This window comes from Thunnus thynnus, chromosome 2 (assembly GCF_963924715.1).
Source record: "Thunnus thynnus chromosome 2, fThuThy2.1, whole genome shotgun sequence".
In the NCBI taxonomy this organism is placed as follows: domain Eukaryota; kingdom Metazoa; phylum Chordata; class Actinopteri; order Scombriformes; family Scombridae; genus Thunnus; species Thunnus thynnus.
Genome location: NC_089518.1, coordinates 4,128,962 through 4,201,050, shown reverse-complemented (window position 1 = coordinate 4,201,050; position 72,089 = coordinate 4,128,962). Strand labels below are relative to the sequence as shown.

The following is a 72,089-nucleotide window of genomic DNA, read 5'->3' as shown; positions in this document are numbered from 1 at the left end:
TTTTTCTGACTTGGCTGAGGGGACTATTACATATGTGATCGTATATTGTACTAATGATCAAGAAAGACTATAGCTGATATGAGGGAAAAACTCAGGAAGAGGGTGGCAGTAATGCACCCAATATGCTGGTTGCCAACCGTTGTTGCCAACCAAAAAGGCGTGGGTAAAATATTTTTCCTCACCGAGTGGTACATCCTGTCAGCCGAGGGATTTCCTATCTGTGCAGCTGAACAAGGTAGTTCTCTACGGACTGTTTTACCGTGATGGTCACGGTGTTTTTTCCGCAGGTTTCACTTCACTCAGCTGGCCGACAGACCCGCTGATTCTGTCCGCTTTAACCTAAATAACTAATCGGGAGTCGGTGCTCCGTTTGGATCTAAACAGAGAGCCAGGGTTAGCTGAGAGGCTAGCAGAGGCGAACTGGTTGTGCTTCTTTCGGTCATGCTGCAGTTAACGCTCCGCTGCTGCCTGTTTGCTGCCTGTTCTCCGCTTTAACCTAAATAACAAATCGGGACTCTGTGCTCCGTTTGGATCTAAACAGATAGCCGGGGTTAGCTGAGAGGCTAGCAGAGGCTAACTGGTTGTGCTTCTTTCGGTCATGCTGCAGTTAACGCTCCGCTGCTGCCTGCTGACATCGTTTTGCACATCTGATGGTCAGATAACGTCGGACAAAAGTGTCCAACTTGCAAGTGTCCAACCCTGTGCAAAGCTGTTTGTGTTTTGTTTGGTAGAATTAGATTTTTGAATAGCTATTTATTGAATGAAGCATTTGTTAACTTTGTTAATTTTGCTAAGTTTAATAAACACTGTTATATCTTCAAAGAGAAGTTCTTTAGTCATTATTGGTAACATATTGTGAAAAGTGGCTGATTGAAGGAGTCAGAGCTCGAATTCAACCCTTCTTTGTTCACCCTTGAATGATTATCTCTCAGATATTAACATTCTAGGTGAACTCCCATTTATGAGACTATTTTGCTCGGTTATTGGTCCCGGTTTCGGGGTGGTGCTTCGTATCTGTTAGTTCATATTAATAATTCTGTTAATTGTTATAATTAATTATTATTGATCATTGATAATTATAGCAAATAATTAACTGTGTTTTTCGCAGATCCTACAGTTGGTACCTGAATTATTGATTAAGGTTAACAATATTTTGATTTCATAATTCATAATTGTCTGTGAACAGAGGGGTGGGCTCACAGAGAGACACTGGTTAGTATTGTGTGTAAAAAGACTCTCACACTGATCATCTCCAAACGTTTTCTTGGTTCCCACAAGCTCAACTGACTGCGCCGCGGCCCGCTGTGCGCAAGGGCGCGAAGGCCCGTCCAACGCTGCTTGCAGCTTTAATTATTATTATTATTCCTCCGAAACAAACGCATTTTTGAGGGCCTAAACATGCACGAAAACTCATGAAAATTTGCACAGATGTCAGGACTGGCGAAAATTTCGATATTTTATGGGTCTCGAAATAAAGCGGGACAAAATGGTTCGACAGCGCCACCTAGAAAGTCAAGAAAATTGAGCCCCTCGATACAGATTGTCGTAGGAGAACGAAATTCGGTATGCATATGTATCATGACCAGACGCACCAAAAAGTCTCAAGGACACATAGCCTAACTCCAACAGGAAGTCGGCCATTTTGTATCAAAGTTGAAATTTTGCACCGATTTTGTCATTTCCAGCCCGCATACTTTAACGAACTCCTCCTAGAGATTTGACCCCAGGACTTTCAAATTCGGTCCGTATCATCTACAGGCATAGGAGATTAAAAGTTATTAAAACAATTCTCATTAGTCTTTCCTAGGGGGCGTGGCTGGGTGGCGAATTTCGATCCTTCGCCATGAAAAATGAAACAGCTATAACTCCGGCATACATGATCCTAAGAGAGCCAAACCTTTTGTGCTTCATAAGAGTCCCGCCCTGAACGGGTCCATGTGACAATACAGGATATGAGTCATAGCGCCACCTCCTGGCAACAGGAAGTTACATGTTTTACGCTCTGACGCCCTGTGGGCAGCACGGTGATGGAATCCAGCTGAAATTGACTGAGAATAGCCTCAAGACCTTGGAGATCTTATATTATGAAGTTGGTGACCCTTCGTCGAAAGGTGTTGCCATGGCGACGCGGCGAATTTCGATGTGACGCCATGAAATTTCAATGCCTTATAACTTGACTCCACGTGGTCTGATCTTTTCCAAATTTCATATGCTTGTTAAGAGTCCCAATCTGAACACATGTTCAGTCTCATATTTAGCGAAAGTCATAGCGCCACCTACTGGCAACAGGAAGTATCATGCGTCGTACTTTGTCTAATTACTCCTAGGAAATTTGGCTGATGCACCTGAAATTAAGTCAGCTAATAAACAAGACCTTGGTGATGCTACATTTGCCAGCTCATGACCCAAAACTGAATGCTGTTACCATGGCGACACATCCTTCGCCATGAAATATGATACTGTTTTTCAGGGAGAAGGGATTGCTCTACAGTCATGAAACTTGACACACATGTCTAGAGTGATGTCAGCTGAAATCCTATGTGGTCGCTTTGAATGGGCGTGGCAAAATGGCTCAACAGCGCCTCCTTTAAAATTTCAAAATTGCAGCCCCGCCTTCCAGATTAACGTAGAAAGATGAAATTCACAGGGCACATGTATAATGTCAACACGCACAAAAAAGCCTCTTGAAGCCTTATTGTAAGTTGAACAGGAAGTCTGCCATCTTGAAAAAAATGGTACATTTTCGCCTTTTCTTGGCCATTTCGCATACCTTGTATTTTAAAGAACTCCTCCTACAGAATCCATCGTAAGGACTTAAAAATCAGTGTGTGTCATCTAGACTAGTGTATGATCATGATGGTTTGGCCGTGGCGTGGCGTTGAGTTTTGATGTTTCGCCATGACAGAGGAAATTGATATAACTTGAGTGTACATGGTTGGATCTGCCTCAAACTTTACACAACAAGTCACTGACAAAAGCCCTTCGACTGAGCGTCACTTCGACATGCGCTGGGGTGCGAGGGCCCGATCATCGCTGCTTGCAGCTTTAATTATTATTATTATTATTCCTCCGAAACAAACGCATTTTTGAGGGCCTAAACATGCACGAAAACTCATGAAAATTTGCACAGATGTCAGGACTGGCGAAAATTTCGATATTTTATGGGTCTCGAAATAAAGCGGGACAAAATGGCTCGACAGCGCCACCTAGAAAGTTAAGAAAATTGAGCCCCTCGATACAGATTGTCGTAGGAGAACGAAATTCGGTATGCATATGTATCATGACCAGACGCACCAAAAAGTCTCAAAGACACATAGCCTAACTCCAACAGGAAGTCGGCCATTTTGTATCAAAGTTGAAATTTTGCACCGATTTTGTCATTTCCAGCCCGCATACTTTAACGAACTCCTCCTAGAGATTTGACCCCAGGACTTTCAAATTCGGTCCGTATCATCTACAGGCATAGGAGATTAAAAGTTGCTAAAACAATTCTCATTAGTCTTTCCTAGGGGGCGTGGCTGGGCGGCGAATTTCGATCCTTCGCCATGAAAAATGAAACGGCTATAACTCCGGCATACATGATCCTAAGAGAGCCAAACCTTTTGTGCTTCATAGGAGTCCCGCCCTGAACGGGTCCATGTGACAATACAGGATATGAGTCATAGCTCCACCTCCTGGCAACAGGAAGTTACATGTTTTACGCTCTGACGCCCTGTGGGCAGCACGGTGACCGAATCCAGCTGAAATTTACTGAGAATAGCCTCAAGACCTTGGAGATCTTATATTATGAAGTTGGTGACCCTTCGTTGAAAGGTGTTGCCATGGCGACGCGGCAAATTTCGATGTGACGCCATGAAATTTCAATGCCTTATAACTTGACTCCACGTGGTCTGATCTTTTCCAAATTTCATATGCTTGTTAAGAGTCCCAATCTGAACACATGTTCAGTCTCATATTTAGCGAAAGTCATAGCGCCACCTACTGGCAACAGGAAGTATCATGCGTCGTACTTTGTCTAATTACTCCTAGGAAATTTGGCTGATGCACCTGAAATTAAGTCAGCTAATAAACAAGACCTTGGTGATGCTACATTTGGCAGCTCATGACCCAAAACTGAATGCTGTTACCATGGCGACACATCCTTCGCCATGAAATATGATACTGTTTTTCAGGGAGAATGGATTGCTCTACAGTCATGAAACTTGACACACATGTCTAGAGTGATGTCAGCTAAAATCCTATGTGGTCGCTTTGAATGGGCGTGGCAAAATGGCTCAACAGCGCCCCCTTTAAAATTTCAAAATTGCAGCCCCGCCTTCCAGATTAACGTAGAAAGAGGAAATTCACAGGGCACATGTATAATGTCAAGACGCACAAAAAAGTCTGTTGACGCCTTATTGTAAGTTGAACAGGAAGTCGGCCATCTTGAAAAACTGGTCAATTTTCGCCTTTTTTTGGCCATTTCGCATACCTTGTATTTTAACGCACTCCTCCTACAGATTTCATCGTAAGGACTTCAAAATCAGTGTGTGTCATCTAGAGTAGTGTATGATCATGATGGTTTGGCCGTGGCGTGGCGTTGAGTTTTGATGTTTCGCCATGACAGAGGAAATTGATATAACTTGAGTGTACATGGTTGGATCTGCCTCAAACTTTACACAACAAGTCACTGACAAAAGCCCTTCGACTGAGCGTCACTTCGACATGCGCTGGGGTGCGAGGGCCCGATCATCGCTGCTTGCAGCTTTAATTATTAGGGCCTGAGCCCAAAGGGCGAAGACCCTATTGTTTTTCGTGTGTTTGTTTCTTTCTTCTTTCTTGTTACGCCACTTTAACTCTAAATTTGACCCCCTAAACATGCTCAAAAACTCACCAAATTTGGCACGCACATCAGGTCTGGTGAAAAATTTGATAAAATGTAAAAATTAACCCCCGAAGTGCCAAAATGTGCTCTCTAGCGCCACCTATGTATCTAAAACGGCCGCCACGGCCCGTAGGAATTTCGTAGAGGGATCAAACCAAAACTCAATTATTCGTCTCATCAAGACCTACAAATCATATGTTGACACCCCTGACCTAAATCCAACAGGAAGTCTGCAATCAGCTTTTCAAAATAAGACTTTGCCCCAATTTTGGCCCCCGAACAAACGCTATCTCCTCCTAGGGCGTTAATGGTATCGGCTTCAAACTTGAATACATGACTTATCACACTGTGTTGAGCAAAAGTTATTAAAAACTTTGTAATAACTCGAACGGTTTAGATTTAGTAAGCCCTGAAAGTTGGAGTGCGACATTACACCTTACAATGTAAACCAATGGAGAGGCAATCTCTGGGCATGGACTTTGTGCCAAACTGGGGCATCTGGCATCTAAACTATAAGTCTGACCACTTTCAAACCTGTATCAATGGATTCGCGACGAAAATTCCTACAAAAAAATGTGATTTTTATGTAGGATTTGGCCAAAGTCATGGGATTTATGAGGATATTTCACAAGAAGCGTTCTCTAAAATCCTCCTCTCCAACTGCTCCTGGTGATGTCACTCCCTCAGTGCTGTGAAACATTCCGCAATACACACTCATTATAAAATCACAGGAGGAGCAAGAAAAGACTTTAAAACTCACACTCTAATATCTCAAAAACAATAAAAGATAGAAAACACATGTAAATTCAAGATTTGTAGGTCAAAGTCTCGTGACTCATTTAAAGTTCAAATGAAGTTTGTATCTAAAACTATGTGGAAGCAGTAAATGTTCAAAAAGGTGTGGGTTCGCTCACACTCTCCATTCAAATATATGAGTATTTTTCTGTGTCCAGCTGCAGTTACTTATTGTCTCTACACACCTGACAGTACACATGTCAATCAAACTTTCAAAATAAAAGCACACCACACTTATAAGAAATATCCCTCATTTTTAAAAAGCGTGATCTGATCCTGACGGGCCAGAGTGCAACAGGAAGTATCATGCGTCGTTCTTTGTTGTATTACTCCTAGGAAATTTGGCCGATGCACCTGAAATTCACTCAGCTAAGATGTAAGACCTTGGTGATGCTACATTGGGCAGGTCATGACCCATGACCAAACGCCGTTGCCATGGCGACACATCCTTCGCCATGAAATACGATGCTGTATTTTAGGGACAAGGGATGGGTCTACAATCACAAAACTTGGCACACATGTCTGGAGTGACACCAGTTAAAATCCTCGATACTTCATTTGCATAGACGTGACAATATGGCTCAACAGCGCCCCCTTGAAAATTTCAAAATTGTAGCCCCGCCTTCCAGATTAACCTAGGAAAAAGAAATTCGGGAGCCTTATGTATCATGTGAAGACGCACAAAAAAGCCTCTTGGAGCCATATTGTAAGTCCTACAGGAAGTCGGCCATCTTGATAAAAGTGGTCATTTTTCGCGTTTATGTATCTCATCATTTGTTCACCCTTGAATGATTATCTCTCAGATATTAACATTCTAGGTGAACTCCCATTTATGAGATTACCCTGTTCGGTTATTAGTCCCGGTTTCGGGGTGGTGCTTCGTATTTGTTAGTTCATATTAATAATTCTGTTAATTGTTATAATTATTTATTATTGATAATTGATAATTATAGCAAATAATCAACTGTGTTCCTCGCAGATCCTACAGTTGGTGCCTGAATTATTGATTAAGGTTAACAATATTTTGATTTCATAATTCATAAATGTCTGTGAACAGAGGGGTGGGCTCACAGAGAGACACTGGTTAGTATTGTGTGTCAAAAGATTCTCACACTGATCATCTCCAAACGTTTTCTTGGTTCCCAGAAGCTCAGCTGACTGCGCCGCGGCCGATGTGCGCAAGGGCGCGAAGGCCCGTTCAACGCTGCTTGCAGCTTTAATTATTATTATTCCTCCGAAACAAACGCATTTTTGAGGGCCTAAACATGCACGAAAACTCATGAAAATTTGCACAGATGTCAGGACTGGCGAAAATTGCGATATTTTATGGGTCTCGAAATAAAGCAGGACAAAATGGCTCGACAGCGCCACCTAGAAAGTCAAGAAAATTGAGCCCCTCGATACAGATTGTCGTAGGAGAACAAAATTCGGTATGCATATGTATCATGACCAGACGCACCAAAAAGTCTCAAGGACACATAGCCTAACTCCAACAGGAAGTCGGCCATTTTGTATCAAAGTTGAAATTTTGCACCGATTTTGTCATTTCCAGCCCGCATACTTTAACGAACTCCTCCTAGAGATTTGACCCCAGGACTTTCAAATTCGGTCCGTATCATCTACAGGCATAGGAGATTAAAAGTTGCTAAAACAATTCTCATTAGTCTTTCCTAGGGGGCGTGGCTGGGCGGCGAATTTCGATCCTTCGCCATGAAAAATGAAACGGCTATAACTCCGGCATACATGATCCTAAGAGAGCCAAACCTTTTGTGCTTCATAAGAGTCCCGCCCTGAACGGGTCCATGTGACAATACAGGATATGAGTCATAGCGCCACCTCCTGGCAACAGGAAGTTACATGTTTTACGCTCTGACACCCTGTGGGCAGCACGGTGATGGAATCCAGCTGAAATTTACTGAGAATAGCCTCAAGACCTTGGAGATCTTATATTATGAAGTTGGTGACCCTTCGTTGAAAGGTGTTGCCATGGCGACGCGGCGAATTTCGATGTGACGCCATGAAATTTCAATGCCTTATAACTTGACTCCACGTGGTCTGATCTTTTCCAAATTTCATATGCTTGTTAAGAGTCCCGATCTGAACACATGTTCAGTCTCATATTTAGCGAAAGTCATAGCGCCACCTACTGGCAACAGGAAGTATCATGCGTCGTACTTTGTCTAATTACTCCTAGGAAATTTGGCTGATGCACCTGAAATTAAGTCAGCTAATAAACGAGACCTTGGTGATGCTACATTTGGCAGCTCATGACCCAAAACTGAATGCTGTTACCATGGCGACACATCCTTCGCCATGAAATATGATACTGTTTTTCAGGGAGAAGGGATTGCTCTACAGTCATGAAACTTGACACACATGTCTAGAGTGATGTCAGCTAAAATCCTATGTGGTCGCTTTGAATGGGCGTGGCAAAATGGCTCAACAGCGCCCCCTTTAAAATTTCAAAATTGCAGCCCCGCCTTCCAGATTAACGTAGAAAGATGAAATTCACAGGGCACATGTATAATGTCAACACGCACAAAAAAGCCTCTTGAAGCCTTATTGTAAGTCGAACAGGAAGTCGGCCATCTTGAAAAAAATGGTACATTTTCGCCTTTTCTTGGCCATTTCGCATACCTTGTATTTTAAAGAACTCCTCCTACAGAATCCATCGTAAGGACTTAAAAATCAGTGTGTGTCATCTAGACTAGTGTATGATCATGATGGTTTGGCCGTGGCGTGGCGTTGAGTTTTGATGTTTCGCCATGACAGAGGAAATTGATATAACTTGAGTGTACATGGTTGGATCTGCCTCAAACTTTACACAACAAGTCACTGACAAAAGCCCTTCGACTGAGCGTCACTTCGACATGCGCTTGGGTGCGAGGGCCCGATCATCGCTGCTTGCAGCTTTAATTATTATTATTATTATTATTATTATTATTATTATTATTATTCCTCCGAAACAAACGCATTTTTGAGGGCCTAAACATGCACGAAAACTCATGAAAATTTGCACAGATGTCAGGACTGGCGAAAATTTCGATATTTTATGGGTCTCGAAATAAAGCGGGACAAAATGGCTCGACAGCGCCACCTAGAAAGTCAAGAAAATTGAGCCCCTCGATACAGATTGTCGTAGGAGAACGAAATTCGGTATGCATATGTATCATGACCAGACGCACCAAAAAGTCTCAAGGACACATAGCCTAACTCCAACAGGAAGTCGGCCATTTTGTATCAAAGTTGAAATTTTGCACCGATTTTGTCATTTCCAGCCCGCATACTTTAACGAACTCCTCCTAGAGATTTGACCCCAGGACTTTCAAATTCGGTCCGTATCATCTACAGGCATAGGAGATTAAAAGTTGCTAAAACAATTCTCATTAGTCTTTCCTAGGGGGCGTGGCTGGGCGGCGAATTTCGATCCTTCGCCATGAAAAATGAAACGGCTATAACTCCGGCATACATGATCCTAAGAGAGCCAAACCTTTTGTGCTTCATAAGAGTCCCGCCCTGAACGGGTCCATGTGACAATACAGGATATGAGTCATAGCGCCACCTCCTGGCAACAGGAAGTTACATGTTTTACGCTCTGACGCCCTGTGGGCAGCACGGTGATGGAATCCAGCTGAAATTGACTGAGAATAGCCTCAAGACCTTGGAGATCTTATATTATGAAGTTGGTGACCCTTCGTTGAAAGGTGTTGCCATGGCGACGCGGCGAATTTCGATGTGACGCCATGAAATTTCAATGCCTTATAACTTGACTCCACGTGGTCTGATCTTTTCCAAATTTCATATGCTTGTTAAGAGTCCCAATCTGAACACATGTTCAGTCTCATATTTAGCGAAAGTCATAGCGCCACCTACTGGCAACAGGAAGTATCATGCGTCGTACTTTGTCTAATTACTCCTAGGAAATTTGGCTGATGCACCTGAAATTAAGTCAGCTAATAAACAAGACCTTGGTGATGCTACATTTGGCAGCTCATGACCCAAAACTGAATGCTGTTACCATGGCGACACATCCTTCGCCATGAAATATGATACTGTTTTTCAGGGAGAAGGGATTGCTCTACAGTCATGAAACTTGACACACATGTCTAGAGTGATGTCAGCTAAAATCCTATGTGGTCGCTTTGAATGGGCGTGGCAAAATGGCTCAACAGCGCCCCCTTTAAAATTTCAAAATTGCAGCCCCGCCTTCCAGATTAACGTAGAAAGATGAAATTCACAGGGCACATGTATAATGTCAACACGCACAAAAAAGCCTCTTGAAGCCTTATTGTAAGTGGAACAGGAAGTCGGCCATCTTGAAAAAAATGGTACATTTTCGCCTTTTCTTGGCCATTTCGCATACCTTGTATTTTAAAGAACTCCTCCTACAGAATCCATCGTAAGGACTTAAAAATCAGTGTGTGTCATCTAGACTAGTGTATGATCATGATGGTTTGGCCGTGGCGTGGCGTTGAGTTTTGATGTTTCGCCATGACAGAGGAAATTGATATAACTTGAGTGTACATGGTTGGATCTGCCTCAAACTTTACACAACAAGTCACTGACAAAAGCCCTTCGACTGAGCGTCACTTGGACATGCGCTGGGGTGCGAGGGCCCGATCATCGCTGCTTGCAGCTTTAATTATTATTATTCCTCCGAAACAAACGCATTTTTGAGGGCCTAAACATGCACGAAAACTCATGAAAATTTGCACAGATGTCAGGACTGGCGAAAATTTCGATATTTTATGGGTCTCGAAATAAAGCGGGACAAAATGGCTCGACAGCGCCACCTAGAATTGAGCCCCTCGATACAGATTGTCGTAGGAGAACGAAATTCGGTATGCATATGTATCATGACCAGACGCACCAAAAAGTCTCAAGGACACATAGCCTAACTCCAACAGGAAGTCGGCCATTTTGTATCAAAGTTGAAATTTTGCACCGATTTTGTCATTTCCAGCCCGCATACTTTAACGAACTCCTCCTAGAGATTTGACCCCAGGACTTTCAAATTCGGTCCGTATCATCTACAGGCATAGGAGATTAAAAGTTGTTAAAACAATTCTCATTAGTCTTTCCTAGGGGGCGTGGCTGGGCGGCGAATTTCGATCCTTCGCCATGAAAAATGAAACGGCTATAACTCCGGCATACATGATCCTAAGAGAGCCAAACCTTTTGTGCTTCATAAGAGTCCCGCCCTGAACGGGTCCATGTGACAATACAGGATATGAGTCATAGCGCCACCTCCTGGCAACAGGAAGTTACATGTTTTACGCTCTGACGCCCTGTGGGCAGCACGGTGATCGAATCCAGCTGAAATTTACTGAGAATAGCCTCATGACCTTGGAGATCTTATATTATGAAGTTGGTGACCCTTCGTTGAAAGGTGTTGCCATGGCGACGCGGCGAATTTCGATGTGACGCCATGAAATTTCAATGCCTTATAACTTGACTCCACGTGGTCTGATCTTTTCCAAATTTCATATGCTTGTTAAGAGTCCCAATCTTGTTCAGTCATGTTCAGACTGACATGTTCAGTCTCATATTTAGCGAAAGTCATAGCGCCACCTACTGGCAACAGGAAGTATCATGCGTCGTACTTTGTCTAATTACTCCTAGGAAATTTGGCTGATGCACCTGAAATTAAGTCAGCTAATAAACAAGACCTTGGTGATGCTACATTTGGCAGCTCATGACCCAAAACTGAATGCTGTTACCATGGCGACACATCCTTCGCCATGAAATATGATACTGTTTTTCAGGGAGAAGGGATTGCTCTACAGTCATGAAACTTGACACACATGTCTAGAGTGATGTCAGCTAAAATCCTATGTGGTCGCTTTGAATGGGCGTGGCAAAATGGCTCAACAGCGCCCCCTTTAAAATTTCAAAATTGCAGCCCCGCCTTCCAGATTAACGTAGAAAGATGAAATTCACAGGGCACATGTATAATGTCAACACGCACAAAAAAGCCTCTTGAAGCCTTATTGTAAGTTGAACAGGAAGTCGGCCATCTTGAAAAAAATGGTACATTTTCGCCTTTTCTTGGCCATTTCGCATACCTTGTATTTTAAAGAACTCCTCCTACAGAATCCATCGTAAGGACTTCAAAATCAGTGTGTGTCATCTAGACTAGTGTATGATCATGATGGTTTGGCCGTGGCGTGGCGTTGACTTTTGATGTTTCGCCATGACAGAGGAAATTGATATAACTTGAGTGTACACGGTTGGATCTGCCTCAAACTTTACACAACAAGTCACTGACAAAAGCCCTTCGACTGAGTGTCACTTCGACATGCGCTGGGGTGCGAGGGCCCGATCATCGCTGCTTGCAGCTTTAATTGTTTCAGTTGGAATTTATCTGTGATCATTTTTAGCTTTTTCCTAAGATTTATCCTCCCAGTTCACATTAAAATCACCCATAAGTAATGATTCTTTCCTTCTACACTTTTTCAAGACTTCTGTGAGTTGATGATAGAAAGTGCCATCTGCAGAAGGGGGCCTAGAGGCACCTATGATATTAAAAGACATTTGTTGGGATAACATTATTTTTATCCCAACATATTGTAAAGTGTTACACACACTGTAAACCACACATTCACATTTGATGTTGTCTCCACATAAAAAAGCACCCCTCCTCCTCTTCCATCAGGTCTGTCTCTTCTGAAACATTGGTATCCGGGCACCATGAACACACTCGCAGGAGTTGTTTATTTCAACCATGTTTTAGTCAGACAGAGAAAATCCAGATTTGAGTCAGACAGAAGATGAGTTAGCTGATTGCTCTTTGAAGCAATGCTTCTGATGTCAAAATGTCCACCAAATAGCCCCTTTGGTTTCAGCTTGGGGTCCCATAAGACTTTTGCATGATTGACAGTTTGGAAGGTTTTGAGTAACCCCTGCGTCCTCACAGCAGGGTTTATTGAAATCATCATGACTGGTGTTAACAAAGTTTAGTTTGTTAAGGGGGAAGCCAGGCTCAGAAAGTTGGTGCTCATTCATCACCTGCACTGGAGGAGTCTCAGACACACTTGGGTGCAAATCAGCACCAAAGTTCTGCAGCGCTCCAGGGTTCAATGGTCCAGGATTTAGCTGAGCATCTCCAAAGAGCAGGAGCAGCATGAAGAGTAGAGCTGCTATTCTCCAAAACGGGGTGGCAGATGACCAGTCCACTGGATCAGTGATTCACTCTAGTACCTGGGCTCGTCCGTGCTGCAGGACAGAGGAATAGATTGCAAAATATCCCAGTTAATTGTGATGAAAACTCACTGTAGGAGCTTCATCTGGCCATGAGCCAGCGTTTGTCCCGCATCCAATTGCTAGGAGTGTGCAGTGGCCCAGCTTAATTGCTCTGGCTAGACAGACACATACAGGCAATGCAGCAGTGAGTATCAACAGTAGTCCAAAAAGCATTCCATGAAACACAGCCAGGCCTTTTTTGCTGATGACAAACTGCTTTGAACTGGACACAGTTTTTGACAGGCATGCTCTGTGGTATGATAAATGGCCTCACGTAACAGTCCTAGGCAGCAATCCCATCCAGGATCCCAGTGGCCTGTAGGTAGAAGCTCATCTTAAGCCCCTCAGCACCAGCCCAGTGCACCCGGAACCTCCTCTTGACCACAGGTCGCCATCCAGGCGGTTAGGATCCCCCAAAGATCCATGTAGCTAGGACCACAGCCGGTGTTAAATCCCTCCATGTTTGCCCTGGTGTTTCCTTCGATGTTGAGGTGCATGTTGAGGTAGTCTTGCTAGTCCATGTGGTTGGGATCTCTGCTGGTGTTTATCCTCCTTTTCCTCGATGTTTACTTTGATGTTTACATTTGAAAACCTCAACCGGCCAGCTAGCAGAGTCGACAGGAGGGTGAGCTGACCATTTCCCTCTCCTGATGAGTGACTCATACTCATATGTTATCACTGTCTAATAAATGTCCAATATTATTCATAAAAAGTTCACAGAAATGCACAAATTTAGCGGAGCTGAAAGAGAGGCAACTGGATAGATCTGTGCCTTCTAGAGTCCAGGGTGCATAGAGAGGCTCCAGCATGCGTTGGTTACATTACCGGCAAGGATCCTATTAGTTTTCTTCTGGTTTTCATAAAATAACTCTTCTGTTAGCTTCTTTAGTGCTGTTTCTCCTTTGGAATATTGGTAACAGCAGGTAGCAGTTAGCAATTGACAGCTAGCTAGTTGTTTTGATTTGAAAAATATATCCAAAGATGATATTATTTCTTCTGTTCTTGCTGATCAATGCTATGACCTCTTCTTTAGAGTCCTTTCTGAAAATTATTGAAGGTTATTATGCAAAATGTTCTACCTTTTTAGGGCCAAGATTGAGATCATTCCCGACTCATTATAAAAAAGCTGTAGTCGAGCGAGCTGGAGAGTGAATGAAGAGAGGGAGAGCTGGTAGCAAGAAAGCCAGTGAATCAGATCAATAAAATGTTATTTTATAATTGTTTCACAGCAGTTACGTTCTAGAGCACAAATAAACATGCCCACCACCCCCCAGCACACCTCCGCTCAAACCTGCGGTGGTGGGACACACAGCCTGATTTGGTCTGAATACGGCCTTAGTCTTGTCACTATACATCAGGAGTCGCGCAGCATAGTAGTGCTCAGAATTTGCTGCCAGAGAGAGTGTAACTCCAGCACATCCTCCGGATCCAGGATTCTGTCGATGCAGTCAGCTGTCACTAACCAGCGGGTAGCACTTGTTGAAAGCATTTTCAGCAGATAGTGAGTAAGGGGACTCACCAATGTCCTCTCTGAGCCCCTGCCTGCAATGCAGAACCAGTACTGATTTGATTACATTTATACACTTAGTTATGTGCATTTTAAATGCTCTGGTTTCATCTTGCAGTATATCCAATAAGTCAGTCACAGCATTAATTGAAGTGTGTCAAGCGACATATGTTGCTCTCCTGAGTTCACAGCGTCTCTGCTCGTCATTGGCATGGCAAAAGTCTTGACACTAGGCAAGCAGCAAGACTTGCGCTGTGATTCGTCAAGTCTTTGTGATGGGCCCTCATGTCAGTATTGCAAAATTTGCAATGTGCCTTGGACTCCTCTGTAGCTGGCATTATCCATGCTTTTAGATCAGTGTCCTTTTCCCATTCTTTATGGTAGGTTTTTGTGTAGTTTCCACATTTTGTCATCTTGCAAAAGTAAGTAAGTAAATCACACAAGATACACAATCACACAAAACACACAGTCAGCTAGCTAGGTAACTTATTACCGCCACGGTACACGTCGCCTCAAATGTGTGTGTCCGATACACACACACAAGCTTTTTGCAACATCAACGTAAGCCGTAGGTGGGTGGGCATTTTAATAATGGTAACATCTCCTCTCACCAGAATGAATAAAAAATTATGTAATATCAGATTTGTGCTGAGTGACTGGATGTGGAAAAAATTATTTAGTTGAATTTTTGAATATATATATTTTTTAATATATTATCATTTGTGTAATATAATTAAAAACTCGCCCAACTCATGGAAAACCAGTCCAAATTCTGTATGCTCGACCAAACTCAGTTTTTTCCCACACAATACAATCCAAAATCACCTAATTGGGCGGAAAAAAGTCAGCATATGAAACAGCAGGAGCCACATTCAGTCTCAGCTGAGTATCACACAGCAGCATGTGATGAAGATACTGTAATAAAATTTAATCTTTTTACAGCTTGTATGTGTTGCCTTTTCCATTTGGATTCAGACACAACAAGCCATGTGAAATGTGTTTGTTAGTCTGTATTGTTTACAGTAGTGTTGGTAGGCTACATGTGATATTTTGTTTGCTCAGTCTTGCTGTACAGAGCCATAAATTCAAGTCAGCACACCACCTGATATTAAACTGTTCTTTAAAGGAATATGTGAAGCTGCAGGTGCTAATGTTATTTTTACCAAAATTCCATAGTGCTAGACAAATCCAGCTGTATGGTCTCTTCCATTTTTGCCTAAACACATAACTATTTTTTCACTGAATCTTAATTGGTAACTGGTGCTTTTATAATACAATTTCAGGTTTTTAGTTTTCCTTAATTAGCTTAAAACAATTTCTCTATAAAAGTTTGTTTGTATACTGCAAACACAACAGTTTCAAATAGTCAGGAGTGATTTCCTCTGTTGGATTCTCAGTCAGAATCAGAGTCTGAATTGATTCTTGTAATAGACACTGGCCTACAAACTGTGTGAGTAATGCAATTACAGCTCAGAGCAATACACAGTACACACAAAACACAAAGCAAAACCAAAATTAAAAATATGTACAAAAAGTACAACTACACCAAAACCCTACACAAATAAAGTAATGAATATAACGTACTGGTTCTTTCCATAATTGTTCATTTAGCAGGAGTGTGTTGAGGACAGGCTGATGGGGTAACAAGACTCCCAGACAGATGTGAGAGCAAAGCTCCCAGAGGACAAGCTCCTCCAGCAGCTGAACACCTAACAAGCCTCCCAGCCACGTCACTGAGAGCAACAGCTGCTGGTTTATTTGACCAATAATTGGGATCTTGCCTCTGTTTGCCATCCACTGCCAGTCAGAACCACGCCACACTTAATAAAGGCTGCCTGTTCCTGCATGTGGTCGTGTGTAAGTTCTGCTTCTTCTATCTTTGTGAGGACATATTTGAGTTGTGCAGAGGCTTTTTTTCTAATTAAAGCCACTAGTGCTGTGCCCATTCAAAACGTGCCTGTTGGAACAGGCTGATTGCTTGGCCTCTGGCAACTACTTCTACACATAGAAAAATAAAACAGTTGATGTGAGGTGTGAATCAGTATATACACTAACAACATGAAAGTATTATACACAGATGTTATAAATAATAAGTACTCTCATAGTAAATAAATGTTTTTTTTCTCATTTCAAGTAAAATAAGGGCTGCATTGAAAAATAAAATAATGTACATCCTAAAATAAAGTGAATTGATCATATTGGACTCTTAGATCATTTCTATTTTCTGTGCCTTCAGTTCGGATTTGAGTGGGTATGTTTGCTCCAAAGATTTGTGCTTTGTCTGTAATGGCGCTTCACAATCACCACGGTCTCGGAGCATATGAGACAAACTGGCTTTGAACAGCCCGTGGAAGTATTTGTTCCACTTTAAGTGTGTACAGTCATTATGTATTGGGCTCTGAGCACTTCCAAAACCTGAACACCTGAACATCCCCTGTATAGTCATATGCTGCTGCTGATCTGCTAAATGTATTGCTAACACTTTCTGTCTAGACACAGGGTAAGAGTGTCCATTCATGATTAAAAGCTCTGTTTTTGCTGTCTATTTTTCTCTTTTTACAGCACTTTTCTCTGACTCTTGTCACGCCTCATCTCTGGTCTCTCCCTGACATGCTGGAGTCAGTTGGCAGAGCCCTGAAGCTCCGCCGTGCCCCTGCACAGAGGAGAGTGGCTTGCTGATCACTGGTTTATTCAAAGTTTATTAATATTAAACATATCTTATGTCCAAATTGCACCAAGTTCAACACTACACTCCCTTGGGTCCCCAGCCATACACCCATCAAGTGTGGAGTTGATCGGATGAACAGGTCAAGAGATACGCAAAGGAAATACATACATACAGAGATTCCTTCCTTTAGTACAGAGATTATGGCTGGACGGTTAAGGTTAGAGCTGGGATCAGGCGGAGGTCAAGAGTTAAGAGATAAGGATTTGTGGAGTAAGCAGTGAAGGTACGTACATGATATGTGTGTATTTGTGTGCGCGTATCCATGTTCATGTTCCATTCCATTTCATGTTGACCTACAGTATGTATTTTTGAGGGTGTGTGTGTTGTTGGAAGGTTAGTCTTCACATGGGGGCAAAATGTCACATTCTTTATAATTTTGGAGAACAAAGTCATGATTTCACAATAACACAGTTTCACAGTTAGCTGAATACTAACATCAGGCAACTGCAGCAGGAGGAAGTGACAAAAGGTTGCAGTCAAGTCAGGCAGTTTCCAGCAGCCTTCAAAAAATGTGCAGGAAGTCACAGAAATACAGTATGACATCCTGTTAGATCTGATCCCTGTTTAATAAAATGTTATCAGATGAATCTGTTCAAGCATAGCCTATTAAATCACTAATAGTTGTTTTAATGATATTTTTTTGAGTACAGCCTATTAAAATGACCTGGTACTTTGTGATAATCATGACAGCATTTATTCTGTGATCTCCTCATATTATTAAATTATTTTACATAGAAATTTAACCACTGTAGCAGTCAGATCTCTACCTGCCAGTCAACATGCCAACCATGAATGGGCTGACGACTTGCCCACCTTACAATCATTCATCATTCAATCATCAAGAAGAACTATTTCTTCATAACATCTGTGGAACTGAGCTCAAATCACACATTGTTACATGATGAACTATGTGCACATTAATGGTTCAGGCGTTTCTCCGTGGGGATCTCAGACAGCCTCACTGGAAGGGCCATTAGCTGCTGTTGACATATCACCCATTGGTAGACACAAAAGTCAAAATGAAATAGGAGACAGTTCACTTGATTGATCCGTCAGATATTCAGACTGTCAGCTTCACATCTGTAAGCTGCAGGTGTTTCTTTAAGAATTCTCACGTACCACTTGTTACCAAAAGTTTTATGTTGCTTCATAATACACAAGAAAATTTCCACATCACACTTTTGTAAGTTTCATAATGGACCACAATTGGCTCCAAACTAGTTGTGATGTCACAAATCATGATCATAGGCCCACCACTTAAAGGGGACTTATTATGCTTTTCCTTATTTAGCTTCAAATTGCGCATGGTGGTGGTCACCAATTCACCCAAGGGGGATCAACACCCCCAGTGGGTTAAGAATTGCTAATCTCAGTTACAATAAATGGAGAGTTCACTGTAAGTGAGGGTTTACAAGTAAGTGTTGAAACCATGTCAGAAAGAAACTTTGGGTTATCTTTGTTAGTGTTAATAAGATCTGAGAAGTAGGCAGCCCTAGCAGCGGAGAGCATACACTTGTATTTCATTAAACTGGATGAACGCCATTTGCGTTCCAGCTTTCTAAGTTTTATTTTGTTGTTTGCAGTTTTGTTGAGTTTCATTAGTGAGGCAGTTTCTTGAGACAGCAGCTCTTGGTGAGTAGCAACAGAGTTAAGTGAGTCACAAAGAATAGTGCTAAAATTATCTGTGAACTCATTGAGGGATACAATTCACTCTAGGAGAGAGGCAAGAGTTTTAGGTAAGAGATCAGCGAGTTTTGTAGTTGTGGAAGTTTCAATACAGTGGATGCTGTAGGTATCAGCTGGAATTGAATGCCGACAGGGCAGAACAATTTGAAATTTAGTAAGATAATGATCTGATAGTGCCAGTCGATATTGCTTCTAAATCTGAAACATGAACACTGCATGTGAGGACCAGATCAAGAGTGTTGCAGAATGGGTTTGTTTGTGAACCAACTGAGTAAAGCCAAAAGTGTCAATTAGGGACATAAAAGCTTTGCTAAGTGGATCAGTTTTACAGCTTATCTGAATATTGAAATCACAGATGATTAGGATATTATCCGTACGAGTTACAAGGTCAGAGAGGAAGTTGGAAAATTCTTCTAAAAAGATGGGCCCAAGAGGGCAATAAAGGATGATTAAGTAGAAAGGTAGGATACCAAAGTGGTTAAGGCCGTGCTAACTGGAGTGAAATGGCGCATAATGAGTATCTCAGTATCTAGTAGTCCACTTACTACTTTCTTATCAGTAACATTGGTAAATATATTTTCAATTAGTGTAGCACTGTGTGTTCTTATTGTAGTTGGCTGTGTAATTGCTTAGACAATGGGAGTCCATTGCAAACTCCATTTCCAAGGATGCTTTGTGATTTTCACACCTCAGCAGGGAGCAGTCAACATACAATCTCATTGGCGGAGACGCTCCTGCACAGCGGAGCGTCCTGATGACACAGCCATGACATCACCGCCCCTTTAAAAACTGAACGTGCCCTGAAGCACACGCCTTTCCCATGTCACTAAGCTAGGGGTAACTCCTGTTCCTCTGTGAGTCAGCTGACTAAAGGGGAATTAACATTCTAGGTGAACTCCCATTTATGAGACTACCTTGTTTGGTTATTGGTCCCGGTTTCCGGGTGGTGCCCCGTATTTGTTAATTCATATTAATAATTCTATTAATTGTAATAATTAGTTAATTATCCTTGATAATTGATAATTATTGCAAATAATCAACTGTGTTCCTCACAGATCCAACAGTTGATGCCCGAATTATTGATTAAGGTTAACAATATCTTATTTTCATAATTCATAAGTATCTATGATAATTATGAATTATTGCTAATAACCAAACGCACTACTGCCCGTCCCAACACCTCCGAGGCCGCAGCTGCTCCGGCGTGGGACTGCTCTGGCCTTCAGGCCGCTGATAATAAGATCGTTCATCTGGTAGTAGTAGTACTTGAGTACTGCTCCAGAAGTGTGTTGAATGTGGAAGCCTTCAAGTGTCAAACATACATCATTCTGCAGAGTGAAGCTCAAACATCCAGCTGACGCAACAAGAAATAAAACACATTTTTGAGTGGAGAGAGACTTCAAGGCATGATTACATGGACACAGCTACACGGCCATCCTACTTTCTCTCTTCTATAACAAACAACAAACTCCCCCCTTAAAATCACCCTCGAATCTTTTCCATATCAAAATCATATTTCTCTCAGGGGTTTTTCAGTTTTCAACACCCATAACAGGTAACAAATCAAAGAAATACTAAACAAAAAACTTTTAACTCAATACAAAAAATCCCAATGATGTTATAGCCATGAAATCATTGGTGATGTCATGGTTAGACCAGAACTGGATACGGCACTGCTGTTCAGCCTTGCTGCCAATTTTTCCTTGTGATAACTCATGGTAACTAGGTAAGAGGTGTCTATAAAACTGTTTAAAGGACAACTCAAACTGCAAATAAGGTAAATGATGACTCTTTCTATTATGAGTCTTTAATCCATGAGGGTTTTATATTAAACTTTCTCAGAGCCCAGAAAAGCGATTTTAAAGTGTGTGACGTCATCCCAATGTAAAGTCTATGGGAACAGCAGCGGGAACACACAAGCAGCGCCAGGGGGAGAAACACTACTGCGCATACTCAGTGGGACGCACATCACAGAAGCTAGAGACTCCAGTTCTCCAATTCTCATTCAACGGATTAGGCACCATCTTTGAGTTTGGTAACCATATCTTATAATACATCCATGTTGCCACCCCATTAACTCTTGGAAGTATGGTGAGTTTGGAACTAAGAAACCTTATATTTAACTGAAGAAAACTAAATAATATCTTAAATAAACAATAACTGATCAAACAACACTTCTCTGTCCTGAGTGAACCAGAAATTTGGACAAAAAAAAGGTACACTTGGGGCTAAAGACTACAAGTTTGATAATAAAATACTGATTGTATTGAAATATTGATAATAAAAATGTGGGGGTGCAGAGTTAGAAAGAAGTGAGGTTACCAGACCTCCTGTAGCTCGTTCCTCGCTGCTGGGGGCTAGCAGCTCCAGCCTACATTAGCCACTGGTAGCATAACACATCCTAGCCCCAGTTTGTGCCTTATATTATCATCATTATTATTATTATTATTATTATTATCATATTAACTGATGTTTACCTCTGTGACCTGAATGCATGCTACTGCTAATATATGAGAGGAACATAACTAAACAGGAACACAACTTAACATCTGAATCTGTACAGGCAAGTGAAACTGGTCATGTTGCATTGTGGATAATGTACGTGCCAGGTTTTGACAAGGAAGAACAATGCATGGAATAAAAAAGACAATATCTCTGGTTCTGCTACATTAACGTTTTCACTAAATTTGTTATGAGTGCAGTGCTAAATTGGTGGAGTGCTCTTTTAGGACATTTCACTCAAATCCACAAATGTCAACATCATGGTGTTGTTAGAAGAAAAGTCAGTACATCAACAAAGTCAGTAAGATACATTGTTTCCCTCACAGATTTGATTCTCTGAGTAAAAGTATCACAACCATAGTCCAGATCATCAGAGGACAGTACATCATCCCAGTTCAAGCTTTTAATTTCACTGACAAAGTCTTCTTGCTTAGCTCTGGGTATGCATTGAAGGATCATTGGCTTAGTTGCTGTGGCCCTAAATCTATTTTTAGTCAGTTTTCTCACACATAGGGTTAGGTTATGATCTGATAAACCAGTGAATAAATTATAAATTTTAGTTATTCTTTCTGGTTTGTTAGTAAATATCAGATTACTTTGTGTACTGGAGCATTTTGCAATCCTAGTTGGGCCTTTTACTAGTTGTTTTAGTTGGAATTTCTCTGTGATCATTTTTATTTTTTTCTATTTAGATGTGTCCTCCCAGTTCACATTAAAATCAGCCATAAGTAATAATTCTTTGTTTAGGTTGCACTCTTTCAAGACTTCTGTGAGTTGATCATAGAAAGTGTCATCTGCAGAAGGCGGCCTATACACACCTATGATGTTAAAAGACATTTGTTGGGACAAGATTATTTGTATCCCAACATATTCTAACGTGTTACCTGCATTATAAACTACACATTCACATTTGATGTTGTTTCTCCACATAAAAAAGCACCCCTCCTTCTCTTCCATCAGGTCTGTCTCTTCTAAAACATTGATACTGGGCACCGTGAACACACTCGCAGGAGCTGTTTGTTTCAACCATGATTCAGTCAGACAGAGAAAGTCCAGATTTTGGTCAGACAGAAGATAAGTTAGCTGATTGCTCTTTGCTGCTGTACTGAGTGAGCTCGCTCGTGGGTGTTGCCCCATCTGGTAATCATTCTGATTGAGAACAGGTGACACTTGTTTACTTCCTGGTTTAACAGTCCCTTTAAAAGGAGTTGTGGGGCTAGGGGGGAGGTTTTGCCTCACATTTTCCTGACCTTGTTATTGCTGTTGAGGGTGATGAACATCAGATTAAGGGATGCGCCTTAGCCATTTTCTTTGTAAATGTTATCTGTACATGTTTCAAGTATCACCCTGGCATTCTTGCAGGCATTGTTTGCAGTCAGACTGGAGCTAGCTGGAGTTAGCGTTAGCTGTACATGAAGAATACTGTGTGTGTGCCAGATGATCACACAAGGGCTGGCTGTTCAATCACTGTAACTTGCAGCTCTAAGGTATGCCATTCTCTGATTCTTTTGTTTCTAATCATAGTTGTTCTCATATGTGGGTAGTAATGTACACCTCTCATAATAGGAATGAGGAGCATGTTGTTGGCTTCCTTTATGACCTAGTTTGCTGTACTTGGTGAAGGTAATGTAGTATAGTCGCCTAGTTGGTGTCTCCTCACAGTTGTAAATATTAAGTTTTTAATATTATTCTTTTGCCCTATTAGGAGGAGCCCTGCTGCCACTGCTGTTTTTGTCCTTAGTTCCTTCATCTAATTTCCTTATCTTTTGGATATCTTTTTTCAGTAGTTTGTATTTGATTTTGGTAATTTCATATTTAAAAGGCTTGCCTTGCTAGCCTCCTTATTTTTGGTTATTGGTGGTGTACTTGTGTTCATTTTTGGTAAAAAAGTGGTAGCCTGCAAATGAGTATAGGTTGGTCATTGTAAAGGAGGGGATTTACTTCATTTTATCTTTGTTTGTTGTTGTTCTTTTGTAAACAACTGCTGTGTGGGTAAAGAGTGGGGAGATCTTTTTTACATATTGCTGGAGTTTCCTGCTTTTTGCAAGTTAACAGGATGGTTGGGTTGCTATATTCTTGCAGGTTGTTAGTCAATGGGTGGAGGTGGGTGGAACCCCATGTGTTTTTCCTGTCTTGCATGTGTCTCACAATACTTGTAGTGGTGAAGTACCCTGGAACCTCCCCCTCACTCCCATTCTCCTGTTGGTTTCCCTGGCACCCTCCCCTGTACTGGTAATCCTCTCAATGTAGTACATTTTAAAATTATATAAAATATTTTGTAATAAAGTGTTGGGACAAGTAGGAGTCTGTTTGGTTATTAGTAATAACTCATAATTATCAGAGATAATTATGAATTATGAAATCAAGAGATTATTAATATCAATCAATAATTCAGGCACCAACTGTTGGATCTGTGAGGAGCACAGTTGATTAACATAATTAATAATTATCAGAGATAATTATTTAATTATGAAAATCAATAGAATTATTAATATGAATTAACAATTACGGAGCACCACCCAGAAACCAGGACCAATAACCAAACAAGGTAGTCTCATAAAAGAGTTCACCTAGAATGTTAATATCTGAGAGATATCAACATTCAAAGGTGAACAAAGAAGGTAGAATTCGAGCTCTGACTCCTTCAATCAGCCACTTTTCACAATATGTTAAACGCAATAATGACAAAAGAACTCTAAGATATAACAGTATTTATTAAGCTTAGTAAAATTAACAAAGTTAACAAATGCTTCATTCAATAGACTACTATTCTAAAATCTAAGTCTACCTAAACAAACACAAACAACTATGTACAAGGTGAGCACATGCAAGTGAATGCGTGTGTGTGTGTGTGTGTGCGCGCGCCAAGATGGAGACTTGGTCTGACGTGATGACGTCCTGGGTCTGGGACACGGACGTGCCTATGAGAGGAAGTCTCACGCGAGAACTGAATGGCGGAAGTATGGCGGTATCTTGGTTAGACAATAGCAAGATGGCGCCGCCTGGTGGTCGGTGTCTTGCACTCACCCAATTCCGTGAAAAACACACATGTCTGATGGCAGATAAGGAAAGATAGAGCAGCGCTGTATCTAACGTCATCTGACCATCAGATGTGTAAAAAGATGTCGGTGTGTGTATGTGTGTGTGTGCGTGCGTGTGTGGGTTAGTCGAAAGACAGGGAAGAAGAAGAGAAAGCAATCGTGAGAGGAAAAGAAGCGGTTCCTTGGTCCACAAAGAACACATGTACAGACGGCAGTCTGTAACGCATGTTGTCTGGTTTCTGATCGACAAAGCAACTTACTTTCTTACTCACGGTGGCACAAACACAGCAGTAGTCCTGAGCGGGACAAACACAGAAACAGCCTAGCGTGGTAAACACAACTAAACAGGCAGCAAACTTAAAATACTCAAAAACACGTGCATGGTGTTGCCTCTGTTAGTCAAGCTGACTCGCAGGGGGACAGAAGTTCCCCCTAATTCAGTTCAACATGGAGTGTGTATTTTTCAGGGTGTCCTCTGATTTTAAAGGGGCGGTGATGTCATGGCTGTGTCATCATGACGCTCCGCTGTGCAGGAGCGTCTCCGCCAATGTGAGACTGTATGTTGACTGTTTCCTGTCAAGGTGTGAAATTTGCAAAGCTGGAAATGGAGTTTGAAATGGACTCACATTGTCTGTGGGCAGCGTTTTTGGTGCTGTTCCTTTTTCTCAGGGGGAACAAAGGAAAGGAGGCACCTCGTGGTCAGGCCTCAGCTCTTGACTCTTTTAAAATCTAAATACAGTTATTCTGTCTCTGCTCCTTTTCTTTATCAAAGAACGTGTATCTGTCGGGTATTCTCCGGGTGAAATTCCCAGAGTTGCGTTGTTGGGCTCTTATGATCTGGGTGCTTTCCTAAGGGTCCTGGTTGCACAGTAATGCTTCGGATGTTAAAATGTCCACCAAATAGTCCCCTTGGTTTCAGCTTGGGGTCCCATACGACTTTTGCATGATTGACAATTTGGAAGGTTTTGAGTAACCCCTGCCTCCTCACAGCAGGATTATGATACAGTGGTGCCAACAGCAGATTTTGTGAGACATTTGTGAGACAACGTGTTTATTGAGACATCATGACTGGTGGTAACAAAGTTTTGTCTGTTAAGGGAAAGCCAGGCTCAGAAAGTTGATGCTGATTCATCACCAGCACTGAAGTCCCAGACACACTTGGGTGCAAATCAGCACCAAAGTTCTGCAGCACTCCAGGGGTCACTGGTCCAGGATTTGGTTGAACATATCCAGAGAGCAGGAGCAGCATGAAGAGACCTGCTATTCTCTGAAACGGGGTGGCAGATGACCAGTCCCTCCAGTACCTGAGCTTGTAGTACTCAGGACAGAGGAAATGACTGCAAAATGTCCCAGTAAATTGTGATAACTCTCTGTAGGAGCTTCAACTGACCATGAGCCAGCATTTGTTCTAAGCCCAATTGGTAAGAGTTCTTGGTGGCCCAGCTGTTTTCCATCAGTGCTGATTGCTCTGGCTAGAGAGACACGTACAAACAATACAGCAGTGAGTATCAACAGTAGTCCAAAAAGCATTCCATGAAACACAGCCCAGGTCTTTTTGCTGGTGAAAAACTGCTTTGAACTGGACACAGTTCTTGACAGGCATGTTCTATGGTATGATAAATGGCCTCACGGACAGTCCTAGGCAGCAATCCCATTCAGGATCCCAGTGGCCCAAGAGTAGAAGCTCCTCTTAAGCCCCTCAGCACCAGCCCAGTGCATCCGGAACCTCCACTCAACCACAGCTGAGAGAAAAGGCCGCCATTCGGGTGGTTGGGATCCCCAGAAGATCCTTGTGGCCAGGACTGCAGCCAGTGTTTAATCCCTCCACATCTACCCTGGTGTTTCCTTCAATGTTGAGATGGATGTAGAGGTGGTCTTGCTTGTCCATGTGGTTTGGAATGCCGCTAGTGTTTATCCTCTCCACCTTTTTCCTTGATGTTTACTCAAATGTTTCCATTTGAAACCCTCGGCCAGCCAGGAAGCAGTCAGCTGGATGCAGCATGTTCAAATATTCTAGACCAAAGTGGTGGACTGATCGACTGGACCGCAAACCTGCGACCAGTGCAGCGTACTGGTTGGTCTGGTGTGCTATATGGGAACTGTGCTTGATGGGCACAAAACAAAATACATGTTTTAAAGGATTTTTTTTTTTAACAACCTAGGCCCTGTTTTTGTAGTGCCACTTGTTTGACATCCAGCAAAAAACACCCAGGGATGGCATTGACCTTAACTTAACCTCAACCTTCACTGAGTTTATGTCTGATAGTCCAGTGTGATTTCCCAAGTTGAATTTCCCCCATTTCGCTTCTGCTTTCACCATATTTTCCCTCTGCCTCTGCTCTCTGTCATCTGACATGGCAAGTTGAGTGTACAATGATTAATTGGGGCTCATGGCCCCTGACCATTTCAAAGATGAAAAACAACCTTTCCCTACAGTCAACAGTGGGTCATTGTGGAGATATTGCAGTGTTGGCCTTGCTTAATTTAAGAAGAGCCATGTTTTAGAGCTGAGAATCATGATTGCTGATTATTTTCTTCAAATAAATTTGACCTGAAACAAAGAAAATTAAGTCTGCTTTCCTTTGTATGAAAACTTCCTCAAAGCTACTATGAGTATTTTTATAATAAATGTATCAAATAACAGTATGTAATGTGTTGGGCATGACATGTAGTGATGAATAGGGATGTGCAGAGAGCACAGTGTTTGTATCTGTATTTTTTGAGGCAGCAAAATTATTTGTATTTGTATTCGAATAAAAGTGGAAAGACCCCTAAAAATACTGTTTTTGTTTTATCCCACTTTTTATTTTAGAAAATTAGTGTTACAATAGGTATTCATGAATAAACTTTACTTTACGAAGGAGATCCCCACACCGGGTCTCAGACTGGAGTCTCCCAGATCATAGATGACTGCACTGAGTACTGAGCTAAAACTTTACTCATCGCCTCATTGCAGACAGACCTCTGTCTATTTATACACCTTTAAGACAGACAGCACAGCATGTAACATATAGGGAAGAACTGCTGATTTCTGCTGCCTATTTTTTACAAGGGGAACAACAGGTTATGGAGAGTTCCTTCAGAGCACTTTGTGTGTGTCAGTAGCTCAGCTTTATCTCTGGGGAACATCCCCAACTCCAGGACTGATGTCCAAATAAGAAAATGTGCGTCATGTAGCAGGTGGATGTGACTCCCCTTGTTGAGACCTGCTGATAGACGTAACAGCGGAGCAGAGGACAGAGACTGAGATAGTGATGTAACCGACCTGCGCGTTGGTAGTCGACATGTTTTTTTTCTTCCTGAAAACAAATAATTTTTAAAATATTTGTATAAAACAAATATTCGTTAAAAAAAAATAAAAACAACAACACTATTTGTGCTTTGCCGAATAACATTTGTATTCGGGCACACCCCTAGTAATGAACCTACAGAGAATTATCAGTGACTGCAGCTCCCCTTGGCTTTACAGAGCTTTATCAGTTTATATTGGTTCACTCTCAGAGCTCTCATAGCGTTGTTTTTGGCCACAGCAGGCACCAGGCAGAGAAAAAGCTCTGAAAAGCCACTGTGCAATACCTCCACAGCACCAAACAGCAAACAGACAGTTAGCAAGTAGCTGGTGAACAGGAGTTGGTAGAGACCAAAAACAGAGAGAGTGAATATTGGACATATATTAGCCAGATGACCAGAAACAAGACTCGTAATAATGGATAATGTAATAGATGTGTAATGTCTATTAATTTCACTAGTTACAGTAACAGAACTTTGGCAACAATAAAAACAGAAATGATGATAGATTGCCTAACTCAATGAGCTGTAGGTGACACATCTTGAAATCAGTGCAGCCCAATCACATACAGTCCAACATGGCTTGGCATCTCTACATAACCAGAATAAACTGCTAGGGGCAATAATGAGTTGGTAGGCCCCTATTAACCCTCCATTCTTCCATCTTTCTGTGAAATATCTGGTCACAGGTTTGCTGTGTGGTAATTCAATCAAATAGAAATACATTCAGGAATATGCAACATGTAAGTGCAAAATTGAAATAATGAAAAAAAAAGATTTTGACACAAGAAGACAGGAAACAAAGCACAACGCACCATATGTCCTTTGGTTGATACTGCACTTTAATGGTGCACACTGCAAAACACTCTCTTAGCACACACTAGTTGACACATAGTAAGGCTGGAGCTCTGAGACGTTGGGGCGCTTTGCCTGGTTGGTAATCTGGCCTTGACCGTTTCCCGATTCATGAATCTGGTTCAAAAATGAACAAAGAAAATACAGTTACCATGCACTTTATTAAGAACACCTGTGCAATCTAATCCAATCCAATACAACAGCTCTGCCATACATTCTACTTTTATGAAGCTTGTACATTTTATCTTATTGTTGACACTGTCAGAAAGGTGATATTTCACTTTATGTTTATTATTGAGGTCGTAGTGGGAGGTGGTGGTGTACTGGAGTGCATTACATTGATAAGTGTTCCTAATATTTTGTCCAGGGGGGGCAAAAATAGTATGTATAATGCTGCTCAATGAAGACTGCTGATGTGTTTGAAAGCTCATTTTGTTAGACAAGAACACATGCATTTGTAACGTGTGCATGTGATTACTGTCATGGCCAGAATAACAGACATACACACGCCGTCCTGTTTTTCTAGTGTGAAAGTTTGAAGCAACAGCAGCCAGCAAATATCAGCCCAGTTAGAAGCTGTGTTCATTCAGTCACGTGTGGTAAGAGTTCATGTTGATATCAAAGTGAAGCAGAGAACTGTCAATCATCTGTTGTACAGCTTATGTTGAAGCAATTTACTTTACTGGTCCATCCATGGCTCTGTCACACCACACTGAGAGAGCTGTCATAGGTAGACTTTCACTAAGTACTGAAATGAATGAAAACAACTGGCTGACTGGAAAGAAAAACATTACAAAAAATATTACCGGATGACATTTTTTATAATACAGCATGTCTGGCTGGTGGCCAAAACACACACTTCACCTGATGCACTTGTGTTGGTTCGTTGTAGTCTGTGTCCTGATTGAGGTTGTACTGCCCTCTTGTGGAATATGACAGGAGCCTTTTTTTTTCTTCCCTTCCCATGAATGAAAATGATGATGTAAATACACTTGACATTCTGAAAAAGAACTGGAAGTAAAGGTAGCTGTTCCTTTAATATCTCTGGTTGTAGAATAATTAAAGAGATCATCAGAACCCTCTGATTTAACTAAAAAGACAATTTGATAGAAAGCTTTTACAGTACTTGTCCATTGACAAGTTAAACAGCAGACTAGAAAGAAACTTAGGATGATCAAAAGATCCCCTCCAGACATGTATTAAGACATTTGAAAATACTCTGCTTGGAACAATAATGGGTGTTGGATATGGTTTTTTCCACACAAATAAAACCCCAGTATAATTACCATGTTAAAAGCATTAAAATGGCATACTGTGTACTCCTTCTCCATCATTAAAAATTCCAGAATCTATAAATATGCAAATATATTTCAGCTCAGAAATTTAAATGCTGGACACAAGATGTCCCCTATTTTTTGAGAAAATATTTTTATCAATAAATATGGTGCATAAAAAGACGTCAGCTTAACAGTGAGAATCACAGTTGAAACAGCAACAAAATAATAGTATAATCACAGTACTTTGCATCTCAATGGATCAAAAGAAAAACACGCCAAAAGTTCGTAAGTTCAAGCCCACTAAAACAAAACAAGAGACAATAAATAAATAAATAAAAATAAAAACAATTGCTCCAGAAAAGGAGATGAGCAACCAACCCATTTATATGGGAAAGAGAATGAAAAAAAAAGTTAACTAATTAATTAAAACAACAACAACAAAACAAATAAAAAGGGAAAGAAAAAGAAAGGGGGCAGGGGGTGTCTGTCAATCAGGGGACAGGGACTGAAGAGGGGTTTAAGAATATTAAAAAAGATTGCCATTTATTAGAACTTATCAGACTTCCCTCTCACTGAATATTTAACCTCTAGCTTTGGAAAGGACATAATATCCCTTAGCCACTGACTGCTGGAGGGAGCTTTAGTAGACTTCCAGTGAAGAGGAACATGGTGTCTCACCAGTAAGGAAGTGAAAGCTAGAATATCTAATTGCTTGGAGGTGTATCAGTTGTAGTCTTCTGGAAACCCAAATATGGCAATATAGGGAGAGACATTTATAGTTACTGAAAGTATTTTTGACATAGCATCAAAGTAGTTCTGCCAAAAGCAGAATAAAAATGGACAAGAATATAACATATAGGATAGGTTGCAGGATGATGCATGACATTTGTCACAGCTTTTGGTGATATTAGGATACATTGGTGACAATCAAGCTTTGTAAAAATGAATCCTAAACAGTACCTTGAACTGTATGAATGTGACATGAGTACAAGTTGAGCTTGTGTGAATTTTGTTAAGCGCAACGTCCCATCAGTTATCCTCCAGGACCAACTGCAGTTCATGCTCCCAGACTTCGGTAGCTGGTGAACTGTCATAGGACAGTTATAAAGTTGTTATAAACCTTTGAAATGAATGACTTTTGAAAGGGGTCAGAACTTAGAAACTCGTCCCACAGTTCACTCAGAGATGAGGAAGGAAAAGTTGACAACAAAGATTTTATTGCTGTGTCTAATTTGAAATATCAAAAGAGATGACAGGGTCAAGTCAATTTTAAATATAGCGCCAAATCACTCCAGAAGTTATCTCATGACACTTATCACACAGAGCAGGTCAAGACCGTACTCTTTAATTTACAGGAACCCAACATGCCCCCATGAGCAAGCATTTGGCAACAACTGCAAGGAAAAACTCCCCTTTAACAGGAAGAAACCTTGAGCAGAATCGGAGGGGGGAGAGACAGAGAGAGAGAGAAAGAGATGCACAGCAATAACAATAATAACAACAACAACAATAATAATAATAAAAATATGACTACTGATAATAATTATAGCAGTGGGTGTGAAGCAGGACCATAGGGGCAGCAGATGACCCGAAACCACAGATACAGGTTCTACAGCTCCAGAGGCAGAAATACCTGTAAAAAGCGACAGGAGGAGAGAGGAGAGAGACGAGAAAGCAGAAAACTACGGGAGAGTGAAGATACTGAGTTAGTAACATGCATTCATGGGACATGAATATGTATAGATGGAGGGGAGAGGAGGATAGAAGAGCTCAGTGCATCATGGGAAGGCCCCCAGCAGTCTAGGCCTATGGCAGTATAACTAGGGGCTGATCCAAGGCAAGAAGAAGTGACCACTTTTTTATTTGTAAAGCCAGAGAGGTTGGCTGGAATAGAAGAGGTGAGTAAGAGCTATTAGAAATGATGAGACGCATGACTGTGCCTCTAACTTGCACCACGATGGATCCATTGATTTAGACCAAAACCAAATTCTGTGGATGTGTGCCATCCAATATTACAGCTAGAAATTTGGCAGAGAAAATCCACCATTGAATTTGCATCTCTGAAGCATTCTGGGTGCCTCTCCAAAACATAAAAAAACAAGAAATAGCTTGATCAATTGTTTTAAAAAACATTTTGGCAGGAATAAGGGGAGACAATGCAACAGAAACAAGAATTTGGGCAAGATGTTCATTTTGACTGTGTTAATTCTTCCAATCAGTGAGAGAAGTAAACTCCAGTCATCTCAGATTTAATTTTAGATACTAAAGGGGAGAAAATGGCAGAAAAAAGGGACGGTTACATTGATCACCAGGTGTTTAAAGCCAGTGTGACTCAATTTAAAATGGATATCAGACTGTTTAAGTTGTAATGCTGGAGTATTGATAGGATAGCATTCACTCCTTGAAATATTTACTTTATACCCCCGGAATGAGCCGAATCTGAAGGATGGATAGAATTGCTGGTATACAATGGTTTAGGTCTGAGACATACAATAATAAATAAATAAATTCCATACCCAATTGTGATATCTCAGTAAAAATGGGAGAGGACCTCAGATAGATGGACAAGGGCTCTATGGCCACTGCAAACAATAGGGGGGATAAGAAACATCCATATCAGGTGCCTTGAGAAAAAGTGAAAAAACTGGATTGGATTCCTCTAGTAAAGATAGTAGCTTGTGGAGATGTATAAAGGAGGTGTATCTACGAAATGAATACATTTCCCAGTCCAAATGTGCTTAATACTGTGAACAAGTAGTCCCATTCAACCCTGTCAAATGCTTTTTCAGCATCAACTGAGATCACGACTTCAGGGGTTGCTGTGCTTTTAGTGATTCCCACATCAGTGAGCAAGAGACAGATTCAGTCTTGTTCTGATGAATATCAATAAAGTTGTCAATTGAGGCTGAAATAAGTGAATATATTATTAAACAAAAGCAAAATATTGAACCTCCATAATGCTGAGCACTGGGGTTGTGGTGAAGAGGTAACAATAGGATGGTATTTAACAGTGTGCACTTTGGAAATTATTTTGGCATCAATGAAGTAATAATCAATCCAAGAGAAAGACTGATGCATCTGTGAGAATAAGGAATATTCCTTGATATGGGGGTTATAGAATCTCCAAGGATCAATGCAACCATTCTTAGACATGAAATCGGAGGATGTCTACTATGTCACTGTCTAGTCCATTCTCAGTGTAAGTTTCCACATCACACTTGTGTAAGTGGAATATTGCACCATGATTGGCTTCCAAACTAGTTGTGATATCACAAATCATGTTCGTAGACCCATGCCTAAAAATCAGATTTTTAATGAGCGGAGAGAAACTTTCCACTTTCAGCAGATAAATGTGAAAACAGCCACCAAGTGCCAAACTCTGCACATACATCATTCTGCACAGTGAAGCCATGGACTGTGCAGTATATAAAGATGGATGTAGCAAGTTCTGACATCAACCATTGGTTTGCATTAGAGCTGATTTGAAGCCCAGAGTTGCAGTTTATGGTTGGCGCCATCTTTCATTTGAAGCCAGGGCCTTCCAAATAAGGAGTGAGGGGTGTTGCCTTTCATGCTCAGTGAGCGCTGAACACTTGGGCTAACATTAGCTACTTTAACTAAATTATCCTAACAGGACAGGTAAGTTATCAAGTAACATCCATGAACAGGAGGAATGAGTAAGGCAAGAAAAACCTGTTTCGGCGTTCTTATGGGCCCCTGACTGTTGCTTTAAGACTTGAAAAATTGTAAACCTGTCCTTTGATATTTATAATTCAAAACAAGGTTGTGTTTGCAGACTACTTGCAGCTTCTTGTAAGTTATCTCCAAACACATTTGAAAGGGTGTTACAAAGCTTTTCACAACTTTTTTTCTAATTCTTCTTGGGTGTAAACATGAATAAAGCTGCTGTCGATTTTGTTTCCACTCACTTTCCATGCAATGTCAATATACACTTGCACTTGTAATTGTGTTATTAAATTCTCCTATTTGTATTATTTCTCTGATCTACCAGGAGCAGAATTTCTTTCCTGCTCCAGTTTAGTTGTCTTTGTCTTTCCACTGCAGCCAGTTTGTTATTTCAACACTATTGAACTGTTGTTCATCTCACTGGCGATATTAAAGATATCACACAAATCAAATCAAATCAAATCTAATTTGGTTATATTACATCACAGAGAAAAAGTAAGGATGTCTTTATAAGAGTGAACAATGGGGCAGTTAAAGGTTAAATCCTTGTCTGGCTATATAGTATATGTGTTTTATCATGTAGTCAGTCATGGTTATGATGAGTTGCTTATAATGAGTCTTACTCTTCACTTTTAGTGAGGAACTTTGTTGGCTCTTTCGAGCATTCTTAAGTGTAATGAGTTTGATAAATATGGGCCAAGACTTTGTATGTTTGATGTCAGCACAGTCTGTCCACTCAGGCAAATCTGACACACTAGCACACCATCATCTCCTGGGAATAATGAAACTGTTTGATTATATTCCAAAGGCAACATCTTTTAACTGAATTTTTAAAAAGAAGTTACTTTAATAATAAAAAACACCCACAGATGGTACCACAACTCAAAATGCTGAAATTTTTCAGATTCAGGAAAACAAAGACAATTTTGTTTTTTAGCATGGTGTCAAAAGAAAAAATATCCAAGTGATATGGATTATGTCCATAAAGAAGATGAAGAGTATAAAATCCCCCTCCTCCCCTTGAAGAAGAATGTTTTGGGTTTTTCTGAAAGGGTGAACTGACCCTTTAAGTAAGCAAAGCCTTACAATGTGAACTGGACTTGTAACTGTTAACATTCATTGGCATAATGTTTGAAAAAAAGCAGATACACTGACCTAATAAGCTTATACATTAGCCTATCTTGTACACTACCATCTGTATTTCACTTGTAAATGCTGACAGTGTTTCTGTGTTTGAAGCCCAGAAAGTGGAGTGTAGATCCCTGAGATTGAGCTCCTGATGGCCTGGAGTCCACATACACAGCAAGCAATCCCCATAATGTAGTTATGATACAGTAGCTGCCCTGTTTGTCGGTCTTCATGTTGTTGCTTGCTGTCAAGTGTGTCAAAGTGGGCTAACTTTTTATAGTATGATACTCAGCAAATTTTCATGTCTTGACTTTCATCCATTAACATACAGCAAAATACAAAACTAGCGGAGAGGTCATACTGAAGGAGAGAAGATCAGGCTTTTGGCAGCATTAACTTATCTGAAGTTTTACACCAACATAGATGGAATTAAACTCAGATTATCTCAAAATCCAATGAAGTGTTACACACCTGTAAAAGCTGATGCACGCAGTTAAAAAAAAAAAATTAAAGGGGACATATCATGCTTTTGTGATTTTCTGTTGTTTATGTACTATTATGATGTCGGATGTTAAATATGGTCAAAGTTCCAAATTTTGAAGTGAATGTTTGTATGTTGTTGCTAAGATGTTTCTATGTGTTGTTCACGTTGTCCACTGTTTCAGACCATATTTCAGTTCCAACATGTATGGATGGATTTGAGAAGTTGACAATTCAGATAGTGGCTGAACTGAGGGGCTGTATAGGGCCAGTATGAGTGAAAGGCATTCTACTAGAGCCTTCGGGCAATGTGCATAATATGTCCCCTTTAAAGGAGGAGTTGAACATTTCGGAAATATACTTATATACTTCCTTTCAGTGAGAGAGATGAGCATGTCAGTTGATGTCAGTCTCGTGCCTGTGTAAATACTGGAAGCGCGGGGGGTAGAGGGGGGTGGGGGGGTGATCTGATAATGATCTTCTCATCTCACTCTCAGAAAGACAGCAAATGAGTGTATTTCTTTAAATGTTGAACCATTGCAAGTGTATTTATCTAACAAAACATGCATGTTCACAATTTATATTAGGCAATAAATTGAACATACACAAAGGAAAGGAATTCCATTTGGGAGGCAGATTGGCAAGGACCAGCTAGAATCATTTACTGAATATCTGAACTACATTTACAACTATGTTAAACCTAACAGTATTTAAATTATTATTGCTCTGACTAATTACAAAGAACAAAGGAACATTTTATATTTTTATGACAAGAAAGCTGCCTTGTAACAAATCTCATCAAGGTATTGACTGACAGCTGTTATAAACAATGAAAACATCTGAATTATTGACCTGCCTTCCATGTTTCCGTATCCGTAGTATGAATGAAAGGCAAAAACAGGATTTTAGAAAGCCAGCACAGATACAGTAAAAACAGACAGAAACAGCCCCGTTAACGGTTTGTGAGGAGGCCAGACACCTCCACGGTCAACAGTCTGTTCATCATCCCAAGGATTGTTCACAGAGAGGCTTCAAACTTCCAACTGTTCGTTCACATACATTGCTGTGTTGTGAAACAACGTCTTGCTGAGAGCAGTAAGTCCAAGCTCTACTTCCATTTGCCTGGATCTGTTTCATGCTAATGAGGCACACACTCAGGTAAAACAGGCCAGAAACAGCCCAAATTGGTATATACGGTGTATTCGGAAAGCATTCAGACCCCTTCAAATTTGTCACATTCTTTATGTTGCAGCCTTACGCTAAAATTGTTTAAATTCATTTTTTCCCTCATCAATCTACACTCAATACCGCATAATGACAAACTGAAAACAGAATTTAAAAAAAATTTTGCTATGACACTTGAAATTTAGCTCAGGTGACTTTCATGTCTCTTGATCATCTTTGAGATGTTTCAACACCTTGATTAGAGTCCACCTGTGGTGAATTCAACTGATTAGACATGATTTGGAAAGGCACAAAACTGTCTATATAAGGTCTCACAGTTGACAATGTATATGAGAGCAAATACCAAGCCGTGATGTTGAAGGAACTGCCTGCAGAGCTCAGAGACAGGATTGTGTTGAGGCGCAGATCTGGGGAAGGCTATGGAAACATTTCTGCTGCATTGAGGGTTCCTAAGAGCACAGTGGCCTCCATAATTCTTAAATGGAAGAAGTCTGGAACAATCAGGACTCTTCCTAGAGCTGGTCGCCCAGCCAAACTGGGCAGTAGGGGGAGAAGGGCCTTGGTAAGAGAGGTGACCAAGAACCCGATAGTCACTCTGGCTGAGCTCCAGAGATCCTGTGTGGATATGGGAGAAACCATCACTGCAACACTCCACCTATCTGGGCTTTATGGCAGAGTGGCCACACGGAAGCCTCTCCTCAGTGAAAGACACAGCAAAGCCTGCTTGGAGTTTGCACCTAAGCACCTAAATGACTCTCAGACTGTGAGAAACAAGATTCTCTGGTCTGATGAGGATTGAGCTGGGAAAGATTGAAATGTTTGGCCTCAATGTTAAGCGTCATGTCTGGAGGAAAGCAGGCACGACTCATCACCTGCCCAATACAATCCCAACGGTGAAGCATGGTGGTGGCAGCATCTTGCAGTGGGGGTGTTTTTCAGCAGCAGGGTCAGGGTTGAGGGAAAGCTGAACGGAGCAAAGTACAGAGATATCCTCAATGAAAACCTGGTCCAGAGCACTCAGGACCTCAGACTGGGCCAAAGGTTAACCTTACCCCAATACCTTGGGGTATTAAGTGTAAATTGATGAGGGAAAAGTTAATTTTAACATGAGGCTGCAACATATCAATGTGAAAAAAGTGAAGGGATGTGAATACTTTCTGAATGCACTGTATGATGACTTCAATGTCCTAAATATTTCCTCCATTGGAGCTACACCCATGAATATTGGACTAAACCAAAGCTAAAACACTGGGGGATATTGGACTACACCAAGGCTAAAACAACATCACCAACAAACAGGTGGCCAGAATGAAGACTCAAACGGGATTCCCATGTTGCTCAGTAGGCAACTTTTTGTTAACAAATTAGCATAAAATCTTATCATATTGAAATGATATGTTTCATGAAGTTTGTCTGGGGGTCTTTCTGCCCTCTTGTGATTTAAAAAAAAATAAAGGAACACAAACATTTTGGAAATTGTGTTTGTTTGCCCTTTTATCCATGAGTCAGATAAAATGATAAATCAATTTCATTTCATCTAGTACAATGATTTAGGCTGTCTGAAATCACCCCTTTTTGTTTTGATATTCTAATGTGATTTACAGTATGACGGCAGGCAAGAATATTTCCCCAAACGTTGGAGTGTTCATTCAAGAGAACTGGCAATTCACTATGACAAACATTAGGGAAATTGTCCTCAGTTAATGTTGTCCTTGGCCATCGAACCATTTGTGATCCTATCATAGCAGATAGGATAAAGAACCCATTTTCTAAAAGGGCAAAAAGAAAAATGCATCCATGGTCAAATAATACCGATTTTAACATTGTGCAAAATGTTAGGCCACCAAAGTGCACACGTATACCAATTTAGGTGCTTCTGTGTAAATTTCAACAGGTCAGGTTTATGCAGTTCAGACAGAAAGGCCACAGAACAGGCCTGAATAGGTCCAGTGAGAGATGTGGCTCAGTCTAGTGAAATAATATCTGATATGCTGCTGTCAGTTCCTCCTCCAGCGCCCCCTCCTCCCCCTGTGATTACCCGGGTCTCGTGGATGGAGCTAGTTGCATGGCTGCTGTCATCATAGTGGCTGCTGGAGGAGGAGACCAGGGCTGAGCTGGTGCTGGCAGAAGCTGCATTCTGCATGCTGCTCGTCAGGTTGTCCAGGAACATCTGAGGCCGGTAATGCTGAGCAGGAAGAACAATGAGAACAGGTTCGACATTAGTGAAGTCCACTGAAAAGTCAGAACCCTCTAGTATGTTTGAATTCATTTCAAAAACTGTTTTGTTTGTTTTAAAACTTATTTTGCCATTGAAATCTTAATGACCATCGCTCTCTATCACTCCTCACAGTGAAACCAGTAAAACAACAGTGAATTCTGCTGCCTGTTTTGTAAAGTCTGACATGCATAAGACTTGAATGGCGGGACTTTAAGTCGGGCCTCTGGTTTAAGTCCTATAATCACATGCTCTATGTAAAGCATTTGGATCTTCATTTATTCATCCGTTAGGTTGGCATGAATTAAAATGTATGAAATGAATGTTAAGTATAGAGAGAGTGCTGGTTACATTATTATAGTGGTTTCATGAGGTTTTTAACCTCTTTTGTCCTGGTCGCACTGTAAGTGGGAAATACTTTGTAAAGACTCCGCTGATATAAGAAGAATCTCAACAACTTAAATTTGAATTTTTCACAGCAGTTCATGTTAAATGAATTTGATTTTGTCTATGCAGAAGAGATGAAAATAGAGAAAACATATTTATTACAGTGATATTAGAGGGAGCAACAAGATGCACATTTCTCTCTCTGCATGCCTTGTGCTGCTGTGGTCTTTACTTTAATCTGACGGCATTCAGTTAAAAGTGATGCTGATATGTTATATGTCCGAGTTCATGACTTTTACTTAAAAGTGACTCATGTGCTCATTCAGACATGAGACGGACTTGTCAATTTGCCATCTGATTAATGTTGAGGGCTGCATGTCTGAAAGGGGCTAATATCTACCTCAGTGCACTGCTTCTGGGCAGTCAGGATCCACATGATTGACCACACTGAACTTCCAGTAAGTGTGACACTTCTAGACATTTTTGTTTGTTCCCCTCCTCCTAAGTGGAGGTTTCAGCCTACTTCTGGAAGTTAAAATACAGTTTTTGACAAAGTCAACAGGGAAACCTGGCTGTTCTTGCCCTGGCCATTTTGTGATGCTATGGATATCAAAAGAAGGACAAATGCACAAAAAAAGTCAGTGAGTCAAGGTTTGCCTGGACAAAGTACATGATCCCTGCTGTTCAGCACATAGTATAAATTTCCCTCTTTAATTTGCAGTTGCCAGCCCTGTCCTACCAATATCCACACGCTCTAGAATACAGTTTGGACAGAAAGGAGGAGTCTACAGCATCTAAGTAGCACTGGGAGGCTATTCTCTGTTAATGCTTTAATTCTTGACTAAGACTGATAAGATGATCTAGAAATACATAGAGCAGCTTTACACTGAAGAGGACTGTAACAAACATACCTGAGGATCTGCTTGAATTAAGGAAAACAAATCCAGACCTGAAAGTAAGAGATAGAAACATCTGATTATTTACAGTCCCACAGAGCTGTGATAGTGCTAACAGCCATTCTATCCAGCCGACTCACTCTGCATGTCTGTGGGGATGGTAGCCAGAGTAGATGGGTGGAAGGGGACTGCATAGTCAGCAAGCGTAGAGGTCAGATATGATGGGTCCAGGCCCTGGACGTTTGGCATGCGCACAGTGGAAGGCTGGTAGGTCAACACTCTGAGGGAACACAGCAAACATTTTACACTGAAAACAATTCTGCTGTCCATTGATGTCAATACATGTCAGTGGATGGCTATAGGTATACAGGGCACTGACAGGTATTGTAGATACTGTTGACTAATGTGACTAATAAATGCAAAATGAGATTTAAATTGATGGTGTTTTTTTAAAATTCATGAACAAGGTTGGCACATGCAGCCTTGTCTATGGTTTAACACTCACCCCTTCGCATGCATCTCCTCATTCTTGGAAATGTAAACACAACGCTTCTTCAGTGGAGGGTCTGTGTCCTCCTCATCATCGTCATCAGAGGACGAGCTTTCAAGGGTCAGATCAATGACATCAGCCTTCTTGGTGGAGCTAGGCTCAGTAGAATGTGGAACCACTGAAGACTGGCGCAAAGGAGCTGAGGCTAAAAGACAAAGGTTAAAGTACAAGTCTGGTGTTATTCTAGATTTTTCATTGTCATTAAATCCCATGGAAAAGACCAAAACCAACAATTAACACATTGTCTATCTCACAATACTTTCTGACTTTCCTACTCTGCTCTAAGCCCTAAACCCATTGTTTCCTACTGAAGATGTGAATCTTTAAAAACAGCTCAAAAATATAGTTTCATTTTTTTTAAAAAGGCTCAGTCCTTTCTGGTCACTGTAGTTTCTAACAAACAGAAAAAAATAGTGCATTTGGGGACTATTTTCAGTGGCAGATTAGTCAATATTTGGTCAATCTGAATTTAATCTAGTGAGCATTTCTGGCAGCAGGTGTGTGGGATTGAATCAGAATAAACTGCATTGTTAATGGTAATGAAGGAACATGTCACCCAGTGCAACAGTGGGGCTCACTGATGTGTTTTTAATAGTTTTTCATATTTTAGGCTCATATACAGACAACACTTGTTAGTAGATCGATTCAAACCTTGCCCAGGTATCAAGAAGATGCACTCACTCTCAATTTTTGGAATTGGCTGAGAGGGGACCTTGACAGACTCTTTCTTTGGTCTCATTGGACACCAAGTTCCATCTTCCTGGAACTTGATTTCATCCACATCTGAGCAGTCGTTCAGGATCTCCAAAAATAAACTGAACAAGAGGAAAAAAATGCTTTAATGGCCGGTTTACATAAGCTATTAACTAACTCCTCTTCATGACTGAGCGCACAAGCAGACCTAAACCACTGTAGAAGTTATTTTTGTGACATGGCCTAATGAAGTGAACTGACCCATCAATGATGAGACTCTCATATGCAGCCTTCTTGTCACACACAGGACAGATCCAGGTAGGTTTCTTTTCATTCATCTGCAGGTAAAGGGCAGCATCAAAACACTGCAGGTGACAGCAGGTCACCGCCCGGCATGGCACTGTCAGGCGCATCTTACCCAGCTGGAATTCAAAATAAATGAATAAAGAATATATGTGGTTTCTTGCACAAGAACAAAATTAAATTCACTCAATTCCATAATAAAACTGTGTTGATGTATTTCAGTGATGGAAATTATTGATGTAATGGACATAATAATGATGTGATAACCATGATGTTTGGACTGAGCATGCAGTTATTCATTTTCATGCAGTTATTCATTTTGGACAAAAGAATGGTCAGTGCTCTCCAGTGTTGGTGCCTCTTAAATATGTAGGTACATGTATTTGAAATTCTCAGACTTTGGTGACCCCCAGTAGCAATGTCAAAAAAGAAACTGTGGCAGACAGTAAAGCACCCTGACCCTATCCACTACCAGCACCTGATCCACAGACACAACACATAAGACTACAAATTGTCTAATTGCTCTTAAAACAATAATTTGCAGCATCACAATCATTTGAAAGTTGCTATAATCAACATTCTACACAGGTGCTTCATTTACCGGGCACATGAGTGAGACTCGAAGGCTTGTTGTAGCAATCTCACTGTCTGGATCTGCTGTCAGCTTCTCTTTAACTGGAACACAGACGGCAGGGCAGAGAGTACAGAGAAAAGAAAAGATGAATTACATAAAAGGTTATGAGCCATCACACCAAAACCAAATTTTAAAGAGAAATATTACTCTTCTAGCTCGACCCAGCCAACAGGGCACAGACAGCAGCAGCCAGACCTGACATGGGTGTCAGGGTCACCCTTGAGCCTTTTCACTGGACCTTTCACTGGCTCATTTTAGCATGGTTTAGCTGTGGTGTGCTGAGTCATGATCACAGTTACACATCTTGATTCTATGCATGTTGTTTTTCAAGAGTGTGATATCTTCCTTAGTTTGTTAAGGTTCTTTCTCTGCTCTTCATCACATTTTACCCAGAATGAAAAACTCTATCTTCTAAAATAAGCAAGCAGTGATTCCCATACAGCAGAGGATGAGGCAGACTTAATATTATTCTCTAAAAAAATGTTATTGATTTTTGTATAAACTGATTAAATTCAGATTTATTCAGTAGATAAGGTCTGAATCTCTTGAGGGTTAGTCATGTCATGGCGTCATTGTAATTTTAAGGGGTAGTGGTCTGATAGGGTAGTAGCTAAATATGTACACTGGGGCACTTATGTCTCAGTGTGGTATTAATGACAAATAAATCTAATATCTCTTATGAATATGTGAGTAAAATGAATAATCTCTGTTGATTGATCTATATGTATCTATGAGACCTAAATCCTTTAGAACATTAGCAGTGGATATGAAATGTAAACGGGTTCTGGAAGTACAGCCTTACTCACCAAGGATAACTTAACTCCTAATAAATAATAACCATGCCCACTTTGATGACTGTAGTTTCAGGATTCTAATCAATGGGAAATTTGGCAGGGAGTCAGTGCATTTACATGCTCTGAAGTAAGCAGGACAGCTGTGTGTAGTAATCTGATTTCTTAAATGTCATGCATACAATAAACCCCTTTCTCTCTGATTGGGGTAGAGCATTACAGAAACCTGGCTTTCCCAGCTGGAAGCAGCATACTACAGTACAGTACTGCTCAAAAGTTTGTGAACCCTAGATCTACTCAATATTTTTGGAAAAACCCAATTCATAATACTGACATTCCAAATAATGGACTCAAAATAAAATTATAAATTTCCATTGTTTATTTAACAAAAGTGGCTGATTTAACAAAAACTCGGATTTCATGGGTGCAAAAATATGTGAACATCTTCAGTTAATAGGGTATTGTACCTCCTTTCTCAGCAATAACCTCAACCAAGTGGTTTCTGTAACGACTAATCAGTCTCTCATATCTGCTTTGGGGGATATTTCCACATTACTCCTTGCAGCACACAGCCAGTTGAGTGAGGTTGGATGGATGTCTGACATGAACTGCCCGCTTCAGGTCCCACCACAGCATTTCTATTGGATTCAGGTCTGAACTTTGAATGGGCCATTCCTTGGTTGTTTTGCTGGAATTCTTTGGATGATTATCATGTTGCATGATCCATTTTCGGCCAAGCTTTGCCTTCACAACTGATGGCTTGAGGTTATGTTCCAGGATTTTACAGTATTCCTCAGAATTCATGATTCTCTGGACTATGGGGAGTTGTCCTGGTCCCGAGGATGAAAATCAGGCCCATATCTTAACGTTCCCACCACCATGCTTCACTATTGGGAGAACGTTCTTTTGGTGGTATGCAGTGTTGACTTTTCGCCAAACATGGCGGTTTTAGTTAGTTGGCGGCTGCGGCTCAGGAGGTAGAGCGGGTCGTCCACTAATTGGAAGATCAGCGGTTCGATTCCCGGCTCCTCCAGTCCACATGCCAATGTGTCCTTGGGCAAGACACTTAATCCCAAATTGCTCCTGATGGCTGTGCCATCAGTGTATGAATGTGTGTGAATGGTTAGCTTCCTCTGATGGGTAGGTTGGGACCTTGCATGGTAGCCCCTGTACCCATTCAGTGTATGAATGTGTGTGAATGGGTGAATGTGATTCGTAGTGTAAAAAGCGCTTTGAGTGGTCGGAAGACTAGAAAGGCGCTATACAAGTACAGTCCATTTATGACCAAACGGTTCAATTTTGGACTCATCTGTCCACAGAATGGACTTCCAGAAAGCTTCAGGTTCCTCCAGGTGCTCTCTGGCAAAGTTGAGATGGGCAGGTTTGTTCTTTTTTGAAAGCAGAGGCTTATTCCTGGCAACCCTCCCATGCAAGCCATGTTAATTGAGTTTTCTTCTTAATGTGGAAGCATGCACACGTGTCCCAGATGCAGCAAGAGAAGTCTGCATATCCCTAGATGTTATGTTTGGGTTGGCTTTTACCTGAGTTATCATTTTTCTTGCGTCTCTTCTGGATATTTGAGAAGGTCGTCCACTTCTAGGCAGAGTTGCAGTCATTTTCAGTAATCTGTAGATGATCTGCCTCCAATTTAGCCACCAATATTGTCCTACCTGATTGTATTTACCTGCTCGTTTTAAGCAATAAAGCTCAGGGTTCACTAATTTTTGCACCTACAAAAGTTTACAAACACGTATTTTTAATTTAGTCTTTTCACTACACAATTGGTTTCTTCAAAAAAAGTATATGGAATTAATAAACATACACCTGTTATTTCATATAAAAAAATACTGGTTCTGATTAAATTAAGAAATAGTGGTAAAACAACCGAAAACTCCAAGATGCTCAAAAGGTTCACATACTTTCAAGCAGCACTGTACATCACTACAGTGACACACTACACTCCAGTTAAAATAAGTTAGTGTTGCTTTCAAAATAAGGCTAGTGTAGGGGAGAAATCTGATTACCTGCTGCATATGTATGCAGATTTTCAGTAACCACATTGCTACAGTGTATGTAAATTATATGATTACCTGGGTAATCAGATTTTTCTGAGTAACCTGATTACGGTGCATGTGAACATACAGATGGATGCTTTTCAGGTCAGGTAAATATTTTGTATTTGTGAAGACCTCTAAGTGTGACTATCTCAAAGTAAAACTGCTGCTGTGTGACTTCCAGTAAGAAGTGTTGTCATTACAGTGTGTTGTATAGTTACTTAGAGCTCTGGAGTGGTCTGGGTTTCTGATGCCCTTCATCCTCAGCCTCTGCAGGAGCAGCGGTGATGTCAGCTGCCTCACCAGGTACACAGACATGGAGTAGGTCTGCAAAACATCACGATCAAGTCACTATTACTGTCTCCCATCAAGATGACCAACTCAGGCACACTAGTGAGGAAAAACAAGGAACAAGTTGAAAAGAGTTCCAATGATGTTCCTGTTCTTACCTTTCCAATTTCAGGCGCCCATGTCACTGAAATCTGATTGGGCACTGCAGAGGAGAGTCGGACCAGAGAGGTAATGTTTAGAGGTCTTCCTGGTCTCTTCTGTTCCACACCATTTTTGGGGGGTGGTGCATAACCCTACAGAAAGAAAATGCTTTTGCAGTAGTTGCATTTTTATTGGAACTTTTCTGGAGTAAAACAAACACTTACTGGTAAAGGAAAAAGTTTCCCATTGACCTTTATACAGAGACTGTTTGGGTAATTGTCTTCTTGAGGGCAACTTGTCTCTGACAAGCAAAACCTGACAACACAAAGAAAAATTTAAGAGCCAGCCAATGAAATGGACTTTTTCACTGATACATGTGTGATACTGAACTGTACATTACTCCGTAGTGACACAAGTTCAGCAAAACAACAATGATGCATTTGGACTACTATGTGGTGATGGCAAAAGATGTTGCCACATTCATGACGTATGATTAGGAGTCATCAAGAAAACATAAAATGATTTAATGATTTCAGAAGTTTTGATTCATAACATTCTGCTGACTTCATACTCAGAAAATCAGATGTTTGTTCAAAATGGTTCTGTTCAGATTCTAAGCTGCTGAGGATCTATGAATTAGTCAGAAAATGAAATTTCTCACCTCAGTTGAATTTGAACCATATAGTCTCTTCTGCCACCTGGTAGAAAGTCCCTGTAAACAGACAAAGGGAAACATACTTTATCTTTTCCATCACAGACACAGGTGTGTTTTTCTCAGTAAACATGGAATAAGTGAGCTATGAATAGTCCTACCTGGATATGCATACTTCTCTAACTTGCTGGGGTGTCAAGGCAAAGATAAAATATTTTTCTTGGTGGTATCTCTGCGCGGTGCTTGCTCCTGAAAACACAAAGGATGACAGTAAGTTACAAAGTGCTTCAGACAACTGTAGATTGTAGTGCAGCTGAATTGTCCAGAATTATGCTGAGGTGTTTCTAATATTTTGTCCACCCCTTTTTTTTTATTTATGAGGGTAGATCAAATATTAGAAACACTTCTCCGTATAAGGCAACACATAGAATAGATCAGTGGTTTGCAATTTCTTTTTTTAATCTTTTTAGGAACTGTTTATACAATTCTACGGTTATATTATTTTTTACATTTTTAACAACCATACATACTTAACAGGCTTCTTTTTAAAACATTCAATGTTTTCCTCTTCCTGACATTTGGCAATTTTTCAATTAGATATTTGGTTGTTTTAACTGAATATGCCTAAGTCTTATAGGTAGAGTAAACACTGACTTCCACCTGGGATGAAGTTATTTATTCATTGAGACCATGTACAGTGTTAAACATAAATGTTACCATTTGATGTACTGCACCAGAGTTAGCTTATAGCTCATTTTCATCTGCAGTCCCTTCGGCAGGTCACAATTAAAACATATAAAAGCACAATAACAAACAGTACAAAGCAAAAAACATACAGGACACATAATACAAAACACAAAGCTACACACATTAACATATCACATACACCTACAATGTCAACTAGAAATTAATAATGTGAGTTTGTCAAATTAAAAGCAGGATTATTTGCGTTCATGAGAAGACCATGAGATAAAATTCTCAAAGCTCAGTAAACTGTATTTCTCCAGTATCCTACAGTGATGGAAATCCATTGGCTTTTTGTCTAGAGTTTTTAGAGTTTGTATTAGGACTCAAGAGGTATTATGGCTGTTACTCCAGCCTGCCCCCAACATGTGATGCAATAAGACATATGGGAAAGAATCATAGCATGTATAAATATCTTGGCTGCATCCAAAGAGAGACAGAGTCTAATATGTCTAAATTTTGCTAAGTTGTGCTTTATGGTTTTAATTGTTTAACATGTTTCTTAAAGTTCAGATTTGGATCCAGTGTCACACCAAGATATTTGAAATCAGTGACTATGTCAGTCCTTTCACCTTTGATGAGAATATCAGTGTTCGGAGGTTGTACAACGGTTTTAGAGAAAAACAACATAGTCTTGTTTACATTTAGACTCAGACATGATTGATGAAGCCAATGTGTGATGCTTTCCAATGCAATTGTTAGCTTAGCAGCTGCTAACTCAGCTGTTTTTGAATGTGTGTACACATCAGTGTCATCTGCATACATCTGCAGTTGAGGGAGTTCATTAATATGTAGGCTAAATAACAGGGGACCTAACACTGACCCTTGTGGAACAAACAAAACAAAACACCAGCACTCACTGATCCATCTTGTGTTTTTTTTTAAAATTTTTTTATTGTGGACAGAAATGACAGAAACAGATGCTTTTCAGCGTGAAGCCATCATCAGCGTGATGCTGATGATGAAGAAAAAACATAAGATGGATTAGTGAGTGCCAGTGTTTTGTTTTGTTTGTTTCATCTTCACCCCAACCGTGCACCCAATACTCTCTTAAGATTTGGAGCTGTGCGCAAAGCTGCTTTGTACCTTTGTGGAACGCCCATTGTGCACTTCATGTTGTTGGACAGTGCATCACACACTTTAACACATTGTATCCTATTAGATAAATATAAAGAAATCCATGCTAGTGCTCTAGATGAGCAGTTAAATTTATTTTATTTATTTATTAAAACATCACAATTGACTATGTCAAATGCTTTATGAAGATCTAAAAATACAGCACCAATTAAAGCTGCAAGCAGCGTTGGTCGGGACCTTGCACTCTGGCCCGTCGGGATCATTTTGCTGAGTCATTCATCATTTTTGATGAGTTTGTGTGTAAAACAAATTAATTTCTTAATTTTCATCAAGTCTATTTTTAGAAAAGTAAAGACTTTTAACCCACATGACCTGGTGAAAGTTTGATTGAAATGTGTACTGTCAAGTGTGTAGAGACAATAAGTAATGATAATACTCATACATTTGAATGGAGAATGTGAGCGAACCCACACCTTTTTGAACATTTACTGCTTCCACGTAGATTTAGATACAGATTTCATTTGAACTTTAAATGAGTCATGAGACTTTGACCTACAAATCATGAATTTACATGTTTTTTCTATCTTTTACTGTTTTTGAGATATTAGAGTCTGAGTTTTAAAGTCTTTTCTTGCTCCAAACATTGCGAAATGTTTCACAGCACTGAGGGAGTGACATCACCAGGAGCAGTTGAAGAGGAGGATTTTAGAGAACACTTCTTGTGAAATGTACTCATAAATCCCACGACTTTGGCCAAATCTTACATTAAAAATCATATTTTTTAGTGGGAATTTCGTGGCAAATCCATTGATACAGATTTGAAAGTGGTCAGACTTATAGTTTAGACATCAGAAGCCTCTGTTTGACACAAAGTTCATGCCCATAGATTGCCTCCCCATTGTTTTACATTGTAAGGTGTGATGTGGCACTGCAACTTTTATAAAATCCAAATCGTTCGAGTTATTACAAAGTTTTTAACAACTTTTTTTTCAGCATAGTGTCATAAGTCATCTATTAAAAATTGAAGCCGATGACATTAATGCCCTCAGAGGAGATAGCGTTTGTTTGGGGGCCAAAATTGGGGCAAAGTCTTATTTTGAAAGGCTAATTGCGGACTTCCTATTGGATTTAGGTCAGGGGTGTCAGTGTGGTGTCAGGTGTGAGACGAATAATTGGTTTGATCTCTCTATGACATTCCTACGGGCTGTGGCTGTTTTACAGTAGTCCTCTGCCTTTTGGGCTCAGTCCCTAACTACTCCTCCTTTATCAAGTCTTGATTTAATTTGCTCTATTAAGTGCAAGGTAGCAGTTTCGTTGGAGTGATTTGCTCTAAAGCCAAATTGCATACAATGTAGACCAAAACTGCTTGTATTAAGAAATGTTGTCAGTTGCTCAATGACAACTTTCTCAGCAACTTTTGAGCACTGGTAGTATACTTATTGGTCTGTAGTTACTAGCTTCAAGGCAGTCTCCAGATTTAAAAAATAAGCGTGAGAATGGCACATTTCCAGTCATCAGGAAAGGAGTGGTGTTAAAAAGACAAGTTAAATTTTCAACTACTGAAAGCTGGCACTGAATGCTTGGTCAGATTTTTAGTCTCTGTTTTATCAGGTATTGTAATTGCAGCAGTACCATGAAATTTCATACAATACCCAAGTAATCATGACAAAACCTAGAGTTACATGGCTCAGATTTAAACCAGAACAAAAAAAAAACATCACAGACCTAGGCTTGAAGGCTTGATTAGGACATCCAGCACATCATAGAAGGGCAGAGGCTTCATCTGCACATCAGGGTGGACAGGGGGGATTAGGGGGGCTGGCTGCTGGAGATTCATGCTGGTTTTGGTGTCGTTCCACTCGGCTGCCTCACCAGTCAATAGAATGAAGTGTGTGTTACAGGACTGACTCCTGCTAAAAGAGAGGTCAGTGTTCACTACAGTTACCTCTCTCTCAGCAGAGAGCAACAGTGACTTTATGGTGGCTAAATCAGAGATAGAGGTGTCTATGATCCTGGAGTAATGCTGGTGATTTGATTTGCTGGACTGCAGCCCGTCTTCAGCAGCTCTCAGGAGAAGCTCATGTTTTTGACCACTTTTGTTGTGCCCAGAAAAGCCCAGTAACACTTGAAGCTCAGACAATCTCAAACTTGACACCGTGCTCTGGAATACAATGGAAGAAATAGATACACCGAGACATGAAGTACACGCCAAGCACTGGTGGGGGGTGGGGGTGGGGTGGGATTTAGCCCTTTATAAAAAGTGTGTATTTCAATGAAGAGTGTAGGTTTTTTGTACAGTGGAAACCACTTATAGTGATCACGTCTCTCTGGGTCAAATTGATCACTATAAGAGGATGATTATAACTTTTTGCTTTTTTTGCTTTTTCTTTGTCATGCAGATTACCATCTAATTGACATTTGTACATTCATTACACGAATATAAGGTAATGAAATAGTCAGCTTCACTATTTACTGAATTTATTGACTGTTTCAAAATATAGTACAGGTGTTAAAAATGCTTGTTGTTTCGCTGCTGAATCTCACTGCAGTTTCACTGCTGCATCTTGTTGACTTGTTTTTGGCAGTGTGTCATAAGCTTTGTGAGAGGACAATACGTTTTTCATTGAGAGAAAATGACTTTTTTCCTGTCATGATTTCAATGTGCACACAGCACCAACCTCAGGTAACCAGCCAGAAGCAGATGGGTTACCACAAGGCAATAATGGTGCAGCAGCTGCTAAGTACATATCAAACATGTATCATGGGAGTAAAGTAGAAAAAACAGAATTACTGTAGTTTTACATTTTTTTTCCATATGTTGTCATGTATGAAAAGACCCAAAATGAAGACTGTAAGCAGACTACTTGATTACTTTAAGTAAATTATTTAAACAGCATTTGTTTAGGAATGATTCTGTTCCAAGCTGTTTGACCCATATAAGCGGTTGATCACTATAAGTGGTTTCCACTGTATTATACATTTTATTCTAATGACATTTCAGTGACACATAACAGGATGCCAATGACATGTTTCTTGGAAAAAAAACAGTTAAAAAGTACAATCATCCACAGATTTTCAAGTAAGCTGCCACCACTGTAATGTTAACTTGTTAACTTCCATCTAAAACCTGGATTACCAAGTCCACACAATTTTTTTTGGCAATTTAGAGCCACCACTTCAGCTAACGTACATGTTTATGGACTTTGGGAGGAAACCAGAGCAAATACCCCAGCAAGGCCCTGGCTAGCCAGTTTAAAATGCAGGCCCTTCTTCCTATGAGGCAACAGCACTAACCACTGCACCACTCTGTCACAGTTGGAGATCTATTGTCTCCATGGAAATTTGTTGCTATTCTTTGTTTTCCCACCGATAAAACCAGTCTCAAAGCAAACATTGTGATGGTATAGATTTGTGGAACCTGCAGGTTATGAATTAAAAACTCTGTCACCCACAGAAATGTATTAAAAGCTGTCCAGGGATTTTGCTCTCTGATATTTTCTGTCATTGTGGATATCATTAATTGAAACTGTTTATAACTGATAATAATATAGTTCAATCATGATCATGATCTCCATACTGAGCTAAATAACTGTGGTTATAATTTTAAGCATTATTGTGCAGCCCTAAAAAACCCACAAAATGCAACAGCTGTTTCTGCAGAATTCTAAGATTAAAACACTGATCAAGTACACATTCAATTCTTCAGGATATCCTTAAGCAAAAAAAACACACACACACACATATATATATATATATATATTATATACACATATACACATACACATACACACACACACACACACACACACTTTTGACTTACAAACATTTGCAAACAAATGTCTTCATCTTCAACATCTGCCCAATAAGAAATCCCACAGAAAAATAATAAAAAATGAAAGAACCCCTCTGACCTTTCAATATATGCTCCATGCTGGATTGTTCTCATGCACATATCTTTCCTCCTTACAGTTCCTCAACATATGTGGGCTTTATGCATCTAAAATATTGAGAATAATTTCAAGAATCATTAGATTAAAAACATGGACAGCATGACAAAGTACATGATACCAAATAGTTATGGTTAGTGACAAGCAAAACAAACAAAATAACAGCAAATTACATGAAATTAGAAAGGTCTGAAACGAACACCCTGAGTTGTCGTTTTGTGTTTTCTGGTTAATAACTCTGATTATGAGGAAATGATATGCAATAATGTAAAGTTGTTGAAAGAGAAATGCACAAGTGGCTTCTTCCTACACAGCAATTAACTCTGCATGCTGGTTGTAAAAGAAATGTGTGACTTTGACAGGACAGAGCTCACAAACAGCTTGTGTTTTGAAGTGTGGAATCCAAAGTATCACCAGAATTTGGATTCAACCTGGGATAAGGCAGCTTAAACTTATATCTCTCCTGGTGCATCACTGTGTGACTGGTTTTCATGCTCTGTCCTGCAGACTTATGCTAATGAACATCAGAGAATGTCTTGTTTCAGCCCTGCACTTTTAGAGTCAGTTCACATGCTTTGACACAATAAAAAAAAACAATTGAGCTGGATGATAAGGCCAAATATTCGAATCATTTTTTAGCTCACGTTAGCTACCTGGCAAGTAGAGACAAACCGAACAACTTGGAATCTGGAAACTGTTCAGTCGACTCCCAGTTCTTTAACTCTGTAACCAGAAATGATACCTCATCAACTAACACAAACTGAGAGAACAGATCAGTGTGCAGAGTGTTTTTCAGTCTGTCCTTCTTTTAGATGTGACCGTTAAATTCACAATGAGATATCCAGAGACAGCTCACCACCTGGAGTCACCACAGTCCTGTAAACTGCAGCAGGCCAACATGAAGTGTAACTTACCATGTGATAAGTTACACTTCATGTTCGCAGTCCACAGTTACAGTAACTAAAGACAACTAATGTTGCAGCTGCCATTTACATTACTTTTTACACAAAACAAACTTTTTGTGCATATTTTACAAATTTACACAACAAAAATTCTAATTAATCATATTAATTTGACACTTAACTATCCTGGATTTCTACAGCCCACTCTTGTTGGTCTGTTTGTGACTACAAACATACAAAAGTGACACTGTGCAATGACATTTTCCAGGATTAAACCAGCAAAAAGACACAGAGTTATGCAGTACAGTATGTGCCTGCAGTGAAGTAAGAGTGGTTGAATGAAAAAATGAGAGTTTAATGAAGAAAAAGGGGGGGGGGGGGGGGGGGGTGTCACTGGAGTTGGCTGGGTACTGATAAGCCCACAAAGACTGCACCTGATGGGGCAGGAGCAAATGCTACATGAAGGCTTATATGTGTCAGAGTCTGAAAAAAAAGGTATGACACATTGCGTCTGTGTTTAATGCAGATGTTTTCTGCAATGAGGTTTCAGGGGCAGCAAGTGGAATTTGCCACAGTTTTTGGTGGACTAAAGGGTTAATTTCAGACCCTGCATATATGGAATGTTTATAGGTAATCAGTAAATGACTATCACCATAAACAGAGAGGCCATTAAAAGAACACGACCGGGAAGTGAAGTATGTTTTTCTGCAGTCTTACCAGGAGTTAGATGAGAGGACTGATAATCATTTAATTTCTGTAAGATTGGTAAAAAAAAATTTGTTTAGTCTACAATGACTGGAAGAAACAATGCTTTTTCACCTTTACAAGGAAAGTCTTCAAAGATGAGGATGGAAATGTGAAAAACGCATTTTGGCAAATGTATTTCAGTAAAACTTCTTCATCACCGTGTGCTCAAGAGTCCTGTCTGCTTAGTAAGCATCGATTCATCGATAAAATAATCTGTTGATTAAACAAGCACTGAAAATAATGGATCAAAAACCAATGAAATGGCACCACTGTATAATTCTGCAAAAGTACAAGTTGCTTAGTTATGACAGTTTTATCAAGTTTTCTTTCATCAAACTGATTTTTAAATGTTTGAATAATCTTGCCCCAGCTATACTTTGTCCATATGTAACAAAAATAAACAATAGAATAACCACAAGGGGATCAGCAAATGGCAACTGCAGGATGGCACAGCACAAAACTACTTTCGGTCAGTCATCTTTTTCAGTAAAAGGGATACATCTTTGGAATGCCCTACCAACAGAAATAAAAATACAAACTGATCTGAAAACATTTAATGAAAAGGTGAAACATTGGCTGAAACAAAACCAAACCTGCGATCACTGATCTGTGATCTGTCTCCATGTGCATGTACACATAGATAGACGAACAGATACATACAGATAAACATACATGCACTGATACAGATTATGCATGTATGTACACGGACACATACACCGATAAATATTATGCACATAGACACATCATTGCCATGAATTAGGGAACATACATGTATACATATGCAACACATGTAAATTGATTGTTATGTGATGTAAATACTGTTGTTATTGAGAATGTCACTATTTATTATGAGCTTTATTTTGTTAATGTATTTCTGGTAGTGACATGTTATGACTATTTTAAGTAGAAAAGCCTAACCAGGGACAGGCATTCAGGTTAACTGTTTACATAGGATGTGATCTAATTAGTTCTGGTGTTCACATGCACCATCGCATTTTATCGGAACAGCTGTGTGACATGCACAAAAGTGATGAATACATCATGCATTTGTCTTCCTCAATGGCTACCTTTCAGCACCAACCCATTCAGCAGTATCTCTTTGGCATGTATTCGATCAGCTCCTTGAAGATGGATATCTATCGTCTGTTCCGTGCAGTAGTTGCTGTTATTGTGTTGCTATTAATCATACGACAGTTTAATAACAACACATGCTGATGAAGGTCTGCAGCAAAGATTGGTGGGAGAGTTGTACTTTTGGAATTTTCCGATCTTGAACGGAAGTAAAACTTTCGGATGACGCGCCAATCATTCATGAAGTTGTTACATATTTTAGTGTACTGTTTGCCTGTAATTTGAGAAAGTTTGTGACACGGCTGCCATCTGGGAAATGGACATGGAGGACACGGAGGGACTCACGTGCACTAACATGCATGCATGGCCTGTGTGGCTACCAAAAGAAAGAACAGAGAAGCTCAAATAACAACACACATAGAGGGAGTGTGACTTCATTCACTGCTCAAGTCACCATTACTCCACAATATCTTTACATCGCAAACAGTTGTTTACTGACATCCAGTGAGGCTTAATGTCATTTATTGGACCTTTAACTTCATTATCTAGATGAAAACACAACTCAGAACATAAAGGCACATGTTTAATGAAATTCAAAATTTTTCAGACATTTAAATAAGGAACAAAAAGTGCTACTGCAGAATAAAATACTCTTTGGGCAAAGCAGTTTCTAATAAAAGTTTTGTTCAAGTGGGTACAAACAAACAGTGCAGTCTTTTAATACGGACCTTTTAAACCTTGAAGATTTTTGTGTAAACATAAGTTTGATTTCCTCTAGGGAGAACTTAAACAAGCCTGTTCAACATAAAACAATCTGTTAATTTTCTGTCTAATGACCTAGGTTAAGACATTTCTGAACAATCTTTCCTTATAACAGTTAACTCAAACTACTGACAAACAACTTTTGAGCTTTTTTTTTGTTTTAATAATCTGATCTAGGCCATGTAGGGTGTAGTCGGAGTCATGGTGATCGGGCTGGGGCTGTTGGGGCTGAGGATATGGGTGCTAGGAATGTGGATATGGATGCTGAGGATGAGGATGCTGGAATGGAGTTAGCCATTGTTTATCTGGAGCTGCCTGGGAGGAACAGCTGCCCTATGACACATTCATTTGAGCAGGAGTTTTCCTCAAGAAACCTTGAAAAAAGCCTCTCTTCCTGTTGTCGTTTTCTTTCCTGCTGTTGCTCGATCCGCTTGGTCTGGGGTGCTTGCATCTCCTCCATGAAGGACTGCTCAGCCAACCAAGTGCACAAAGCTCTCCCATAGCTAGATGTGGACTTTGGTTTTGTTCCTGTAAAAGTAGTGTTTCAACATTTAGTCTTTTGACAGTGTAATTGTTCACATTCTGTAACAAAGAATTTCAACCAAAAAAAAAGGTCCTTTCAGAGTCTTTCAGCAGACAGACCAATAGAAAAAAGCAGCCAATATGTCCATCATTTAACCATGCACTTTGCAACCCTTTACACAATCAAATCAAGGATCTGGGAACTGCTGTCTTCACCGGTTTCTGTGCTCTGTAGAGAGCCATCATGTTTGCCCCCTACATGCTGCAGTGCTCATCATCTTAAGAACGTTATGGGAAAAAAAAACAACTTAATATCATAGTAGGTGGCAAGACCTTTGTAAGACTATAAAAACAATTTATGCCCAATATTTCAACGCAACCTGCTGATGTGGCTCATAATGAACAAGTAACTTAGTCTATCCAACTGGTATTAGTTTGGCTAATGTTACCTAACGCTAGTTAGCAAGGCTGTGTTGTAGGGTTAACTTACCAGAAATGCTAGCTTCAACATCATCTGAATTAACATTAAAAGCAGAAGTCTCCCCATTACACACTTTACCCACATTGACGTTATGGTCAGCAACATTTGCCAGTGGTCATCATCCCATTACTTTGTCCATGCTGTCGTAATATGGGAAGCTAGTGGGTCAGATCCACTTTTATTGTTGTTGTAATAAGCGGTTTTCAAAGTTTTCCAGCGTTTTTTAATTGTTCAATGCTTTGGTCTATTCAGGCTTTGTTAATGTTTTCATGGACTTGTTTGGATTGGTTATTTCTTATTGTCCTACTGTCTAGGCATCCAATAATGTTCAGTTTTTTAACCCCTTAAAACCCACCAGGTTGCCGGCGCCCCGCTTAAGCCAGTCTCAGGCGTCTTAGCGTCACACATTAAGATATAAATATTTAAACTTTTGTCATTATGGACATGTTATATATTATTAGATCGGTAAGATTCCCCACCAAAGTGTAATTCATTCAGATTTACCAGCAAGAGAGACAAAAAAAAGTGGTGATTCCCTACCTTTGAAGCGGTCATTAAGTCCGAATATGTGTCCATTCCTCGATTATTTACATTCCTTCGGTCTGTAAGGATCCACAGATCAAAAAACTCGAAAGGGTTTTTCATAAAATTAATCCAAGTTGTGAATATTGCTGTGTGAAGTCCATTGATAACTGTTAGTGGTGCAACGAATCATAGTTGATCCGGGATCCATACGGATCGCCCCACATGGTTCGGCATGTATGTGAACCGCGGATAAATTGCAAAATTTAATATCTCATTTAAAATGACAAAGTAAACAAACTGCTGTAAGTACAAATCATAGACAGACAGTGTGTCGCTAACAGGGATTTTGAAGAGCAACAACCAAACCAGCATTTAACGGGTCCGCAGTGACATCTGCAGGTATGTTTACACGCTGTTTAATGTGCTGCAGCTGAGCAGCTAATTAGCTATGCAGCTGCTAAGTGACGTTAGCGGTGCACTTTTCCCCACTGAATGTTTGTTTGGTGGCTCGTTCAACAAGCTAAACTGCAGGACAAGACGTGTGTTCATGTTTGTAAGTTATGAAGTTTTGACGATGTGGACACAGGCTGTTGTTTCATTCACTACCATGTTTAAAAGAGGAAGGTATCAGGCCTCATAGTGCAATTTAATTTAACAACTGAGCACTGAATATTTTATATATTTTAAGATTTTATTTAAACATTGGACATCTTGAATGTTGTTTTCATTTAAAGAGCATGGGCGAAAGTTCCTTGCTGTAAGTGTTCTACAGAATATATGGAAAGCAAAGTTTTTTACAGTGAATATGGAAAAAGGAAAGAAATGTTTGCTGAAGGCCGCAACACCATTTTAAATCAGTGAGTAATGATCTTTTACTTTTTAATGGTGATTTGTCTAGCCATGAATGAAATTTGAATGACAGCCAGGGTGTGTCTGCTTGTTTCCTGCTTATTTAGCAGCAATTTAGCGATTGCTGATTGCTAAGGCCTGAAGACTTGAAGGGTGCGATATAATTCACCATCTTTCTTTGAGGCATATCTTTGTGCACCTGGTTCCCTTAGTTTCAGTTTCTCTTTCTGTATATGTGACATCAAATATAGTTAAAGTTGATTTTGTGCATCTATTTCACTGGAAAAAAAAATTTTTTTCAAGCTTGTGAACAAATTTATCTGGATTTTTTACTGAATTGAGATTACATCACACTTTTGATTGAAATAATAAATTCTGGGGATATGGGGGATATTTTGCGAACAACTGTGCATTACATTGTGTTTTGTAGGTCATCTACTGAAGATAGTGGTTCTGATTGGCCAAAGTGGCAATGCTCCTCTTCTGCAGCCACCAGTACCATCTCCCTTGCTGGATAAGGGGATGCTGCTTCCAACACACCCACTGCTGGACTCTCATGTTCCTGTGCTGCCAGGGGTGCTCAGGGTAGAGGCAGGACCATCAGCCTCTCCCATGCCTCCCACACAGCAGAACAGCAGTGCCATACTGTGGATAAAGAGGATGTTGAACCTGCTCCACTGGTCTTAATGCCAGTAAGACAGCCTGGACTACAGCAGGGGACCAGGATTGCTCACAGTCCACTGCAATTCTTTAGACTGTTTTTACAGATACCGTGCTTGGGACTTTGTTGGCAAACACCAATGCTTATGGTGCAAAGAAACAAGAAAGGAAGAGAGTAGCATGGTGCAACATCACCATCAATGACATGTTCTCCTTCCTTGCTTTGGTGATTTACATGGTCTTGGTGACATGCTCTATGCTGGTGGACTTCTGGAAAGGATCTCAACTCTACAGTCTCCAATTCCCCTCCTCTGTCACGTCATGGAACAAATTCTTCACCATTGCCATGCTCTGCAAGTGACTTCAAAGCTGATGAGGAGATTGATGCCAAGAGAGGGACACCCGAATATGACCGTCTTGGCAAAATAAAGCCCCTCTACAACCAAATTGTTGAATCATGCAAGTCACATTTCCAACCTTGTCAGCACATGTCAATTGACAAACAAATGGTGGCATCAAAGGCGAGGATCTCAATCAGACAGTACATCCAGGCCAAGCCTACTAAGTGGGGGTTCAAGCTGTTTGTACTGGCTGATTCCAATTGGAATCAGCACATGAAACTTCGATGTGTATGAGGGCAAGTCATATGGCTCTGGGAATGGACTGACTTATGACTCGGTGATGTCCGTCATGGACTTTGACAGTCTCAGCACAGATTATCATCTTTATGTTGACAACTTTTACACCAGTTCTCAATTTTTCTTGGACCTGTTGAAAAAAACGTTTGGGGCCTGTGGTACTGTTCGTTCCAACAGAGTTGGTTTCCCTAAAACCAAGGCCAACGATTTCACCAGGGTTACTCCTCGGGGCACCATACAGTGGATCAGGGACAGTGAAGTGCTCTCTGTGAAGTGGATGGACATCCAAGAGGTCGTCATGTGTTTCACCATCCAAAAGGCCTTCAATGGTGATACAGTCCGAAGGAGAGTGAAGACAGCTGGGAAGTGGGTGCAGACTGATGTCCTTGTTCCAGCCGCAGTCAAAGACTACAATCAGCACATGGGGGGGCTACGCACATATTATGTATTAATTAATTATTACGTACATAAAAAGGAGCTACGCTACCAAGAGTTTTCCAGGCAACAACACAGTTTCAGCAGGTTTCGGAACAGGGCTGCACAAAGTCTCCCAAACGCTACTGACTTCTGAATTAATGGATATTTGGTTTTGTTTTTTGGCATAAAAAAAATATTTTTTTGGCCGGGGGGCCACCAAGCTTGTGCAAGTATAGCGGAAATACTGGTATTACAGTGTCATCCACAAGACCAGGAAGTGGTACCGGATTTTCTTCTTCCACTTTGTGGACATTCCTGTGGTGAACGCCCACATTCTCCACCAACAAACCAAGAAGGAATCTGCTATCGATCAAGAGATACACTGCACCTCCTAACCCAGCAGCTTTGCACAAGCTGCAGTAGTTTGCAGAGGGATTTGATGTGCCTAAATGGAACACAGGCACTGCAGGCAGAAGGAACTGCACACTCTGCCACCGGAAAACACCAGTTGGCTGCATGTCATGTCATGTGTCCTTGTGCTTAGTGGCACGGAAGGACTGTTTTAACACCTGGCACACACTGAAGGGACTTTTGGAACCCTCTGCACATTTTTTTCTATAGTCACTCCCTTCCTTTACACATTTTTAGATATTTTTGCTGTATAAGTACCCCATATCTAATTTTTTATAGTTTTTTGTATATAATTCAGCATTGTGCAATTTGTGTATTGGCATGGTGCACTTCATTTGAAATTTTAAAAAATATTTGTTTTGAATTCAGCTCAACATAGTTTGTTATTTTTGTATCATATGTATTAGCATTCTATAGTGTTTTGTCACATACACAAAAGATGAGCCAATATGGCCACCTAGAAATGTGTGGGGACCTCTCAAGCCAGCCATTAAATGTATGTGTTGTGTGAGAAATGATGACCAGCAGTGTTGTGAATGATGGTAAAAGGTTTTATAGTAATAAAAATGTATGTTTTCCAGTGTCACACAAGTGAGTAAAAGCAAATGCAACAATTTGGCATACCAGTGACACCAAAAACTAAAAACTCCCTAGCTCCCATAATTTTATACACATGTAGTTGACAAGATGTAGACGTTATGTGGAGATTTGCATAGTTCTAGCATAAAGCATGTCCTCATTATTGTCATTTAAATATGATTTAGTATAGCAAGAACCTACAAAAACTTTTTTGAGCCATATTTGAACTGATGCAGTTTAGGTTTTCAGCCACATGCTAAAAAAGGATATTTCCAGAAGATGTGACCCTTTCAAATGATGCATGATACATGCATTTTGGCCATACAGTTCTTCTGTTATAAGTTTTTCCATTTTGGTAGGCAAAATAGGTGTAAATTCCGGGGGAAAAAGGTGGATGTTTAGGGGTTAAGAGTTTGTATCAAAATCAAACTCTCTGCAGTGGTCCAGTTCAGCTTGGAAGCCACTATTTGTTTGGAAGCGGAGAAATGTACAACCCCACGCATTTATGTCAAGACAGAGGTCATGCACTCAAAGAACACAGCCAGAAAATAATCAAATTAAATCCAGTGTTTCCCCTAGGTTGACTGTTTTGGAGCGTCACTTGTGTGACACTGGAAAACATACTGCAGCATTTATTAACTGACACACAGCCTGTACTGTACATTTACTGCCAGATTTACAACTTACTGCTAAACTTTTCCTCTGCTCCGCTCGCGTTCACGTCATGTTTCTGCCGCTCGCCCTCTGCGCTCGCGCAACTACACACGCACATTTACACACACACATACACACGCACGCGCACTGCCTTATTCCTAGACGGAGCAACGCTACTCTTGCAAAAACACGTAGATGTCCTTTGAAGAATGAAGAGAGTGAGGATTACTAAAAAAATCAACAATAACGTATGGTGTTGCACAGTGTGCGAGAGAAAATCATTAATGATCGTCTGAAATTTTAGCAGCGGCGCTCATAATTTTGCAGCGGCGGTGCGCCAGTACATGTAGCGATACAACACTGCAGCCCTGTGTTTCGAGTGTTAATTTAAGTATGAACATAGCCAAACTCTATGGGGTCTTTTCCATTGAAGGAGTCTTCCATCAGAGAAGCTGATTCGTGTTCCTGGGGGTTTCTGTCTATAATTTGAAGCCAAGCAGATATCCACTCTGCGAAAATCACCACCTGATGAGGTGACCACATCTAACTAGCCAGTACAGTGGTAGATATCCATTTAGCTTACAATGTGGAGAGAAAACCCCAGGAGCTAGCTTCAGGTGTTTAGAAAGACTGATGGAGGAAAACCATTTATGAAACAAGCCATTGATTTCCAGCTGCTGGAAGAACAGAGAGCAACCAGGACCTCCGCTCATCGCATTCACAACTCTTATTCCTGAAGTACACAAACAGACAATCTCATACGTAACAACGTAAAACACTTATGTAGTTAGACAATGATAACGTGACTACAGGCAGTTATGGCAAAAATACAAACCAGTATGGTTTCAGCTATCTAGCTACTTGCAAAGAGCTAGTCAGGGACTTATAAGCAACTTGCTAATCATAAACTGTTAGCATTAAAGCTAATTACCGACTCTGCAAACGATCTGTTCGAGAAATGCACATTCCTGCCTGGCAGTATACGAACCTATTAGCCCATCAACTCGGGGCGTTATGCAACGACCAGTTTATTCGTTACAAGTTATCGTTACATGGTGTAGCGTTGACAGAAGTAAGTCACAATCAGTGTTGTTCTTTTCGCTTACCCGAAACTCCTCATACTTCGCCATTTTGTTGTTCCGGTCATCCCGCCCAGCGTAACTACTTCCAGGTGACGCCACGGCGGGGCAATGTACAGGATGGGAAGCCAAATTTATTTTCTTAGGAAGGCGAAGTCATGACCCGCCCTTTTCTGCCTCTGATTGGCTAGTACTCGTTGCCTTCGTTGGTTGGGTTGGTTAGAGTTAGTCATGAGGAATAACATTGGTTAGGGTTAGGATAAGAATATCAGGGTAAGCCAATCAGAAGCAGAGTAGGGTGGGTCATGACTTCGCTCTCCTGAGAAAAATATATCGCGGACGGGACCCCCAATATCATGGATATATTCAAGTCATAGCCATGCCCTGTATGGTGTGTTACTGCTTTTGCCACAAATCCACAATTTTGGATTATTATCGTCAATGACATGGTGGACATCTGTCGCCTAAATCTGTGCTTAAACAGCCAACAAAAGTTGGAAACAATACATTATTCATGTTTGCAAAATTCTGCTTATAAATTAAGTTACAGCATTACAATATTATCACACAAATTAGCCTACATTCCAACTTGAAAATGAATTGAATGTCCACTTGGTCAGTTCAGGTCAGGTCATGATCAGACCAAACCTGCAGGAAGCAGTTTTTGTTTAGGCTAACCAATTAACACACTTGTTTGCTCATTATATCAATTTTGAATAAAACAAGATCACCATTCAACAAAGGATTATATTGACAAAAATAATGCACTGAAGTGAACGAATCCATCTACCTACCACATCCATCTTACAGTGGTGCAACCCAAGACAATTCATGGGTTGAATACTTAACTATAAATCAGTTGCTTTCTACAATGACTATTGCATTGCCACTAGAAAACATTAACAAACAAGTATAATTTGGCCATACTACAGCAATCATCTATTGCAGTAACAGCATCACAACTGCATTTCAGTTTGGGATAGCTTCAGAACTGAGTAGAGAGTATTAAGTATTATGTGTGTTTCAATATGAAACTGATATTAATGCAAAAAGTTTGTCACTTGTCCAGTAGAGCTGCTTGTCAGGAACCATTTCATTTAAGTTATCCTACACCTCACCAAATGGGCCAGAGTGTGTACACCGCATTGCAGTCTACAGCATGCTGGTAAGGCAAATGTTTCTTTATGGTCAAGTCACCAAGGGTATGCCACTGTAGGGGACACAATATGATGATAATACTGTTAAAATACCTTTTTGGCTTGCAGCCCCTTTAATGTCTGCTTCTATTAAAGTGTAAAACATGGTGAAATTGGCCAATTATACCATGTGAAATGAGAGTAAATGGTCAAAAGTGTGGCCATATGGTAAACATGATCTTTTATCAACTTTAATCTAAATACAAGTCCAGTTCTATTAACTAAATCAATAATGGAATAAAATATATTTTTCTCCTGTTTTAAAAGCATGTAACTTGTGTAAAATTTTTATTTAAACAAAAGCTTTGACTGATTGATTGGGCTTTTTATTTAAGTTATCAATTTTAACCTATAGAATACCAGAATATGTCAAATTCTGACTTAATATAAATATGAAGCTGTATATAACATTGAGGCCTACAAGTAACAACATGTAAGCCAATATTTGGTCCATATCATCCGTTCATTCAATTATTTAATTTAATCTTGAGACAAGAAAAATGAAAAAAATGAATGAAAATCAATTAAATGTATTTCTGCTTTCATCATGAAATGGAAATTTAAAAAAAACAAAAAAACAACCAAAACCCCAAAAATACAGTTTCTGTTATTTTTACACTATCTTTCTCTGCCAATGTGAATGAGCAGCCATGAACTGCAAAGTGCACACAATTTGCGGGAGGATGGATGTAACAAGATAGTTCTATGTTTGAGGAACATGCAAAGAGTAAAAGAAAACCAAGTATTTTTCAAAAATATCATAAAACAATAGTCAAGTATCAAAATAAACATTGTCACTCTCTGTAATCATTCCTCCTGTTCATACTGGCCTTTAAGAGTTCCTGTCATAATGCACTTACAATGTCTTTTTTTTATCTTTATTATGCAGGAATGTCATGATCACACTCACACAGTTACACATTTTGGAAGCAGTCCAATACAACCAGTTGGGATCAGTTGGGGTTAAGAACCTTGCTCAAGGTCAACTCAGTGTTGGTAATAAGGGAGAGGCAAGCGCTGCTTTTTCACTTTCCCCACCTAACATTAGATTTATTCTGCCAGTCCAGGGATTGAACCAGCGACCTTCCAGTCACAAGCTCGCTTCTCTAACCTTTACACTGTGCATGCAAAAATGTATTTAAAAGTTTGTTTGGAGCTAGTATGAAGCTTCAGCTGTCCGAATTAGTCAAATCAAGTATCTTTCAAATCTTTCAAAGTTAGTCTTTTTTGTGCCAAATTCCCTCTTTTTGTTACAAGCCTTCAACTGCAGCTGAACAGGAAAACACTGTCCATCAAGACAGAAAGAGGGACATTTGTACTAAAAAAGACTGTGGACGATACTCACTTTATTTGAATTACTCAGATTGCTGAAGCTTCATATTAGCCTAAGATAAACTTTTAAATACATTTTTGTATAGAAGGAGGACTGTGGATTTTGTCCCCCATCACTTACATTGTAAGTGTATTATGAAGGGATCTTCTAATGGCCAGTATGAACAGGAGGCGTGATTACAACTAGTGCTGTCCGGAGGGAGGTAGTCATATACCTACACTCTAAAGCAACATCCCTGCACTTGTATAAGTTATTGTCTCAGCTACATTTACCAAGTGTCACTCAGCTATGTTTACAGTTTTTTAGCTTAATTTTGCTTTTCAAATGTGCATGTTTAGCCATATCTATTTTGCATTAGTATTTACAGTACCAGATGTAGCAGAAGTTGGGGTTTTAATTATACCCACACTGTTAATGTGTACATCTAGGCCCACTGTGAAACCCATGTGTGTGCAGTCTGCATGGGGCTAACATAGAACCCATGGACAAACACATTTACAACCCATATTTCAACCCATGTAGTCCCCATGTAGTACCCAGATAGAACTTGAACCTGGGTCTGATATGGGTCTTGCATATGTCACCCAGTTGGGGCCCGCCCAACAACCAGTGTAATCCTGCTACCTGCATGGTAGGATCCATGTGAGCAATTGACATGGGGCAATTAAGGAACCTGTGGACAATCCCATATAGGGCCCATTTTTCAGCCCATTTACTACCCACATGGGTCTCACATATAAATGTTGGCTGGGTAACAATATATTCTGTACTGCTATGAATATTTGTTATGTTTTCATATTATGCTCTCTTTTCTCTGCTTTTCAGACCCTTTTGCCTTGTACCCTGCCCTCTTTATACACCGTCGTAATGTCATCTCATAAGGTATTTATTTTACAGGAAATTATTTCAAAATAGATTACCTTTATGTTTTTTACATAAATTTCTAAAATGCACCTCAATGTGTGGACAATGTAGATGGACTGCCACTCTTTAAGACTACTTGTAGATCTTTCTGGCCTGTACTCTGCACTGTACATCTAAAAGCAGCAAGCACATTCACACATTCAAATCACTGGACTTCATTAAAGTCATAGCAGATAAACTGAACATAATACTAATTAATGGCTATGAGCGGGGAGGAACAATGCATTACATGTGATGCACCAGCAACAGCCATGCTGAAGTGCATCAAACAATTCTCAGGTTACTATGGCTGTGACAAATGCACCCAAAAAGGCAACTGGGAGGGGCGCATGACATATCAGCAAGTGCATGACCTCACAGGGATGATATCTCATTCAGGGAGCAGCACCAGAACACCGCCTTGAAAATGCTGTGTCCCCTTTCAGTGACCTCCAAATACACATGGTTAAGTCTTTCCCTGCAGACTATATGCACCAGTTCTGCCTGGGAGTAGTGGGAAAAATGCTCATACTATGGTCACAGGGCAAGTTGGGGCATAGGGGCATCACCAGCTAAGCTGAGGGAAGTTAATCAGAGGCTAAGGAATTTGAGAAGTGGCTCAAATTTGAGAAGTGATGGAGGGCCACTGAATTTATAGAGTTTATGCTCTCCACAGGCAAAATTGTTCTGCAGGGGATTCTGCCAGATATCCTGTACAGTCATTTCATGGCCTCTAGTGTGGCTATGTGTATACAAGTGTCTCCAAATTTAACACAAATCTAAAATATGTATGCTTATGAATGGCATACATATTGGCATATAATTCTTCCATGGTGAAGAATTTCTAGTGTACTGTGTGCACTCACGGCTTCACCTCACAGCTGATGCCACCGCATATGGATCCTTAGACAAATGCTGTGCCTTTCCATTTGAGAGCTACCTGCACCAGCTGAAAAAGATGGTTAGATCAGAAAACCATGCCCTAATTCAAGCAGCAAAATGGCTCCAAGAACATTCATGAATTCAAATAAAAGCAAGTGAAGAGAGACCAATACATACGAAGCATCCTAATAATGTTTACATTGTTAGCCCAGCATCCTGCTGTGAAGTTCAAGAAAGGACCAACTCAGGAAAGCTCTTCTGTAGAGTCTTCTCACATTTGAAATTGTACCTTTGCAAGCCATTTGATTCAAGGATCTATGGAGCCTTTCTATGTGGTCCATCAAAGATGGAGGTTCTGGACAAGACAAACTTACAAGGAAGGGCAATGATACTTGAGGATGGGCATGGATGGATGGGTTATCCTTTCCTCCATGATCTCAATTAACAAATGAAATCAAATATGTACATAGTATTATTTTTTCTGTCATTGCCTTAATGTCTTAACTTTTTTCTCATATTTCTTGAATGATTGTGCTCTTGGCCCTCATTTTTAAAGTGTATGTTCTTTTTGTATTAGAGGTTCGTTTCTACAGCTGTGGCTCAGGAGGTAGAGCACGTCGTCCACTAATCAGAAGATCGGCGGTTCGATTCCCGGCTCCTCCGGTATGTGTGTCGAAGTGTCTTTGGGCAAGATACTGAACCCCAAATTGCTCCTGTGAATGTGTGTTAATGGTTAGTTCCCTCTGATGAGCAGGTTGAGACCTTGCATGGTAGCCCCTGTACCCATTCAGTGTATGAATGGGTGAATGTGGCTCATAGTGTAAAAGCGCTTTGAGTGCTCAGAAGACTAGAAAGGCGCTATACAAGTACAGGTCATTTACCATCTACATGATTATTTTTGTGAATGAAAACTCAATTGCTGTGGCACCTGCATTATGGGTAGAGGAGGTGAATGGAGTAAGGGCGCACATACAAACACACACATTCACACAGACAGACACAAAAAAGTCCATAGTTCAGAAAAAGTTAGACATGTGATTAACTTTCTCCTGAAATGTTTTAGGTTCTGATTTGCTACTGGCCCTGTAGAAATGCCAGTGGCATGACAAAGGCCTCCCAGAGGACAGATAAGGAGCTCTGGAATCAATATAAGATAAGAATTATCATGACACCTGTGAGAAACTGAATAAAGATATAGTCATATGGAGGTACACTGCATTTACATACTCAAAATAAATACAAAAAGTATAAACACATCACGATGTTACTCTGACCTTAGACAACTACAAGACAGCCAGAGAGTGAGCCAAAGGAGCCACTGAAACCTCCAAAGTGGACAGTGAGGAGGAGGAGGAAAAAGGGCAGAAGAAAACTGCCCCATCTAGATACAGGACAGTTAGTGAAAGTAAACACATGTGACTGCTATTTCATGTATTACTCCACTGTTAATGTATAGAAATCGTGCCTAAACCACACATGGTTACAGAGATAACCGAAACGGAGGAAAAAAATCATCCACATCCCCTCAAAACCCACCAAGCCTCCCTAAGCCTCCAAGTTGTAAGTAACGGATTTCTCTTTTGTAAAAGTATTCAACCCCCCTGAACTGTAACTGAAGTTTATTCCATGCTTTCATTGTTTGTTCTTAGACAAAACACCTACTCACATCACAGTCACTGCCCATGTACCTGAGAGCAATGAGCCATCCCTGCCTAACCTCTGATTGATCGATTTGATTTATTGAACAGGACAGTGTGCAGTATTAAGCATAAATGATGCACTGCACCAGAGTTAGCTTGAAGCTAATTTGCATCAGTAGTCCATTATAATCAAAACATACAACAGAACAACAACAAACAGTACAAAGCAAAAAAAAAAAAAAAAACATGAAGAACACACCATACAAAATACAGTTTTTATATATATTATCAGGTAGGGCATTCCACTGAGTGGTGGCTTTCACACAGAGAGCTGACTGCTGAAATGCAGTGCAACAAAATGGTATGGTACAATCTTGTATAGAGGATATTCTGGAGGATTTAATAGAACTTACTGAGCGAGTGTACACAAAGTCACATAGTGGAGGAGGGGCCAAACCATTTAAAATTTTATAAACTAGGTACAAATTTGAGAATAATCTAAAATTGATTAGATTAGATGATAATCCTTCAAATGTTATGTGTGTTCAATGTTGGGCTTCTATCCATCTATTAACATTAAATATTTTTTCATATTATTGAGTGAAGTGAGCACCTTAACTAAAAGAAAACTGTGTACCTCAACTTAGGGTTGAGCCATTGTGATGGCGGACAGTCATCAACCATTGAGCATCTATCATCGTAACATTGTGATTTATGAAATCATGTTTGTTCAGTGTTGTGCAGTTTTAGACCAGAATATGGCCTATACATAAGTCTATGTGGTGAAATGTCACTAAAAATTGTGAAACAGACAATAACCAAATGAAACCAAATGAAACCAGCCATGCAGAGGGTGCAGTAAATGCAGGTAAACGTATGGTTGCACTTTTTTATTACTACTGATAGTCTACTATTGACAATTGGGTGGTTGGTTGCATTAGGCCATAGCCATGCATCTTGCAACAAAGAGTCATATGCCAATGTCTATATTTTCTACATTTTCTTCTTGAATACCACACCTATGCTCAAATAACACTGAGCAAATAATTGAATGTCAAAATACCTCTTTTTTCTTATCTCAATTTGTCAGGCCTCCATCAACCAATAATTCAATCGTAAAAATGGATGCTGCTGGCAATAGAAAGAATGCAGGCAGACCTAGCAAATTCTATTGAACGCTTGGTCCAGGCTATTCAACAGATGCACTCTGGTCCAGCATCCATGTCATCACAGCCACACAAGGCCATTGAGAGGCCCTACAAAACAGTGCAGGAGCTGGAAGAGTTAAAATTGAAACTGGAGGGCCAAGAACAAAAGAAAATGATGGCATGTTGATATGCCATGCACTTTAAAGACTCATTGTGCTATTTAAGATGATTGGTTTAATTGCAACACTAACACTTGCTTTTGAATATTTATCATAAATCCAGTTTTTGAGCTTGATGGGAGGCTGCAGCATTGGACATGCTGTGAATCCTCCAGAAACCAATGAGGCCCGGTCAAATAACAGCTTCAAAAGCTAAAAGGGAAAGCTGCCCTTCATAGAGACAGCACTCCATCATATTGTTTTAAGTAAGCTTTTCAAAGCCCCTTCTTCTTACTTATTCATGTAACTGTTTTAAAGGACAAATGATATACCATCTCTGTACACATACACCACTGCAATTTTTCACTTTTGTAAACATCTAATTTAATCACTATTAAATGTGGATGAATTAGCTAGCAGGTGCAGGTGCATAATCAAAGTGGGCCGACAACGCATCTCTCTCTCTTTTTGTATAATGGGCTGCTCAAGCAACCCACAGAGCAACCGGTGCTCCCGATGACCTGTCCAACTCCACTTACAATTACATTTACAGTATTTGTGTAACTGTATGCCAGAGAAAACGAGACACATTCTGTATCTGCGATTTAGCGACTGATAGCAAATTCTCTGGTGTAATGTTAATGTGTGAAATTGGCTGCAACAACACACTCTCCAGCAGTTAACATCACCATGACAATGATTGATGATGTCAACAATAGGGAAATAAGCCAAATTAAGACCACATTCACCTGGGGACAGGATTGCTGTGAATGATCCCCAGCTACACTGTCAATACAATGTCTCTAACAATTTATTGATCAATAGAAAATTTATTTAAAAATATAAACCGTTACACTTCACAACATATTGTATTCATAACACAAGATATGGGTTGGGTCTGGATTGAGTTGCCATCCGTACTTTGAGAAGCCCTGCTTTATGGCAACAAAAGAATGTAACCGATTACTTTTTAACCCTTCACTTTTTCCCTCAAATTAAACTTTGCTTCTGTCACTTATGATTTATGGACACCTATTCATAGTTTAACAAGAAAATCTCACTTTGTCATATCAATATTCACACTTGACATGGCAAACACATTTAGTTAATATGCTAAGTTCCCTCATAGTCAGTATTTATACACTTAAGTGTAATTAAAAGCACTTGGCAAGTGATTGGCAAATATTATCATTTATGAAATTGTCAGACAGCAGAAGAAGAACCTGGGGGGTGCCCCAGGCATGACAGTGACTGAGCTCTCTCTCTCTCTCTCTCTCTCTCTCTCTCTCTCTCTCTCTCTCTCTCTCTCTCTCTCTCTCTGTTTCCTGTCTCTCCTCTCTCTGGCTGGCCTTACTACAAAAGGATATATTTTGTTGTTTTTCATTAACATGTATGAAAGTTTTTATTGCTTGCTATAACAAGGAAGGGTACTAGTACTACTAAATTTCATATTCATTCATAATCTGTGTTATTGTTCATTAACTAAATGAATGACAGATTCCCGCTTTGGAAATGTTTGATTACTTCCGCAAGAAATAATTCCAGTCAAAATGAGGTTCAAATGTAGAACTTTGGCAAAAGAAGGGTGCAATTTGTAAGGTGCAATATCGGTTGTGACGTCTTTTTTGTTAATGTAACTCAAAATATGTATTACTCTCTGCTTGTTAAGTAGACATTTACATGCATATAGTCTGATTGGTAAATGTCTAGTTACCAGTGTGTTAATCAGACATGTTGATTGAGCATATTAAGTCATTATTAAGTTCCACAGCACCCTTGATAAGAATGAAGACAATTTTGATTTATAAAAGAACTGAGATAATGTTACTTCTAGCATGCGTTGGGGATGTCAAGTCTAGAAGTATAAACAGAAATGCTATATTTTACTTTAAATTGTCAATCAAGCCAGATAGCCTACATCTACCACAGCAAAATTTAACATCATGCTCAGTAAAACAATTTATAAGAACTGAAATGCTGAGAATGTCTTGCATTAGACATGAATGTTTTATGGTGTAAACATGTTTTTATGGTGACATGTTTACACCATAAACATGTCACCATAACATAGCAAGATAGCAATTTTTAGGTCCCCTAAAGGCTCTGCAAAAGCTCCTGTAATGTTATTTAAGTTCTGCAAATGTTCTAGAAAGGTGATGCAAGGACCAAAAATAACATTCTAGGTTTGGGCCCTAAAGGTTCCTGTGATGTTAAAGGTTCTGGGAATGTGATGGAAGGACCAAATAGGTCCAAAAAGAACATTATAGGTTGGTTCCTTAAAGGTTCCTGTAATGACACTAAAGATTTGCAAATGTTATGGGAACGTAGTGTAGAGACCTAGTGGGAAGGTCCTATCATAATGGTCCCCTAAACATTCCCAGAATGTTCCCTGAAAGTCTGCCAAATAACGTCCCCTTACCCTTTAAAGAGCTCAACAAGATAATGTTTTGGAATGGTCTTAGTCCTGACCTTAATCCTATAGAAATGCGGTGGAAGGACCTGAAGCAGGCAGCTCATGCAAAGAGGCCCACCAATGTCCCTGAGTTGAGACTGTTCTGTAAGGAAGGATGGGCTAAAGTTCCTCCAAGCTGATGTGCAGGGTTTATAAGCAGGTACCAGAAACGTTTGTTTGAAGCTATTGCTGCAAAAGGGAGTCACACCAGTTACTGAAAGCAAGGGTTCACATACTTTTTTCTCCCACAAATATGCAAGATTGGATAATTTTCCCCAATAAATAAATGAAAAAAATGACATTTTTTTGTCTCATTTTTTAAATTGGGTTCACTTTATCTAGTTTTAGGACTTGTGTAATTATCTGATCATGTTTTATGTCATATTTATGCAGAAATACAGAAAATTCTAAAGGGTTCACATATTTTCAAGCAACACTGT

General features: G+C 40.1%; 1 protein-coding gene across 5 annotated transcripts; it reads right to left on the bottom strand.

Annotated features, from left to right (window-relative positions):
- Positions 1–28,474: 28,474 nt before the first annotated feature.
- pias2 (protein inhibitor of activated STAT, 2) lies at positions 28,475–62,080 on the bottom strand. Of its 5 annotated transcripts, XM_067600097.1 has the most exons (16): positions 61,965–62,080; positions 52,294–52,363; positions 51,605–51,690; positions 49,419–49,606; positions 46,034–46,121; positions 45,882–45,932; positions 45,445–45,535; positions 45,238–45,372; positions 45,010–45,115; positions 41,911–41,984; positions 41,268–41,428; positions 40,995–41,128; positions 40,269–40,458; positions 39,904–40,043; positions 39,779–39,816; positions 28,475–38,450 (listed from the first exon to the last, which is right to left on the bottom strand). In XM_067600097.1, exons 3-16 carry the CDS (start codon positions 51,643–51,645, stop codon positions 38,229–38,231), a joined length of 1,659 nt encoding a protein of 552 aa, XP_067456198.1. In that variant the 5' UTR covers positions 51,646–51,690; positions 52,294–52,363; positions 61,965–62,080; the 3' UTR covers positions 28,475–38,228. The 5 variants fall into 5 exon arrangements, with proteins under 5 accessions (XP_067456198.1, XP_067456196.1, XP_067456195.1 ...); XM_067600095.1 differs by having other exon boundaries at positions 51,605–52,363; XM_067600094.1 differs by lacking the exon at positions 52,294–52,363.
- Positions 62,081–72,089: the final 10,009 nt, after the last annotated feature.

Bases quoted from the DNA above. Each gene is read 5' to 3' on its own strand.
- pias2 (XM_067600095.1), bottom strand. From the start codon at position 51,645: ATGTGCATGAGAACAATCCAGCATGGAGCATATATTGAAAG. The intron at 40,044-40,268 runs GTGAGTGTTAAA...GTGTTCCCTCAG, and splicing joins GAGGAGATGCATGCGAAGGG to AGTGTTGACCTACCAGCCTT. The intron at 39,817-39,903 runs GTGAGTCGGCTG...TCTTACTTTCAG, and splicing joins CATCCCCACAGACATGCAGA to GTCTGGATTTGTTTTCCTTA.